Source organism: Coptis chinensis, chromosome 2 (assembly GCF_015680905.1).
Source record: "Coptis chinensis isolate HL-2020 chromosome 2, ASM1568090v1, whole genome shotgun sequence".
NCBI lineage: Eukaryota > Viridiplantae > Streptophyta > Magnoliopsida > Ranunculales > Ranunculaceae > Coptis > Coptis chinensis.
In genome coordinates this window covers 54,151,920-54,224,008 of record NC_141457.1, presented here as the reverse complement: position 1 = coordinate 54,224,008, position 72,089 = coordinate 54,151,920, and the positions used below count along the sequence as shown (strand labels likewise).

Genomic DNA, 72,089 nt, shown 5'->3' with positions numbered 1-72,089 from the left:
TTCTAGCTGTGTATTTTCATCAATATTGTAATGGAGGTACTGAATAGATTGGTCTTTAAAGCAAGAGATTTGGGCTATGTTAGAAAGTTGCTGAAAATGGTCCTCAAGTAGTACTTCTTCAATTTGTTTTTGCTTGATGCATCACTGTCACAATTGCTTGCGATTAAAACACTATACTACTACTACTAAATTTTGAAGGTGTATCTATGGGAAACACTTCAATATTTGGGGTTGGAAAGGTGGAATATTTGGCGGTTTTGGCTCAAGCTATGGGTTGTGTTGTTAAACAACTGATTTGCAGGTATTTGGGTATACCCCTTGGGTCTTTATATAGGAACAAAAAGGTTTGGGATCCAGTGGTCGAAACAGTCTGACGAAGATGCAAACTAATGTAAAAAGGGGCAAGGTTGATCTTAGCTAGCAAATCTACTTGTATATGTCATGTCTTTAATTATTCTTATTCCTAAAGTTGGCGTGGCTGCAAATATTGAGTGATTGATCTAAGACTTTATTTTGGGGTCATCTAATGAAAAAAGAAAAATATCACTTCGCTTGTTAGAAGAAAGTATGTTTAATTACCAAAAAAAGAAGGGGGTCTCGGTCTACGTTCACTTGTACACATGAACCATGTTTTATTTGGAATATGGATATGGAGATATATGGTGGAAGAAAGTTCTCTTTGGTGTGATGTGATTAGTGCAAAGTATGGTACCAATAATCATAGTTGGTGGCCTAAGCAAACAACTAAACCTTATGGATGCATCTTTTGGAGAGGAATTCTAAAGGTGTTACCAAGTTTCAAATGTGGAGTAAATTTTAGTGTTGGTAATGGGCATAAATACTTATTTTGGATAGACACCTGGGTTGGGGATAAGCCACTCACTAACCATTTTCCTCTAATCTTTCAAGTGTCGACCAAGCAAAAAGGTTATGTGCATGAGTTTACACACACGGTCAATGGGCATCTGTAATCGAATTTGTTCTTGAGGAGGTGTAGTAATGATTAGGAAGTGTAACAATATGCTAATCTCATGGTGTTTAGTGGTACTGAACGAGGAAAATGATATATGCTTATAACTTTGGACCAAGAACAACATGTTCTCTGTTAACTCTTTCTATGGCAGAATTCAATCCCAATCACATAATCTTCTTCTCTTCAAAACTGATATTGAGCATTCAGATACCTCTAAAAGTGAAAATTTTCTTTTGGGGAGTTATGCTTGGTCCAATAATTAAGGTCCAAATCTATAATATTTTAATGTTACGCCATTTTCATAAACTTATAATGCTCCAAATAGGTCGAGACGTTGACCATCAAAAAACTATTTCTAAGCCGGTCATTTTGATATAAAATGGGCTTCAATCAGAGCTCTGAGTCCAAATATATGCCTGTTTGAAGTTTTGTTTACTTTTCAGAAGTTTTCCATCTGGGTTGACTTTTGCTTGACTCTTTTGAATTTGACTTTTTGAGGGCTTTTTCTTCATAAATCTTGGCATTTCTCCTTGGTTTTCGTTTTGCAATCAATTTAGCTTCTTTTCATGCACAATTGACATAATTTCAACACTTATTTAACTCCAAAGCCTGAAATACACAAAAACAAGTAAATAGTGATAAACTCACATTATTATAAACATAATTGGCCTAAATGAAATATAATTAAAGGGTTTAAACTACATTTTTGGATGCTTATCACTGCACCAAATAGAAAATTATACGCAGGTCCAGGGGCACCTAAAGCTAACCCACATGAATTAAGTTTTATCCAATCCTGCCAAGGAGGTTTCCAAGCAAGATCAATTACCACCATGGCAGTTTTAGACTTGTTGTTTATAGAATATTTTCTAATCTTGAACATATCATCTATCATATTGAAGGCTCGAAACATGAATCTAATACAATCAGACCTCTTCCCAGTGAATCTGGTTTCATTTCGAGCTAACCAAATGTGCCATAGAATAGTCCCCACTTTCGCCAGTAGGCCTTCTTTGTCTTGTAATCTACTTATTCTTCTTCCCTCAAAATTTAGTAAAGTTTAGATGTCTGTTATGTTTCAAGTAGTAAATTTGAAGTCATATACATGTTGATACATTATATGTGATTGTTGGCTCTTCTATCTTGCCTGACTATCCTGTACGAGTTTGAAAGCTTTCTCTCTCTTTTTGGATGAACAACGAGTTTAAGAATCTGGGTCTAGTGTTTTAATATAATAGTCTTGCACGTCATCACAAAATCAGCAGTCTATCAAGTGATATGGGTATTCCCAGTATTGCACTTGGGCTGTAGCAGGTAGGTCAGTAATCTATGGCTTGATTTTTTTTCAAAAAAATAAAAATCATACGTATTTAATTAGGAATTTGATTATGTGAGTGTTGTTTTTATTCTTTCTCAATCTATGAATCAACAATCAAACAATAACTAGGATTCCTTATTGACTAACTTACTTACTACTTTATCTAGTTATTGATTCTACTATAACTTATTGGCGGTTCGCTCATTTCTCGGCATGGCGTGCATCTTGTACTCAAATTGATTTTGGTTTATGGAATCATGAATATGATAAATATTTCTTTCATTTAGAACAAATAGAAAAAGAGATGAAGAATGTTCAAGTCCCTTCAAGTAAGAGGCTAGACCAATTGGACATCACCAATGGATCGATATTTTGTTAAGTTGATGATGGATCAAGTGCACAACAGGCAATACCTTGATGGTCAATTTAGCAAACATGCTTGGAGGCAAATGGAGGAGAAGTATAAAGCTAAATTTGGGCCTTCTTTTACAACTGAACTTCTAAAGAATCATTATCGAGTGTTGAAGAAGAACTACAGTTGTATAAAGACTCTTCTAAGTGAGAGGGGATTTGGTTGGGATAATGAGAGAGAAATGGTTTATGCTGATCATGATCATGTTTGGGATGATTATATCAAGGTACTTATTTCTTGGTCCTTTAATTCAATAAGAACCTACTATTTTTTCTTAGCAAAAAAATAATTAAAGACCCTTATATACTTATTATTATGCAGACCCATCCAGAATTTAATATGTGGAGAACTAAATCGATGTCTGGTTATGAGGACTTATGCATTATTTTTTTGTGATGGGGGTGCCATTGGAAAGTACAGTCATGCGCTTGAAGAGAAAGATGTGACCAATGAAAAATCTAGTACGACGAATGCGAAAAATTTGAATGGAGAAGGGTCTCAAAGTCCAATTCTTGTTGGTGGTGGTCTAGGTTTTGATACTCAAGAACTTATAGACTTAGATAATGAAGTTAAAACCCCTAAACCCCCCAAAAGAAGTCGATCAACAACGCCATCAAGCTCTCATAATGCTAAAAAACCATGAAAAATCACTGGAGAGGGTATGGTAGAGGCAATTCATGACATGGCAACTGCAATTACTGAAATGGCTCGTAATAAGAAGAAAGAAGTTCCTAATTCTAGTGTTGAACTTACACAAGAAGCAAAGTTGATTAATGAATTAGAAAATGTGCCTGGGCTTGATAACTTAGCTTTCATGCAAGCTTTAGAGCTCCTTGAGGATGAGAAAAAAGCAAGGGTGTTCATGGGATTAAGGGTGGAGAGGCGTATGGAATGGTTGCTATTTCATCTTCTGAAAAACTAATATAGGATGTGCACTGGGAACTAAAGTGGTGATCTATTTTTATGTATGTTGCTGAAAATGTGTATCTTGTTGGGGATCATTAGGTGTTTTAGTTTTTATAAGTGAGATTTAGAACGTGGGACTAATATGGTGCTGAAAATATATATTTTGTTGGGATTATTAGGTGCTTTAGTTTTTTATGAATCTAATTTAGAATGTGGGGATGAGAGTGATGATCCATTTTTTTGTATGTTGTTGAAAATGTAAACTTTGTTAAGGATCATTACTCATTAGGTGCTTGTGGGGACTTGATACTCATGACTTAATGAAGTTACAATTTATTTTGGATGTGATGATTATTGTTTTATGTAACTAGATGCAATTTTTTTTATTTATTTCCAATGTATTCCAATTGAGATTTATTGAGTGTTAGAGTGTCATAACTTACAAATGTGTAGATACAGGGAAAGTCATGTCGGATTCGGACGAAGAGGATATCATAATAGCAACTGCAGGTGCTACTACCACATTTGCTTCTCAATATTATCTATACCATATAAGTAAAACTTCTTGTCATGATTCAGCACTTAGTGGTGCAACATATGTGGAGGAAGTGCTTAACGGTCATGATAAGCGTTGCCAAGAGAACTTTCGCATGGAAAAACATGTCTTCTTGTAGTTATGTGATATTCTATATACGAAAGGTCTACTTACCGACACTAATGGGGTAAGGCTTGAGGAATAACTAGCAATGTTTATGCTTACAGTTGGTCATAACGAAAGGAATTGAATCATTCAAGAACATTTTCAACATTCTGGGGAAACAGTTAGTCGCTACTTCAACAATGTTTTGGATGCAATTGTGTATCTGGAGATTTTTTCCAACTTGCTGGGTCCAGTATGCCTCCTGAAATTCTTGAAGATGATAGGTTTTATCCATATTTTAAGGTATTATTTATGTACGATTGTTTTATTATTAAAATTAGTCGAGTCTGAATAAGGTCTAACAATAGCTCAAAATGTTTTCACTAGGATTGTGTTGGAGCCATTGATGGAACACATATCCCCGCATTGGTTGGTTCAAAGGAGAGAGGTCCTTTTATAAATAGGAAATGCATTGTTACGCAAAATGTTTTGGTGGCATGTTCATTTGACTTGTAGTTTCAGTATGTACTTGCTAGTTGGGAAGGTTCCGCCACGGATTCACGTATTTTGACTTCGGCATTAACAATAATAGACAAATTACATGTACCAAAAGGTATATCACACTTATATTTGTTTATCATTGAATCTAGATTTCCTTTCAATGCTAACAAATAGTTTCTTTGCTTTCCTAATGTATGTAAATATTATGTTGTGGATGCCGGGTATGCCAATCACCAAGTTTTATTGCTCCATTTTGTGGCACTCGCTATCACTTGAAAGAACATGGTGTCTTGGAACCTACAAATAGCAAAGAATTGTTCAATCTGCGACATTCATCGTTGAGGAATGTTGTCGAGCGTATCATTGGTATCTTAAAGAAATGTTTTCCTATTTTAACCCTTGCTCCTCCATATCCATTTGAAACACAAGTGAAGATAGTGATATCATGTTGCATTCTACACAGTCACATATGAAGAGAGAAAACGTATGATTTAAATTTTAACTTGGAAGATTTTGAAGGCCAACATGAATCTGAAATAGTGCATAACAAATGGGGGTGTGGAAAATATTAGTAGAGAAAGAATACTAGAAATGGCAGCAGAGTTTAGAAAATCAATTGCTGATGCAATGTGGAGTGACTACGAAAGTTCAAAATGATGTAGTACTTATGAAGTTTTCTTTTAATGTATTTGTTTAATATATATAAAGAATGTAATAACGATACTTATTTTGAATGACTTATATCGTCAAGTGCTTTTGTTTGTTTAGATTTATATTTATTTGGACTTTTCTTATCTTGTGCATTTCATTTCATATTTATTTGAAGTATACATGTAAAATCAAGAAAGAATAATTCACTGCTAATATGTTGTTCATGATAACCAAATTATAGTGTCAACCAAACACATGACAAGTTAAAACCATGACAGAATAACTGAGGACCAAACAACTTCCAGATTAATCATATTTTATGTAATACATCTGCAGAATTGGAACACCTAATCAGTGTTAAGCAATACAAAATCTTCTACAGCCAAACAGAGCCAATATATGCCGACTTAACCGTGTATTTCCCAAATTTAGTAGGTGCCCAAAATATGCATCATCATGTTGATTCATAGAGATAGGAATAGATAAAATTATTTGGGCATATTCATGTGGTCATGTAGCCAGTATTAACTGTCTATTCTATTCTCTAGTTTCAAGTATGATCAAATCAGAAACCCTATCCGCAACACAATTTTGAGGTTTAGGTCGAAATTGCAACAAACTTGGTGTCAGGGTCGCCCTTGAGTTTTCAATGGCCCAGTGCAAACAACGAAATGTGGCCCTTTTCCAGTCTTCCATCAACACAAAATGGATCATCGAAATATTTCCCTTATCGTATTTTTGGCTGCAAAATCATCAATGAAGCTTTCAAAGTTAATTTTCTTTAAAAATTCATTTTCAATAGATATTAACACTAGCCCATTTAGTCTTTCTTGTGACATAGTCGATCTAAGATATGATTTCAATAATTTTAATTTTGAAAAACTTCTTTCTGTAGATGCGACAGTAACGGGAACAATCAACAAAATTCTATAAGCTATGCATGCATTAGGAAAACAATCATGTCGTTTCAAGAAATCAAGTATATCAATGGCTTTATTTTAATCTTTTGGTAGCACCTCTCTTAAGACTCTTAGTTTTCCATATAAGTCTTTCCCATCAAGGTCAGAAGAGTTTTCATGTTTTAGAAAAGTTTCAAGATGATTACAACATGCATGCTTCCAAATGATTATCATCTAGTGAATTTAACTTCTCTAATCTAAACAAAAAACCAAAAATATCCTCATATGTTTTTAGTTGCTCAAACCTTTTATCTAATGAGCTAATAGCTTGATATACAATAAAATAGAAATATTGATTTCTAAATGAGTCTTCTGCTGATTGCATTGACTCCTCATTGGCATTCTCATCAAAATGTCTCTTTCTACAAATTTGACGTTTCACTTGAAACACATGATCAATTTCCATTTCAGTAGCAATATCTTTAGCAATTATCATGGCTTGTGTGAGACTAGTTTCTCTATACTTTTTAAAATATGTAATCAACCATTTTACTTTATCAATAGCCATATCTATTTTCATGTCTTCAGATTGTAAGGTTTTACTAATTGTATTAACGATAGACAATATCTCATACCAATTAATCATGCCTAATAAGAACTCAAAATTTCCAATTCTATGTCTAGCTAAAGAATCAGCTTCACTCTTTATTTTAGAATCATTATCAGTTTTAGCTAGCTGAAGTAAAGCTTATCTTATTTCAGGAGCTTGACATCTAATTGCTTTAACACTATCTACACGACTTTCCTAACGGGTAGCCGATGCTAACTTAAGAGTAAACTATTTCAAATTCTCTTCCAAAATCTGCCACTGCTTTGTCGATTGTGAAAACATCGTATAAATTCGTTGTACAACCCCACAAAAATCTTTTGCTTTACCACAACAATTAGCCATATCACAAAGTGTTAAATTAAGACTATGACAACCACAAGGAGTATAAAATGTTCTATGGGTTAATATCTAGTAGTTTTTTTTTATACACCTTGGTGTTTCCCTTTCATATTAGACCCATTATCATATCCTTGACCTCGTACATCATCAATATTAAGATTAATAATTTTAAGCACATTTTGCAATTCTAGAAAAAGTCCTTGTCTAGATGTATCATTCACTACCATAAATTCTACAAAGTACTCATCTACTCTTACTGGACAAGTCAAAACATCCACACAGCTCAATATCAAAGTCATTTGTTCTTGGCAACTAAAATCTGGAGTGCAATCAAGTATTACAGAAAAATATTTTGCTTCTTTAACTTTTTGAATAATTGTATTTTTAATTTCAAAAGCTAACATACTTATCAATTCATTTTAATTTGTATTTTATGACCAAGATAATGATAATGAATTTCACTATTATCTATGCGTAGAACATGTTCTTGCATTATTAGATCCCATTCTGCAATCATTTCAATTATGCCTAAAAAAATTTCATTGTTATTTTCATATAATTTCTCATTTGTTCCTCGTAATGCCGCGCCAAATTATATTTACCAAGATATTTCACACCATATATATTATTCTACGTAATACTGCCTTCCAATGTTCTTTCTCTTTGTTAATTTGGTGTTGTACATATTTATCAATAGTTTCTTCTTTTTCCAATCTCTTACATAAGTCATTCCAAGTGATCATATTAATGATGTGGTATGTACTTGTTTCATGTTGATGAAGCCTAGTACTAAGATGCCTCCAATCATTATACCCTTTATTTACCAACAAACCTTTTTGAAAACCTTTTTTAAAGAACTTGCAACAAAAACAAAACACTTTATCTAGTGTCTTGTAATATACTAACCATTTTCTATTATCTGTAAATCCATTCGGTAAATGTCGAGTATAAAATGTTGAAGAGAAACGTCTAGAAAAAACTATCTTTAGGTCATTTTCCAACTAATAAATGTGTCAAGATTGTCCCAAGTTCTTGGGTCATAAATGTCTAAGAGAATGGATTGACTTGGTTATTCATTGCCAAAATTACCGACTTCTTCATTTTCAGTATGGCCCAGAACACCAGCATCCTCATTGTTACCATTGTCAATAGGGTCAAGATCACTAACATTTTCGTTTTCGTTGTTATCTAGATCATCAACATTTTCATTTTTATCTGAATTTCTTCTTAAACCTTGTGGTTCTTTAAGAATAAATTTATCAAGGGTTCCTTTCTGAGATTAAGTTAGTTCTAAAAGTCTTTGTCTCTTTTTACGTTTTTCATGTCCAGATTGACACTTTCTAGGAAGCATTTAAAAAAAAATGAAATTATCAAGAAATTGAGTTAGAACAATAGACGGTCAATGGCCATCTGGCATGGAATTTGTTCTTGAGGAGGTGTAGTAATGATTGGGAAGTGCAACAATATGCTAATCTCATGGTGTTCAGTGGTACTGAATGAGGAAAATGATATATGGTTATGGCTTTGGACAACAACAACAACATGTTCTCTGTTAGTTCTTTCTATGATAGAATTCAATATCAATCACATAATCTGGAGCTAAGGCCCAACCCCTCCTCTTCAAAATTGATATGGAGCATTCAGATACCTCTAAAAGTGAAAAAATTTCTTTTGGAGAGTTATGTTTGGTCCAATAATCAAGGTCCAAATCTACAATATTTTATTATTGCGCCATTTTCATAGACTTATACTGCTCCAAATAGGCTACGACTTTGACCAGTAAAAAGCTATTTCGGTGCCAGTCATTTTGAAATAAAATGGGCCTCAATCAGAGCTCTGAGTCCAAAAATATATCCTGTTTGAAGTTTTGTTAACTTTTCAACAGTTTTCCATCCGGGTTGACTTTCGCTTGATTCCTTTGACTTTGACTTTTTTGAGGGTTTTTTTCTTCATAAATCTTGGCATTTCTCTATGGTTTTTGCCTAGGAATCAATTTAGTTTTTTTTCACACACAATTGATATCATTTCAACATTTATTTAACTCAAAAGCTTGAAATACACAAAAACAAGTAAATAATGATAAACTCACATTATTATAAACATAATTGGCCTAAATGAAATGCTATTAAAGAGTTTAAACTACAGTTTTAAATGCTTATCATTGCACCAAATAGAAAATTATACATCCCACCCCGGCAGGCTCAGGGGCACCCAAAGCTGACCCATATGTATTAATTTTTATCCAATTCTACCAAGGAGGTTTCCAAGCAAAATCAATTACCACTGTGGTAGTTTTAGACGTGCTGCTTATAGAATATTTTCTGATCTTAAACATATTATCCATCAGATTGAAGGCTGGAAACATGAATCAAATAGGATCGGACCTCTTCCAAGTGAATCTGGTTTCATTTCGAGCTAACTAAATGTGCCATAGAATAGTCCCCACTTTCATCAGTTAGCCTTCTTTGTCTTGTAATCTACTTATTCTTCTTGCTACTTAAACTAACCAATTATGAAAAGATTCTGTTGTCGTTGAATAAACCAATAGATGAAGATCATTCCCAAACCATAAGCATCGTGCAAAGAGACAATGAACAAACAAATGGATATGAGATTCTAGCTCAAAACCACATAGTACACAATATTGATTGGTGTAGAAATGATGTCGATGAATGGTATCAGCGGTAGAAATAACATGTTGCAAACCTTGCTAAAGAAAAAACTTTACTTTATAGGGTATGCATGTTTGGAAGTTTTCCTATGGTGGAATTGGAATTGAAAATATAATCTCAATACTTACAATTTCAAGTAGTTAAAACTCCTGAATATATGGAAATCTCAAGTTTTTGCCCTTTATAGAAACTTATAATTTCTTGATTTTGGGGATTTGAGGTTTCCATTCCAGTGCAAAAAATGTTGCTAAACAGGGTAATTCTTAATTTTCGGAAATATATTAAGAATTCTACCATAAAATCCTGATTGCCAAACACACCCATAAGGTAGATTGAGCTTCCAAACCTTTTTAAATTCCCATCTCTTAGTGAGAAAAGATCCACATCCACCCATTCCATCATCTTAGTATATGTCGACTTAACCGTATATTTTCCAAATTTATTAGGTGCCCAAAATCTGCCATCATCATGCTGAATAGGAATAAATAAATTTCTTTGGGCATATTCATGTAGCCAGTATTAACTGTCTATTCCATTCTCTAGTTTCAGGTATGATCAGATCAGAAACCCTATCCACAACACAATTTTAAGGTTTAGGTCGAAGTGGAAATGGACTTAGTATACCTGGGATCCATCCATCCAACCATGCTCGTATAGAAAATCCACTTCCAACCTTTCAATTGATCCCAAGTTTTAACAGTGACCTTAGATAGTGCATTACCCTCCAATATTTGGATGTTGTAGTTCTCAACAAAGCTCGCATGAAAATTGAAATCCACATTTGGAAAATATGTATGCTTCACTTGTTTAGCCCATAAGGTAGTTGGCTCCCGTAACTCCTGTCAGTACCCTCCACTCTCAACCACTCGTGGCAAACCACGTGTCTAGACTACAAGCAGGTCGTGTATACGACCTAAGGTCAGGTCGTCCAAACGACCTAGGAAACTTAACCGCTGCAAGCTAGTCAACAGCACCATTAATGACAGATCATTACTTCATAACGGAAGGAGTAAAAACAATCATCAAGACAGTGCAAAAGGGGGATTTACGCCTATAAATGGAGGCGTCTTCTCCATTATCAAGGGGAAGGCTCACATTCTCTCAATCTCCAACTTAATCACTCAAGATGAACTACATCTGACTTGATCCCAGTTCATCAGAGAACTAGATATGTAGGCAGCTCAGAACACCGACCTGAGTTCAGTCAAACATCTTACACAAACCATATTCTCCGAGATTGTAAGGTCGTAACTAAAATGTACCTCTACATTGGCGCCGTCTGCCTGTTCGTTTTCTTGAGAAAAAGCATTCACACCATTTTCTCAAGCCCACGAAACTTGGTAAAACCACCAAGGAAGAACAGTCAGCATTCTTCCATTCAACTATCAATGGCAGCAAGCGAAAAGTCAGCATTCTAAGAGATAAGTCTACATTCAACTATCCTTCAATTATACTAATCTTTAATCTTTGGATCAGTTCGGATAATCTGTGCACACTTTTATGTTGCAAGATATACTTCATACTTCCAGATCACTTGCAATCGATTCAGTACCAACACAAGAGTTACAACTACCACCATGTCACAAGTTCCTTTACGGCGAATTGATGACAATACAGATCCAGGAATCCAGCTTACAGGTCACTCTTTACCAGGTCAACTAAGGTGTTGGTTCAACCAATCTTAAACAGAAATTTCAGAGCATGTTAATCTATGGACCTATATCAATGAGGAGAGCACAAACCAGCATAACTCATCACAGAGCTATATCAAAACCTCAGCTAGATCTCATGCAAAGACCTCCGCCAGGTTGTCCATCAGCCTTCCATTAGCCAGGTCGTCATCAGTCATGTCGTCCTCAGCCAGGTCGTCCTCCTCTAGGTCGTTCTCAGCCAGGTCGTCCATCATATTAGGGCATCATCAACTCAGGTCGGACAAAAACAGAAAAAAGGTGAATTTGCAAGAGAAAATAGTGGATTTTGACCTCGAAAATGGCCACCATTGAGTGTAACTTGGAGGTGACAGCGTGCACCCTGCCGAGATCTTTTTGAATTGGGGTCGCACATGTGATTCTGACAACTTACTCCAATTAGCTAAAGATCACGATTACTTGCCATCTTTGCGCTGATCCGCCAATTCATACTTTAGTACCATCATTGTACAATATAACAACTCAACATCATTTGACTCAGATCTTCCTGCATCACTCATCCAAGTCGTCCTCAGATCAACTCATCCTCAGATCAGCTCATTCTCAGCTTAGTTCATCCTCAGCTCAGGTCGTCCTCAAGTCAGCTCATCCTCAGCTTAGGTCATCCTCAAGTCAGGTCGTCATCAAGTTAACTCATCCTCAGATCAGCTCATCCTCAGCTCATGTCATCCTTAAGTTAGCTCATCCTCAACTTAGGTCGTCCTCAAGTCAGGTCGTCCTCAAGTTAGCTCATCCTCAGATAAGCTCATCCTCAGCTCAGGTCGTCTTCAAGTCAGGTCATCCTCAAATCACCTCATCCTCTGATCAGGTCGTCCTCAACTTAGGTTGTAACGCCCGTATTTTTAAATACGTATTTTTCTATTTTATTAATTATTTATTTATTTATTTATTTTCAAAATTCGTCGGATTGGACTCGGAATACGTGGGCCTGGTTTTGGGCCCGAGTCTGTGTTAGGCTTGGGTTTCGGACCCAAGTATATAAACACATTTTTCTAGAAAATAGGGTTCAGAGAATAATAGAATATTAAAAAATGGAGGCAGAGATGAAAACTGGATTTCTGGAGGGTGGAGCGCGACGGCTCGGACTCGGAGAAATTCGTAGGAGCTGTTCATACAGGTGAGTAGCTATTTTGCTATATCACCGGATTTACAGTTTTCGTATATCGGTGTATAGGTTTTTGTTTTTATATATTGGTTAATCTGTCGAAACTCTGTTGAGGCTAGGAAAAACGACTTTGAACTGTCCAAGCTTTATGGCCGGTTAAGGGCAGTTTAAGCCCAAGGCTATAGATCGTTTTTTGTTTGTTTCTCTGTTTCTCTATTTGAACTCAGTTGTTTTCTTTACTGTGGCTTGGAATGTGGCTTGGAATTTGTTGAATTATGTCGGGGGTTATAGGTTTGAGGTTGGTTGTTATGGTTTGGATGAGCTGTTCAAGCTCTGAAGAACCATTTGTGGCGGCACCAAGAAATCGCCGATACAAGTTTATGTAACTGTGATGGTTGGTTTTTCGTTTTTGATTGTGGATGATTGGGTTGATGTTTGGGTGTGAGGGGGGTGTGTTTGAGGTTGGAATGGTGCTGTCGAAGCTCCCAAATGGCGTTAATGGCGGCCAGAAATCGCCAGTAAAAGGATGGGGACTGTGAGTGTTGTGTTTTGTATTGATTGATTGATGGGGTAGGGTCGTGTGGGTGTGGGGGATGCTAATGGTGCTGTTGGAATCTTGGGGGAAGCCATTAATGGAGGCCGAAATTAGTTCCAGATCTAGTTCTGGCGATGTTGGATTTAAGGATTTGTGATTTTCGGTTTCTTTAAAGTTGTATGGGTTGTTATGGGGAGTAAAACCGCTTGGTTAGATTGGTGGTTGTGTGAGAGGTGGTGGCCGGTTGATTTTGGTGGTGGTGGAGGAGAATTGGGGAAGGAGAAGACCGCTGACTACCTTTGGGCTTGGATTTGGGCGAAATGTTTTAAGTTCTTGGGCCCCTAGCTTGTTTTGTTTGGGCCCTGATTCTATTATTTTGTTTGGGCGGTTTGTTTTAGTTGATGGGGCCAGCTTTCACTTTAGTTTTCTTTGGGCGGTCTCGGTTCAAATTTTAGGCCGAACCCATTTGTATTTGTGGACCAGTTCTCTTTGTTTTTTTGGACCGAACCACTTAACTGTTTTGGGCCAGTTTCTAACCTTTGCTTGGGGCCAGTCCATAGGACTTAAAATAGATCTATATGGGTCTTCCAATGTTTAGACTTACGGGTTCAAAGGTTTGGGCTAGACTAGTTGGGCCCGAACCATGACCTTAGTCATGAGCTCATGAGCCATGCACTTTTGCCTTTAGCCATGAACCATGGCTATGACCATGAACCTGTCGAACCTGGAAACGACAGTTTGACTTGGACGATGACAGTTTGACTTTGACCATCGACCGTTGACTTTGACCTTTGACCATGACACGTTGACTTTGACTATGACATGTTGACTTTGACCATGACACGTTGACTTTGACTATGACATGTTGACTTTGACCATGACACGTTGACTTTGACTAGGACATGTTGACTTTGACCATGACACGTTGACTTTGACCAGGATAGGTTGAGTTTGACTTTGACCATGACATGTTGACCTTGACTTTGACCGTTGACCTTTGACTGTTGACTTTGACTGTGGAATGTTGACTTTTCCAGTTTTTCACACTTTTGTTTATATGGACTAATATAGTAATAAAATATTATCGATATTGTATAACTTGGTTGGTCACTTGGTCATTATCTAATTTAGATTTGACGTGAGTAGTGTGTAAAGCATATATATATTGGGCTTTGATTGTGGACTGTGGACTGTTTAATTGTGCTACGTTTTGTGTTGTATATTATATGGACATATGTAGTAATAAAATGCTGTGGAAGCTTGTATAACTTTGGTTGTCATTATCTAAGAAAGATTTGACATTGATGTTGTGTATTTTTGACACGCGGACGATATTGAGATGTTAGGAGACATTATATTCCTAATATCGCTATAATAAAGATGTATCGATACGTTGAAGCATTGTGACATGATATAATATCTTTGGGATAGTTATATTAATGCAATATCCGAGAAAATGTATATACACTCCATTATTTTATATGTGAGATGCTAATATAGTATCGGTGAATATTTGCCCACGGGATTGTGGCGTAGTGCAATAATATATTGGCACGTGAAATAATGAAAGTGACTATGAGATATAATTGAGATATTTCTATATATTGTGGCTTAGTGCAATAAGGCAATTGACCTGCACGTGATATAGTAGATATGATTATGAGTCATTAATGTATGACACCAATAAATTACGTAACGAAAATCCTAGAACCCGACTACCACAACTCATGTGATTGGCCCTTCCGGCGTTTCAAGAAAAAGTTGAATGGCCCTCCCCGGCGAGCGAATAGTGACTTGATTATTCCGTTAAAAAAATAGAACGATGATGCGCAATATTTTATGCCGAATAGTGGCATTACTTATATAATTGCTTCCGTGTGAGGATTTACGGTGTCGCGCATCCCGCCGTGGTGGTTACGCACGCGAGTGGTTCATTATATAAGGGGAGGCATGTGGATGTACATGTTCGGCGGGTAGCGATTGTGGTAGCCGGGAAACTAGGTAAGACATAGATACGACGTGAATTTTAGGGACACGCAAAGAAAGCCTGAAATAATCTAATTATGGTAATATGTTTAGTTGGTTATTTGTTTAGTTAAAACCTAAGGCGCCTCGATGGAGGAACTACATGCCTTATTTATGATGCGTATAGTTTGTTGTGTGGTTAGTGGGAAGTTAAGGCGCCTCAGTGGAGGAACTACCTGCCTAAATTATTGTACTTAAGGATGTTGTTTTAGTCGTTGAAAGTTAAGGCGCCTCGGTGGAGGAACTAACTGCCGTATGGATTATGGATATATTTGTATAAGTATAGGTTGTTTTAGAGCTACTCACACCAAAGATTTTTATAATGTCAACCGATTTGCATGTTTGCTTATCGGGTGTGTTCATTCAATGAACATAGTTGATAAGTTTTGACAGGTTTAGTGATGAAGAAGATTGGTTCTTTGCTTGTGGTTTCATTAGCATTGCATCTCGTGATAAGTTTTGTTTTCCTCGAGGTGATATAGATTTTCAGTTGAGATAAAGTTATTTGCATTTTCATTTGTAAATTGTTTTTGGTAATGAAGATGACTGTTGTTTAAGTTAAAATTTCTATTGGTTTTAATTATCTGCATATTTTAAAACTGTTTATGGGTTTTTTGGGAGTGGAGAGTGCGTCACACCTCGGAAATCGAAGAGTCGGGGACAAATAATGTTTTTCCGAATTCTGTCGAAATTCGGGGTGTGACATAGGTCTTCCTCAGGACAGGTCGTCCTTAAGTTAGGTTGTCCTCAAGTCAGGTCATCCTCAGATCAACTCATCCTCTTATCAGGTCATCCTCAACTTAGGTCTTCCTCAAGTCAGGTTGTCCTCAGATCAAGTCATCCTCAAGTCAAGTCAGAGCAGGTCTACAACCTGAAAGAAGCAACCAATATTCCAACTATCAGTTCAACTCGAACACAATCACTGTCAGTTCAGCTTGTACACAGGTTGTCCCAGGTTGTTAGTTCACTGGAGCTTAAACGAACATCAATATTCCAGGTCGTCCCAGATTGACCACACCACAAAGCTCGCGTTGATGATGTCAATCAATCTAAAAAAAGCTCGCTCGCCATGGAATTATACCACACACAAAAAGTTGCCAACATATCCATCATCAATTGATAACAAATCAAGAGGAAGCAATACTTTGTCGAATCAAGGAATCAACAATTCCAAATTGAGAAGCATCCAAGTGTTCTCGAATCAGATATAACAATTCAAAGCACGCAGTTCCCTCCGCAACAGTTCACATATACTACAAACCAGTGAGTCGCTCGAATTGCAAAATGGAAGCTCACTCCCTTGCAGTTTATTGCAAGCCAATCAAGCTGGGGGCTAGCCATGGCCATCTCCAAACTGGGACAAGTTATTGTCATCTAAACATGTCAACCAAGATCCAACACTAGGGCCAAACAGCATTAACACCCATAAAGGGTTGCTTCTACTACGAACTAGGGGCTAGCTATAAGCACGCCAGCTCAAGGCTAAATATCAATCATAGTAATACCCCTAAAAGGCTTACTATCAGCCAACCAAATTGGCATCTATGATCATAGTAACACCCCAAAAAGGCTTACTAATCAGCCAACTCAAATGGCATCTACGACAACAATAGTGCCCCCAAAAGGCTAGCTACTAACCAATCAGCTTGATGCCCTACTAAGGATCAAGTTCAAACCACGCACTACGATGTTAGATCACAATTAATGACGCTTAACGGGAAACAACCATAGTGACAAAAGACTAGCTATCAACCATAGTGACGCCCCCAAAAGACTAACTATCAACAAAAACGCCCCCAAAAGGCATACAAATCAACTTAACACCAATGCCAAAGTTAAACTTGATTTAACTGTAATTAGCACTCAAAGACTAATTATCAATCAAATCCAATCCACGATACCCCCCAAAAGGACCACAAATCAACTTAAGGCATCTGATAGGATTAAGCTTGATTCAACTGTAATTACCACTCAAAGGCTAATTATCAGTCAAATCCAATCTATGAACTACGATCTACGCACTATGAGCTATGACATACAATTTACAATTTACGATCTACGCACTACGATGTAGGACCTACCACATCAACTCCCAACAAAGCTCTAAGCAACAAACGACATCCAGCCTACAAACACAGAAAATTCAATTTGTAGCAATCTCCATTTTCAACCAAGAAAGACACGCGGTCTCCTTTATTATCTTTCTTTACACCACTATTCTACAAACAATGATATAAAGAAAGGGGGCTATGTCAGTACCCACCCCTTTCAACCACTCGTGGCAGACCACGTGTCCAGACTACAAGCAGGTCGTGCATACGACCTAGAAAACGTAACCAGTACAAGCTAGTCAACATCATCATTAATGACAGATCATTACTTCGTAACTGAAGAAGTAAAAACAATCATCAAGACATCGCAAAATGGGGATCTATGCCTATAAAAGGAGGTGTCTTCTCCATTCTCAAGGGGGAGGCTCACATTCTCTCCATCTCTAACTCAATCACTCAAGATAAACTACATCTAACTTGATTCCAGTTCATCAGAGAACTGGATACGCAGGTAGCTCAGAACACCAACTTGAGTTCAATCAAACATCTTATATAAACCCTATTATCTGAGATTGTAAGGTCGTGACTATACCTCTACAACTCTCATGCCTTTTTCCCTATTAGTGCCAAATTTTGCATTTGAATGTCCTTTATCCCCAACCTGTCTGCTTTTGTTGGAGAGCAAGCTAGGTCCTGTGAGGGACTACTATACACAACCAACGTATATTATACACGTGTCTAACACAACTCGTCACTATATCAAAACTTGCCAGGACGCTCATATCATGACCGCCACCAAGTCGCTTATACCAAGACCACAACTAGGTCTTGTAACGCTCAAAGATGGAAAGGCAGACGTTACAACAATTATGTAACAACAGCCATGCACTTTATTGCATCCTCATTAAAGCTCATTCAAGACCACATTAAGTAGAGGGGCTATAAAATCAGGAGGAGACATCATCTATAAGGGGCTTCTCCACTCTAGAAGGGCATGCCTTCTTCTCCACAATCAATCCATTTTCCTATTCAAAGGACCAATCAATAGGAACTACGTCAGACTTGATTCCAGTTCACCAGAGAACTGGATACGTAGGCAGCTCGCGTCTATCGCGAGCTCAGTCAAATCCACAACTCAATCCCATTATCTTAAGTTGTAAGACTAATTACAAAATCTAGTCTTTACATTGGCGCCGTCTACGGGTCAAAGTTCGTGAGAAAACTACAATTTTCACTTGTTATTCTCAAGCCCACGAAGCATGGTGTTGGTTGTTCTCAAACAATCAACCAAAGAGGCTTACTTGCCATGGAGTTAATCCATACATGAAAGATAAGTTTTTTCTTATCGATATGCTTAATATTTCATAGTTTCACACTACATATATAGCCTTTTGAGTGGGTTTTATTACGGTTCATGGGAAAGGCCAAAAGTTCAATTCATTTTTGAACAATCTTGTTTATGTTCAATTATTATATTCAACATAGTCATGAATTTATACAATTATCGCCTATATCGCATGAACAACAGTTTGAATATCATTTGCATATTTATTTGCTTACCAGTATCTTTATTTTGCTTACGAAGTCTTACATGGTGGCATTCAAGAAAGATTAAATACTACTGTGGCTATGGCCATGAGTCCATAACCTTGTTTGGAAGTTACAAAATTTCTTGAGTTATGCATCAAATTTCGAACTGATGCTATTAGGTCACTGGCGAATATCCAGATGGGATCCATTAATTTCTTCTCATTAGTTACAGAAATCAGCACGACTCAACTCCTTTCATCACTAGGCCATTTGATTGGCTAAGTTGACTTCCCGACTAAATAGCGACCACCTAAGAGATGCAATTTCTAATTATGTTCGAAGGTTACAATACATAGTTGGAGGTTTTCATTATTTTTGTTGGATCCTAGGCATTAAGGTTTATAATGACGCTTGGTTACCAACTTTTGTACGCACTAACATACTCTTTTGGTATTGCATATAATTGATTTGTCTAATTATAACAATAACAGTTACAGAGATCAATGTGACTCAACTCATTTAATATGCCACTAGCCTAGGGGCTTAAACTCACTACCCTTGCGAATGGGTATTCATCTCCTTGATTGCTCTAGCTAGATATAGTGGTCACTAATTAACCATGACCAGCTACAAACAACAAATGATATTGCTCGACCTCATCAGTAGATCGCCTATACCACTGACAATCTTCTTGGTATAGCTAGAGCTATATTGTAGGTACTATCATTGAATTGTTATGTTTGTTTGGCCGGCATGCGGCTTAATGGTGGTGAACTAAACGGAGACTTAACATGCACGCTTCTTGAATTAAAGGAGCATTCTAGGACCTTCAAAGGGAGAAACCTTTGAACTACTTGCAGCGTTCTCCACTCAAAGTTGAAGTAACTTGGTTTATTTGGCTATTACCAGACCTTCATTATTCGAACTAATTTTTTGTAGTGCAGTTTTCTATATATACCTATAGATTGCAAAGACTAAGAAATCAATCATTCATTCCTAGCTACATTTCTCGGTACAAATAGTACGTCATGTTGCTAGATAAAGGTTCAACTCAAGTTGAATATTGTCACCCAGAATAGCAAAGAATCAAGTTATTGCTGGACCACAAATGGATGCAGATCCACGCACTTGCATTTTTTAAAGTGCATCACTATTGACCAATATGCTGGAGGTCGAACAAACTCGCAATCCGTTGCAAATCGCTCGGATTGTAAAGTGGAGGCTCGTTCTCGCTCCCTGGCAGATTGATTTATTGCAGGATAATACAGCTATAACAGGTCATTAACTTTGAACAGGAGCTTGATCTATCATAGGTCGATTGTACTCTGAACAGGAGCTCGCAATAGCCATATGCGCAATTCGATCTAGTGCAAGTCAATCAAGCTCCAAACTGGGGACTAGTCACAGCCATCTCCGAACTGGGGCTAGTCATTACCATCTAAATAGGTTCAATTCAGTTATTATACTCTATGCATCTCCAGAATTACAACCGCATCTATGATATTAGCTCACATTTTTTACAGGTCAGTCAAGCTCCAAAACTGGGACTAATTACAGTCACGCCAATTCAAGGCTAGCTATCAACTGCGACCTCCAATATCAAAACACTCACTAGAGCCACCCGATCACTCGAACTAAAACGTTCTACAGAACTTAAATGTTCTCCACATTAAAACGCTCACTCAAGCTCAAAGTTAAGCTACATAGCTCACAGGCTATTTAGCCTTAACACTTCTCGCTAGTTGAGCTACTTAGCTTTAACACTTATAGTTGTAAGACTAATTACGAAATCTAGTCTTTACATGTCCCATGAAAAATAATGAAGTTTCTTCTCACCCACTTCATGCCAGGGAAATGATCATGCACCTCTCTGCCCAGAATAGATGGCACACCCAAATAGTACGTGGGATCTTCAATATTTTAAACATCATCCTAACAAACCTGGGGGGCATGTTCTTGTGGTGAATCAGCTGTGATTCCAAAAGAGTGTTGATCTCATAAGCTTGCGATAGCTCCATCTTCCCAAAAATTAGTACATCATCAGCGTACATTAAGTATGTGAGCGCGTCATTATTCTAAGAAATCTTTAGACCCGAGATACTTCCACAAAACTTCAGTACAAAGAATAATAAAGAAGTAAGCCCTCTCGATGGTCCGAAAAATCCAAATGGTGTACCCTTTTTGCATAATAGATAAAGAAGTAATTCTATGAATCCAAAGACTTGAAAGAGTCAATCTTCGTCTTCTCGTTTCGCTCATGTTTACTTACAAATATCGAAAAACTAGGAAAAATCGGAAAGAAAAACCGTATCACAATCGAGAAGCTGCGAGAATATCCAATACTGAGGTGCTGACGTGGCACCAAACTTTATCCAAACAAACAGAGGCTAATACCGTCAAAATACAAGTCTATTACAAAAAAACAAAACAACGTTAAATAAAATACCTAAAAAACCCTTCTCTCTCTCTCTCTCAAAGACTTCAAAGAGTCTTCTACAGACGCTGTCACTTCTTTTCCAGCGTTTCAAACAAACAAACAAATAAAAAAATAAAAAAACTTTTATAATTTTCATATATCTGAAAAATGTCAAGTTCAAGTGGATTTAATTTCGCACGTAGTCACAGTGGAGATCGATTTTACAATCCACCAATGCGTAGGCAACAATTACTTGAACAAAAAAAACAACAACAAGTAGAAAAAAAAGAACAACAACAACAAGTAGTAGTTCAAAGAGTTATGCAACAACTCAAAGTCACTTCAGTAAAACAAGAAGAAGAAATAGATTCTTCTTCTTCTTCACCGGTGGGGACCACAACTAATTTAGATCGGTTCTTGGAATCTGTTACTCCTTTAGTTACTGCTCAGTATTTCTCCAAGGTATTATTTATTAATTGACTTACAAACAAAAATGTGTGTGTGTTTTTTAAATTTGGTTGATGATTGTAATTTGTTGTAGACAAGTATGAAGGAATGGAGAAGTGGTGGGGATGGAGAGTTTCATCCGTATTTCAACTTGGAGGACTTATGGGAATCGTATAAAGAGTGGAGTGCGTATGGGGCTGGAGTTCCGGTTATGTTGAATGAAACTGATTGTGTTATTCAGTATTATGTTCCTTATTTATCCGGGATTCAGCTTTATGTCGACCCTTCAAAGCCTCCTTTGAGGGTTAGGTGAGATTTTCATTTTTTTTTATAATGTAATTTGAAATATTATCAAAGATGATGACATATGTATACTTTGATACATTTTAGAAGAATTGTATAGTGACATTATGAAAATGTTTTTCAACTAAGGTAATTAGAGTGCAAGGGCCTAATGTTGCAGTAGTGATAATGCCCCTTGCAATAAGTTTAATCTATATCTTTCAGTACTTGCAAGAGTTGGTTTGTGCTTGCAATAAGCTTAATCTATTTCACATATTCTGATATTGTTGACTTCAGAGAGAACCTGAATGACTGGGTGGGGAATTGGCCGACCTACTCTTCTCTTCTCCCATTATGAAAATTGATAAGGGATTGAACTTCCTTTCATATGTGGGTTTTCTTAGAATTTTTCTCTATTTGCTTTTCAGATTGTCTGGTGCATTGTTTATCTGTTATTATATATATTATCTGCTTTTGTCTTTTCAACCATGTGGTGTGCTCAGGAAATTATAATTTTCAGATATTTGTCTTGGACCATGGTTTCCATTACATATACGCGTGAATTTGTTTGTCACTGAATTCTTATGCCAATTAAAATCTGCCTTTGCCCCATCTGAAGCGAAAAGTCTCATCAGAGTTTATTCACATGATTGGTTGTACTCCGGACGCCTCTGGTATATATATTGATGTTAATATTGAATTGCATTTGTAACTTGTATACACACAATTTGGCATCGCCATTTTTGAGACAAAGCCAATTTTATCTGGTGGTTCTTGTTTGATACCTTTGCAGCTAGCTAATTCATTCATTGTTTTGCATGGGTTGATGAGCTGTATTGTTTGGACTTGTTGTGCTGTTTGTTTGTTTTTCCTTTTTGGTGTTTTGTCATTGTATCCGCAGCCTTTATCAATTTCACACAATTTTGTGTAATATTAAGAGCTTAATTTGGAATTGGTTGTTTATAGAACTGATTACGAAAGGAAATAGGTATGTGGATATTATGTTTGATTGGGAAAGTGCTATATTAGCATGCAATGATGTAATTGGGTTGTATTAGGGGTTATAGTGTGACTCCTCTCTATCACACTATTTGTAACAAACTTATTTTCTTACTGCTTACTGGTGAAAAATAAAGAACCCTTGAAAAAAGTCTCTTCCACTTCCACCAAATCTCTCTGTAGAATTTTGGACACAAATTTGCAAGTTTTAGAGCGATCCATTAGTGTTGTGATTATTATACGGGTTAGTGAAGTTATTAGAATGTGTTTCTAACTTTGAGATGCACTTCTTAATGCTTGTTACAGAATTTTGTTTCAGAATTTCCAAATATTTGTATGTTGGGATTTGAAGGCTTGATGTTCGAAATGTTCTTTGTTGTTTCATCCATGTATTATTTCATAGTTATTTTGGTATTGTGCTCATGTATTATATGCGTGTATGCATGCCTTCTTATTAGACACTAGTTTCGTATATATGTACTCCCTAAATGAAACTTGAGATTTTCTTTGTTAGGAAATTTGGAACATTTTGGTGATAATTATGACTTCAATCAGACATTTTCTGTCTAATTGGTTTTCCAGTTTACGACCTTCAATTTATATATTTGTCACGTGAAATTGGAAAATGAGGGGGAGGTGTTTTTTCATGAGTTGTTCAATCCTCATTGAAGAGAAGGGTAATATTCCAATATTTTGGAATCAGTTGAAGCATTACAATGAATACCATTAAAGGTGAGAGTGTCATACACCTTGTTGTTGCCTAAGGCATGAAGTTTTTTTGGAGATATGTCATGACATATACGCCGTATTTACAAAACGGTGGAGCAGTTGCTCTCGAATGTAAGGATATATATTGATTTGGTAAATCTGAGGACAGCCACATGGCTGCCAACCAAAGGGCTGTCAAGGGAGCAATTTAACTGCACTTTGATGGGAATGGAGACAGAAAAGGTAGTTACTGCTTTCCGATTTAAAAAATAGGTAGTTGTTGCTTTGCGATCACACAAGATTGATTAATAATGGCAAGAAGACGGTTTAACCGCTTCTTGTTGGAATGGTGAGGAAGAAATTGTTTGCTGTTGAATGGAAAACCTTGGAGATCGAAAGATGGTGATAAGAAGATTGTGTTGATTGAACGGGAAAGGGGTTTTACTTTGTGAGTTGCGTTGATTGGAAAATGGATTAAAGAGAAAGTGGCGGTGATTGACCATGGGGATTACAAACCAAAATTTTTAGGGAAAAGACGATATGGGGACATGGATGTTTTTCTGAAATAAAAGAAAACGGATCGGGAAGTTTCTGCCTTTTCTGTCTCTTTCGAAGCGGATCAAGAGAGGACCAAAGACAATGTGTTCCTTCCGGGGTGAACAGTGTAGGCTGGACAGGGTTCAGCGAATCTCTTGCAACTTTTGCTGTAAATGAGTTGTAAAGAAATAACATTGGAAGTGGGTCTCATATGGTTCCTCAAGTGGTTGGAGGAGTTCCAAGGGTTCTGGTTCGAGTTGGGTATTCCAACACAGTTGATTGTCTGACGGCTCATTCCTTAGTGGTCGAAGCAAAGAAAGTAATGTCTGATTGGATTTATTTTCCAAATATTCTTCTTGAAACATTCAGATTTACAATATGCTGAAAGTTATTAATCCAAGCAAGGCTTTGATAGAGTTGATGTTGAACAAGAGGTACAGAAACTTCCTAGGCTTCCTTTTGCGAACTTCAATGGGGTTAGAGTGAAGATAATGAAATGGGGACCATCTTTGGTTACTATAGAACCAGGTTGGCTACAACAAAGGAGACTCTGGGTGCAATTCTGGGTATTCCCTTGCATACATGGTCATTAGAAGTGTTTAAAAAACTATATTCACATTTGGGGTTCTAATCAGGGTGGAAGAAGGCGGCGAATTATATCAGGAAGTATCAAAAGTGAAAATCCTGGACAGATGCAATTTATTGAAGACTCCGCATGTTATGCCATTGATTGAAGACGGAATCAAATATCAGGTGAGAGTTTTGCCGGAATTTGATGAAGTTGATTTTCATGTGTTGCTGAATGTGCTGACTCAGTAAGGTCTGTAGCTGATGTAACAAGGGGCAGTTCGGTTAATCTCCAAATCTTATTAGAGCAGTGGAAGACGGGAAACTGAAAATAGGACACATTGTCAAAACTAAAACGATTATGGGAGTGAAACAAGGACTGAAGTTCAGCCACGTGGAACACTAAACTCGGTGGTTGTTTTTAATGAAACTTGAGTAGTTGGGACGAGTGAGTCCTTATGTGTACATTGTACATTTGTACCAGACTCTCTTGATGGACATGAGATACCAGAATCTATTATTGAGCTGGGCCTGATTGGAGATGATCAGGAGGATTGGGTTCATTGTCGGATGGAGGTGATGAAGTTAATGGGGTAGAAATGTAGAATATGATTTCCTATCTGAAGATGAGCTGACTTCTGTTCCTCAATCTAGTGAATTGGGAGTGGATGTCAGTAGTTTAGAGAATGTTGGTAATCAAATTGGGGTCTCAATGCTTGTCTGCATCTAATATTTTCCAGATCAATTAACAAGAGGGTCAGGAACAAATTTCGGGTTACATATGAAGAAACCAAGATGAAAGAGACGCACAAAGGGCTGATTCAATTTCTGGTGTCTTCTAATCTTGGGGATCTAGATGCAAAAATAAAGCAGAGCGATTAAGAATCAGTGATGCTTGCAGTACAGGAAACTTGAAAAGAAGAATGTAATGCAAGATTTATTAATTTATTTTGGGGAAGGTCCATGCATGGGGTTTTAATCCTTCAATTGGGAGATTGGGCTGGCAAATTGTTATATGGGACACCGACCGTGTTGATGTGATTGAATCTTTAAAAGGAGCTTTTACAGTTTCAGTTGTGTGTGAAGCAGTTGATGGGAATTTTAAGTGGGTGTTTACAGATGTTTATGGGTCTGTGGCTGAGACAGACAAAGAACAGTTCTGGCAAGAGCTTAATGACATTGCGGGATACTGGAATCTTCCTCGCTGTGCTTCAGGTGATTATAATGCAGTCAGATATCCAACAGAGAAAAGGGGTGATCATAAATGGAGTCGTAGTGTGCTACCATGGGATGTTATAACGATTTCATTAGTAAGCGTGGGAGGTCCAAGACCTTTCAGATTCCTTGTCCTAGCGCTCTTAACCTCATGTCACTCATAGATCAAGTTTTGATGCACATTGTGCTGTAATACATGTCAGCCCATCTCCTCCATATGTTTATTAGCTTTCAGTGTGCTTGTGAACGCAACTTTCTTTTAAGAATTTGATGTTTATTGGTGGTCTCGCTTGAAAGGTCTAGGCTATAGCTTTTTTCAAACATTAACTTTGTCGAAAATCGACATGTAAATTAAAAGCTAAGCTATTTTGAAATTAGATTTGATAAAAGGAAAACAAGAAAACCTCGTTCTTTTACTTTTTTTACCACCTTTGCCATGGACGGAATAGTTTCTGTTCATCTTATTTTTCAAACTTAAGCACACACTATAACAAGAAAGTTTCGTCTCCAAATTTATTTTCACACATCATTTGTTGAAAGAATTTTTGCATTTAATATTAAAATAAACAAAAAACTGTCATGATATATGCTTTTTACATGTATGTTACAGAAGTGAAAGGAAAAGGACAGAATAATGAAGTAGTGGTAGGGTTACACAATGTCAGATTAGTTGCAGAATTGTGGGATAGCATTTTTTATATAAAATGCAGGCTTGATATTGCCTGGTTGCTAAAGGTGCGTGTAGGATGCAGGCTTGGCTTGTACATGAAGCAAGTAGTAGTACTTATACACTTGGGAAAGCTTAATTTCTTTGTCATACTAGTGTACCATTAATCCTTATGCCTCAAACATCAACACCATAAACCGTACCTTGGATTATTGTGTTTTGATGATGTTGGAAATTCTTGTTATGTTATTAGTTGATGTTTTGTGATGGTCATTCTTTTTATTTCATATGGAAATACTTTGTTCTGATCATATGTTGTATCATGTCTGATATTGTTACTTTTTTTGTGAATAAGATTATGTTTCATAGATAAGTTTTTTTTAAAAAAAGGTAGTTTGAAAATGCAGGATTTTATGAAACTCATAACGCCTAAATAGTTTCTGAATTATTTTATGCCAGACGAGCGGGTGAAGATAGTGATGCCGAATCCCCCAGAGAGACGAGCAGTGAAGGTAGTAGTGTTTGCGATCCAGAAGGGCAGTTGGACCATGGCCTGGAAGCAATGTGGAACAAGCAGACCCAAATAGAGTTGAATAGAATATCAGTGAACGATAAAGTTGTCACTGGTTCATCCAGTGATGATGGTGAGGTTTGTAACCCACCTGGTCTTCTGATATTCCAGTACTTGGAGCGGGATCCTCCATACAGCCGTGAACCTTTGGCTGATAAGGCAAGTTATATATGACTTGAGAGCAATGCTATTTCTCTTGAAGTTGGAAATCTATTCTTTTAACACTGGGACCGCCTTGTGTCACACAGATTGCGTTCCTTTCGTCTAGGTTTCATGAGCTTAAAACATACAAGAGTTGTGATCTACTGCCAGCAAGTTGGATTTCAGTTGCATGGTAATTATCCGTTTTTGGGTTGTTTATTATTTACAATATTCCACTGCTGGTTCTTATGTGAGTATATTAATTTCTTTTGTTTCTTTATGTTATGGAACTTTGGTATAGGTACCCAATATATAGGATACCCACAGGTCCAACTTTGCGGGATCTGGATGCCTGCTTTTTAACTTTTCACTCCTTATCAACGCCTTTGCAAAGTAGCTCTCTCTCTCTCTCTCTCACACACACACACACACACACATTTGTTGGTCTTGACACTATGTATGTGCTTTGTACGACAGTTGGCAATTGCCAGCCACAAGTTTGTTCAAGCTTTACAAATACAAATGGGGCCGTTGATGCATCTGTGAAGCTACCTTTACCTGTATTTGGGCTTGCATCCTACAAGTTTAAGGGTTCAGTTTGGACCCCTAATGGACTTGATGAGCGCCAGCAAGCGAGCTCGTTATTGCAAGCTGCAGAGAACTGGCTCAGGCTCTTACAGGTTGATCACCCTGATTACCGATTCTTTGTTTCACACAACACGTTTAGAGGATGAGAAGTGGGGTTTTCCTATTGGATCTCTCTCGAGAACACAGAATGAAGATTGTGGCTTTTGAATAGCAATTGCTGATTAGCTCAAATGCCTCGGCAGAATAGTTCTTCTATTAAAGAGCCCTCTCGGTTGAACATTGTTCATAGTTAATTCAGTGCTGTTGTCATCTATTTATATGGATTTACCTGTAAACGTGTTATGTCCTCCTTAAGTTACTTCAGATGGCAACATGATAACAAAAAACTTGGTTGCTCTTCAGCCACGTTAACAACAAGGGAAAGAGGGATGGTTGTCATGCACCACGATGCCATCGATTTTGGTGGGCTGCTCGCTATACGCAGGATGCCAAGAGTCTGTTGAGGCTTTTCATAGTGTATGCTAGTAAATAGAGGGTTTGCATGTTCACGTTTTGGTTTTGGTGTCTAGTGATAAATGCTGGTGAATTTTTCACTGTATCTTGTTCAGTAAATGTTTATACAGAAAAGTGTGCTAAAACTTGGTTTAGAGAATGATTGTTTTTGCTATTTATCTAGTTAGCCTGTGAGTCGTTTTAGTGAAAAGCTTGCAGGATGCTCGCCCAGACTTTAACATGGTTTTGTTCAAGACATGGTCAATGAAAAGTCCTTGATCCGAAATTTATTTGCTAAATGATACGAAGTGATCAATATTACAGGACCGTTGTGGGACATAGTTTTCCCCACGGAAGGTATACCTTCTCTTATTCTCTCATCCCTGTTCCCATATAGCTTGGATGGAGAAACGGTTCTGATGTGCTGATCAAGTACCATGGTGGTACTTAGATTGCTAGGGTGGGATTTATATCTGCAAATCTTGCGAGTCTTCAGCATTTGATGAGTCCTATTAGTGTTTCGGGACCTCTGATGTTTCCCTTTTCTGCAGCTCCTCTTCCGCCTGTTTGAAATTTTGGTTTTTGAGGTCATGCAGTTTTATCAATTTTATGTGTGGAGTCCTTCACAGATGCAGAAATACTTCGTGGGCTGAGAGCCTCAGACGGGATACGATATAGTACCACTCCTAGGCAGTCCCATCAAAATGCGGTTTATGGCTGAAGTAATGGTACTCTTAAACTGGAATTTCACAAGATTTTGACATGTGGTGGTTAAATATCGTAGTCTTTTTTAGACATTTCAACTGCTTGCTTCCTGAAATTGATCAGCACGAGCATGGCTATCAACACTATCATACTGATATATCAACTTCCTACCGTTAGTATTGTATGAGTGGAGACTGGAGAGTCCATATTAGTCGGGAGCCGGGACAGCCATTCTGTCATTGAGTGGTCGCAGGTTCCCATCTTGCGCAACCATTTTTTTCTGTTCTGTTTTCCCTTAGCCTCACACTAGTAACTACTTTCTCACTGAGACACTGATTATATCCAAAATTTGTATGTACCATATGCTTTTCTACTTGCTAGTTCTAAACTAATTGAATTGGAAGTGCAGAAATGAATAGGGTATACAGATCAGTCGGGCAAAATATGCACAGGTAAAGCCGGCAGGTTGAGTCTTTGTATCTGGTGAACTTTTGGGGAATGGTGTCTTTCACTGTTAAATTATTTATAATCCTCAAAAAGTAGTCTACGAATATAAAGCAATTGTCGTTCTTCAAAAGTTGGATCTTAGAGCATCTCTAGGTGGTGGTAGCATACTCTTCAAATTTGAAGAATGCTACCACAGAATTTGCTATCAAATTTCGACCAACTCTAGGTGGTCGCAAATTCGTGGTCGCAAAATTCATTGGGGACCCACCTGCGCGACATTAGTATTGGGCGCTTGGCCAAGATCACCGTCGCGCGACAATGGTATGACTGGTAATCGCCAAGATTAATGTCGCTACGACAAAGGATATCAAGGCGCCAAGATTAATGTCGTCGTCTTCGCTTTTTATTTAATGTCGTCGCGACGATGGACTTTTGTCATTTTACAAATTTTTTTCAACTCACCACTCTAGTTAGTAGGAAAAAATGAGTTCTCGACGACGAATTAATTGCCTATAATAACCAAACACGATGGAGTGGTGGAGATGAGGAAGAAGAAAAACAAATGCATACGTTTGGGATAATCCCAAGTGGTGATCTAGATGATGAACCAACCACTTCCTGAGTTGGAAATCAAGGAGTCGAGGTCGACGATCCATTGTCGCTTCAATATCGCCAAGTCGATTTTGAATTTCTGCGGAAGCTATTGATTTCGAGCTATCTTAGGCGGTGTCTAAGAGATTTCATGATAGGCATGTCTCAAGAGTTGTTCTTGAACAACGGTATGTATTTTAATTTCATAAATTAGTAGTAGTAGTAGTTAATTTTAGTAGTTCAATCACGATATTTTTTATTTTTATTTTTTTAATTTTAGTTTCATTTTGGCGCACATCATAGATGTGTTATGTATCGGGTTGATTGCACTCCACGCGGCTTTGGGACGTGGTGGGATGATATTAAGAAAGTCGGTGCACTTGACCATGTTAGAGATGCAATTTTAGCGACTCTCTTTGCTCATCTAGTTGACATCCCTTATAATAAGACCGACATTCTCGGGAGTTATTAATGGTTTAGTTGAGAGATGGTGGGATAGTACACATACTTTTCACTTCCCTCGTGGAGAGTTGGGTTTCACTCCATTAGATTTTTTGCATGATATCCGGGTTTGAGTATAGGATTAGGTAATCCGTTGAGATGTAGCAATCAATTCCGAGTTGTGCCCAAATGATGACTTTCTTCCCTTGTCGACCGAGGAGTCATATGACGATCTTTGGTGTTAGGATTTCGGTATCAAGGTCGCATACATTACACCGCTTGACTCACCGATTCAGGCTTGCGGTTTTGATAGATTATTTGTCACTTGATTCGATGATGGTCAAACACATGTTGATGAGTATGTAAAGAGCTTTCGATGTATTTGATGGGTGTCTTCTTTTTCCTTCCGGTCATTCCACGATTAATTTGGGATATCTAGCTAACTTTGAGCACTTGCATGAGTTGGGCGGTATTGATTTTGGTGGAGCCATATAATCGCCATTTGTTGCGTTGTTTAGATAGTATGCCTCGACATACCGGTGTTGTCGGTAGTCCCCGGATGGGAGGGTTTGTCATTCTCTTAGAGGTATGGTTTTATGAGTATTTTTTCGCTTTGCAAATCCTATCCTCACAGAGTATACCGATGAGAGGCCTAGGCTCGTGGCTTGGCACGGACCTTGTCGAGCGTCGACCGGTGAGATCGGTCATAACATAACCACGTCCGAACCCGGATCGAGCTTAGCACACGTGCTTCTATTGTTTGGAGGCCTTGGAGGACATCCGGCACATCGGTAGCGAATGATGTAGAGATGCATTGTTCATTTCATAGGAGGATGGTATTCACTTGTGGGAGTGATATGGAGTGGTATTTAGGGGATAGATGTTACGCATACTCACACCATACTTTGGTATCCCTCCCCGATCCGCTTTACCCATGTATCGGAGGCTAAGGACATGACCTTAGAGCAAGTCATCGAGAACGCGTGCATTGGACTTGGCTACGTGCTTCGACCTAGTTACATTGCAGACTTATGAAGCGATTACTACCGCATCGGGTTCGTGGTGTCTATTGGTCATTTGCTCCCACCTGTAGTCGTCATGCAACATTCATACGGTTAGCAATTTGGGTGTCGACGTGAATTCCAGATTGCCACCGTCCACACCGACGCTTTCACCGACTGTGCACACATTTGTTCCAAAGACTGATCCCCTCTACCGAGTGGCCTTGGGTTTTCGGTTTGAGCGATCCGAGTGGCGACGATTTACCGAGCCCATTTCTTCTATTGATGCCACTTTCGGCGTGCATGCGGTTAGAGCCCCCGACCTTGGACATCTATCTCCGTAATTATTTTTATTGGTTTTGTTTTATTATTTTGGTTTACTATGAAAATGTCAAAAATTATTAATGAATAATTATTTCGGGATGACCCACGCATGAGATATGAGACAAGCATTCGTGTAAATGATGGCTTGCGCTCCTCGGTATTCGCCACAATGTTGAGAGAGAGACTTCTTTCCTGTGCTCATGTGGATTATGACGATTTTTAACGCCAGATTGATGAGTTCTGAGCCTCGATTGATCGCACAAGGGTGAGTTCATCACAAAGATGGACAGACGGAGAGTTCAGCACAAGGACAGTCGAGGAGGAGTTCACGACAGAGGAGGCGTATGTAGGATAGTCTAGGAGGTTGTTGTATGACGATTATTATTATGTTGTGTGATTTAGAATTGTTCATTTGATCATTTTGATATGTTGTGTGATTATTATTATGTTGTGTGATTTAGAATTTACTTCCTTTGATTTAGCAAATGAATTACAATTTTTATTAATAGAACGACAACTAATACATGATTGCAAAACATAAAATAAAAATAAATAAATAAAAGATAACTATTACATATCACCCTTATGTAATACTACTAGAGTTACTCTAATTATCAAGCCAGTCATCATTTTCTTCATCATTGGCTTCTTCGTTGTTGGAAGCTTCATTTGTACTACTTGCTCCAGCCTTTTTTTCATATTTAGCTACAATTGCATCTTGTTTTAGCTCTAAAACCCTTCGCAAACGAGGATTGACATTGTCGAGTGACATTGCCAACAACCTAGTCTCATTTTCCTCCTCTCTAACACGGAGTTTTTCTTGCTTCAAAAATAACTTTTTGTTCTTCTTTGCTTCAATTTCATCATACTTTGAAATTGCTCATTTTGAATCTCTTCTTTATTTCTTCGACTTTCTTTAAAAGCTTCAAGAAAATCATCCATATTTTTAGCGATGGATGCAACATTACCCTCAACAAAGATGAAGCAACTTTCTTGTTCTTCTCAATTTCTTTGCTCGCTTCATACCGACCGACCTCTCCAAAACCTTCCCGATCGCTAGGATCGTGATCTCGAAAGTACAGTGAAGGTGAAGGGGTAGAGTAAGGCGTTGAAGGGGTTGAGGGTGAAGAATCGAAACCTTCAACATCTCCGGATCTTGCTTTCTTCTTTGGTCTTGGAGCAAGCGTTTACGTTCAGAATCGAAGTTCTTTTCCACTTTGGCGTATTTTTGACTAGATTATAACAATCTTGCCATATCCATGGTTTTCCAATAGTAGCCGCAATAAGTTGTTGCTGCGTCCTAAAGCTACGTTTATTAAAAAAAAAAAATCAATATCAAGTAGTATATAAAATGAAGTATAAATTAAACGAAGTATAAACGAATCTTACAATGTCTTCACGTCCCCACCCGCTTGGAGGTTGTTCTTCAAGCTTTCTTAGTATAGCATGATATTTGTTGAAGAACGGTAAAATAATCGCCCAACGTTGTGAGACTCCCTTCCACTTACGGTTGCGGTCAAAACCTTGAATTTGATTCATTCTAGCCATAATTCGTTCCCAATAAACTTGACCCGATTGATCATTCCCTACTATAGGATCTTCTCCAATCTCAATCCATGCTCTAGTAAGAGCAATATTTTCTTCATTTGTCCAACTTGGACCCCTTCCTTGTTTTGGTTGTGACATTGAGAGTGTTATGTGTGAAAGGTTGAGAGTGTTGTGTGTGAAATGGTTGAGAGTGTTGTGTGTGAAAATGAAGAAGGAGATGAGTGTAGATATAGGAGGTAGAAATCCGCCGCGTTTTTGCCCGCTTTTTTCCGTTGAGCACGCGACATTAGTAGTGGCGCGCCCGATAGTAGTGGGCGCCAGCGACAAAGGGTAATGGCCCCCTTGTTTGTGGTCAAAGTCAAAAAGTGGCGCGACATTAGTAATGGCGCGCGACATTACTATTGTCGCTCCGCATCCGCATCCAAATTGCCAAATTTGCGAACAAGAATGCGAACAAACAGGTGATGCGACCACGAATGCGACCACCTAGAGTTGGAATTCCGGGAAATTCCGACGCATTTCTTCAAATTTGAAGAATGCGACCACGGATACGTCCACCTAGAGATGCTCTTATGCAACTAAGTTTCTAGACATATTTCCCATCAATTAACAATACAAGATGTAATTTACCAAAAATAATTACGCAAGATGTACATGATAGTTGGGCACACCAGGCCAGCAAGTGGTGTGGCTATGACTGAGTATTAAGAAGTGAGGTAATACCTGGTCCATAATAACTTAGCAATCTTGAGAAACATATCCTGCGCGTGATAGCAGAGTTTCCCCCCTCTTCTCCTTCTTGAACTCATCAAAATTTCAATCATGTCACTCAATCTTTTATAATCTTAGTTCTCATATATGACAACAAACTCGCCATGTCTAGAGGTAGCTCCTCCAAGAGGAAGTAGGAGCACTAGCCAGATTGAGGCATTGCAACAGAATATGCGTAAGCTGTTTTTTGCTAAGAAACACCAAGTGGTGGAGATCAATTGCATCAATATTGAAGAGCCAGTCAATGAAAAACTCACTTTGGTGGGAAAGATGTATGGTGGACATCCAGTTAATCTAGAGGGGCTAGGAGAAGATCTACACAGGGTATGACAAACAAAGGGCAAGGTTAATCTGGAACGTATAGATAGAGAACATGTCAAGATAATTTTTGCAGATACCCTTGAATGCAAGCATGTGTTGGAGAATGGCCCCTGGATGATGTATGGGTATATTTTCTCTGTGAAAAAATGGGGGAGCCAGTAGGATAAGTAGGATAGAGGAATACCTTTTTGACTTTGTTAAATTCTGGATTTAAATTTGGGATCTACGAAAAGATAGGATTAACAAAGCCAATGTTTGGAAGATAGGAGCGGACTTGGGTACTGTTTCCAAAGCAAATATATTATGTCCATCTGAATTCAACCAACCAGTGGCTCGAGTCCGAGTGGAAATGGATATAAAAGAAAGGCTACAAAAAGATTAAAAGGTAAAGCTTGAGGTCTTTTGCTATTTCTGTGGTGTGATTGGTCATGACCAATACACTTGCCGGATCCGCAACCAACACCGATATGACCTTATAAAATGTGGAGGATCACCAAAGGATATCAAACCTTTCTTTACAAGCCAGCTGAAAGCAAATAAGTTTTTCAATGGAATTGCTTTCTCAGGTAAGCAATCCATAATCATTTCTAGAACACCAAAACAACTCAGACTCGATGAGATTCCGGCGTCAGGAAGGGACAGCCAGGAAAATGGTGGTCGGATAAACTACACACGTGCAAAGCAGGACAGATGGCAGAGATCCATGTCATTAGGTACAAGTGCTAGTAGAGACAAGAATAAGGAAACATAGGTGGAGCCCAGAGATGGGCCCAAGGAAGTAGGGCCAACGGCTACTTCAACGGATAGTAAGCTAACGACTACTTCTGAGTTATGATACAGAGCCCAGTAATAAAAATATTGCAAAAACAAGATCTTATCAATTTAAATGGATCAGGAGTATTGGGCCCTCGGCCTGATTAAGGTACTGAAGAAGGGTGGGAATGCAACATGGCCCTGTAAGTAATCAGATGGGCCAAGATACGGACGTGAGTGAGAACGTATACCCTTTAGCTATAGTTGCTTTTGGACAAGCCTGGTTAAAAACATCCAGTTCTCTGGTAAAGGCTACTGGTGCCCTAAAAGACCTAAAAAATCATAACCAAGATGGGGGGTTGAGCACCACGCGAGCATCACATGGGGCAGAACATACCTTTGGAAATGACCGGCCTAACTATCATATCTTAAACCTAGCATCCAAACAAGATATTTCTGGTTCCAAGAATAGAATCTCGATCTCCAAGAGAACCCAGCCAGTCAAAGAGAATCTCCAAAATAAAAATAACTCCATCCCTGTTTACAGATACCATAGTAAACCTACACGTGGAAGAGGATTTAAAACGATGGCTTCCTAAGGTCTAAAAAGGAAGCGTTTGAAATCTGGAGTAAAATCCTGGTTAAGTGGCGAAAGACAGATAAAAGGGGCTGAGATACAGAGAGGAGTAAAAAGAAAAAGTTGTCCTTTTGAAGAAGAGGATTTTGAGATGGCGAATAATGAAGGGAATGGCTGGGTTAGGAGTGTGAGAGTAATTAAAAGTAGATCAAAGAAGGCAAAGAGACTAGCTGATGAAATGAGAGGAAAAAGGCAATGACATCTTTTGATCCATACAAATGCTAATATAGTGACTCGGCAGAATCCCATGTCTCTGTGGAACATATGGGGAATGAATCATCCACAGAACCTTCACCAACGAACTCTGATGTCATAGAGGACACCTCTTCTGATTTTGGGGTATCAGATGACCTGGAGGTTGTGCCAAACATACCTCTAGATGTCTATAATCTCTATGAATATGCTGATCCAGGACAAGAAATGGGTAATTATGCTCCTCAGGATATGGTGGGATATGAAGCAGATGTTGAAAGTCTAGAATTCCAGCCACAATCCCTGGCTATGGATGATTCTATAGTGGCTTATAGGATTTAATATCAATGCACACAAGAGAAAGAGGAAGGGAATACAAGTTCACAGAGGTATGGTGGCTCAAGTAACTCAAGGATAAACCAGAGGTATAATGAGGAAAATAACAATGGTGTAGCAAGCAGTGGGGGCCTGCCTATTTCTCCTCTAGGGTTTGCGGTGGCTGTCCCTTCACAGCTGCCTTGGTATCCATGACGATACACGTTTGGAATTGCCGGATGATAGGCACCACCACAACAGTTCAACAACTAAAGGACCCGATTGGTAGGTTTAATGTAGATATAGCCTGTCTCAATCTCAGAAACAAAAGCTAGCAGTGAGTGTATTGGTAGGCTTAGTAAGCAACTTAAGCTCAGTGGACACTTTGCGGTACCAGCTATAAGACTCGGTGGAGGTTTGGCAGTGCTCTGGAAAGAAGGAGTGGACCTGGAGATTCTTGGAGCATCACGCAACCAAGTGACGGGTAAAATTACAAATTATTTTAGGATAGAACCTTGGTTTTTCTCTTTTATTTATGGTAAACCTGTTGCACATAATAGGAATAAAGTGTGGAATGAGTTAAGGGGATTAGCCCCTCTGATCCCTGGCCCATGGTGCCTCTTTGGGGATTTTAATGATATTCCTAAAATTGATGAGAAGATTGGTGGTAGAAGTAGAATAACAAAAAGCATAGATGAGTTAATTTAACAATCTGAGTAATGACCTTGGACTGGTGGATTTGGGTTTCAGAAGCCCATAAGCACTTGAAGTAATAACAGAAGACCTGGTGATCATGTCTTAGAACGTCTGGACAGAGCTCTAGCTTCCCCTGATTGACTTGGCCTATTCCCACATGCTCATGTTCAAACTTATGCTCATGTTTCCTCTGATCATATTTGTCTGTTCATTAATCTAGATAACAAAGAGGAAAAAAAATCCTAGACCTTTCAAGTTTTTTGATATGTGGTTAATAAATGATGCATGCATTCCTATTATTGAAAATGCTTGGAATGCTATTACTCATGATTTGCCTGATAATAATCTTATTCAAAAACTTGCTAGAACTAGGAAGGATCTTACCAGTTTGAATAAACATGTTTTTGGCAACCTTTTTACAAATATTAGTGCTACTCAAAAGAAACTAGATATGGTCATGTCAAAACCTTTTACCATTGAGAATTACAATAAGGCAAAGGACTTGAAAGAGATTTTGATGGACTGGTATGAAAAAGAAGAGAATTTTTGGAAACAAAAATCTTCCACAGCTTGGATCAAAGATGGTGGAAAGAATACAAAGTTTTTTTCACTTATCTACCATTTATAGGAGAAGAAAAAATAAAATTGATTAAGCATGATGATGTGGACTGGAAAAAGGGGAGAAATTATTTTGCTAAGATCTTCACTTTTGATCAACCTAACAAGGATGACCATATCTTAGATTTGTTCCAACCTTGTGTGAGTGAGAGGGAAAATGAGATCATCACTGGTATTCCCAATAAGGAGGATATTTGGTCTGCTGTTAAAAAGATGGGTAGCTTAAAATCACCAAGACCTGATGGGTTCCAGGGTATTTTCTACCAGAAATGCTAGGACATTGTTGGACCATCTGTGGTTGCTGTTGTGCATGACTTTTTCACTCATGGGTATCTTAATCATCATTTTAATGAGACCTACATTGCTTTAATTCCTAAAATTGCCAATCCTGATCATGCTTCTAAGTTCAGACCTATTAGCTTATGTAACTTTGGCTATAAGATTATCTCTAAGATTCTAGAAAATAGGCTGAAAGGCTTTATGAGTAAGATTGTGTCCGCCTTTCAAGGGGCTTTCATAAAAGGAAGAAACATTAGGGACAATGTAAGGCTAACATGTGAAGCTTTCCATAATATGAAAAATATGAGAGATAAAAATGAGGGCTGGTGTGCTCTCAAGATGGACATGGCCAAGGCCTATGATAGAGTTGAATGCTCTTTTTTGGATAATATCTTTGAAAAGTTTGGGTTCAATAATAAGTGGAGGAGTATGATTTTTCAATGCCTCTCTACTGTGTCTTTCCAAGTTATGCTCAATGGCTCTCCTCTTGAGAGATTTATTCCTGAAAGAAGCCTGAGGCAAGGGGATCCCTTGTCCCCATATCTCTTTATCTTGATTTTAGAGGGCCTTTCAAGGATGATTGCTAGAGCTAAGCAAAATGAGGATTTACATGTAGTTAAGATTAGGAGAAACTCTCCTGCTCTTACTTACTTGCTCTATGCAGATGATTTGATTCTGTTTACTAAAGCAAATCCTGCAGAAAGTGGACATTTAAAAAAGATACTAGATGACTATTGCAATGCCTCTGGGTACAAGATCAACTATGACAAGTCTAGTGTGTTATTTAGTAGATATGTTACTTACGACAGACAGAAAATAAAGCTTAAAAGGTTTTGGAAGATTAGGAACTTTGATTCCAAGGAAAAATACCTTGGTGTACCTATTATGCTATATTTAGGAAATTTTTTGAGGACTTTGACTATTTGGTAGATAAGATCCATAGTAAGGTAGAAAGCTGGAAGGCTAATGTGTTGTCTCAAGCTGGGAGAACAACCCTTATCCAAGCTGTGATCCAGGCCAGCCCCCTATATGCCATGTCTACTTATTTGCTTCCTGTAGCTACATGCAATAAGATTGATAAGGCCTGTAGAGATTTCTGGTGGAATGAAACAGAAAATTCAAAAAGTGTTCACACCATTAGGTGGGAGCACATATGTAAGCCCAAAAGTGAAAGAGGCTTGGGCTTAAGGAAGGCTAGAGATATGAATGTGGCTATGTTGGCTAAACTACATTGGAAAGCAGCAACAGACATTCAATCTCTTTGGACTAGAACCATGCATGTTCAGTATATCTATGGTAAGAAATAGATTGGAGATGTGGAGAAACCACCATATCAAGCTTCCTACTTCTAGAAAGGTATCCACAGAATTGAACTTTCAATGCTATAAGTGGGGGTTTGATGTGGAGATTAGGAAAGGGTACTAGCTACCACCTATATTCTGAAAGATCCTTGGATCAAGTGCTTGAACAAACCTGTGACCTTGGAAGAATTAGGGGTGGTGGATACTACTATTACGAACCTTCATGTCTCAAACCTTTTCTTGGTTGATGAGAGTGGATGGGATCCTGCCAAACTGAATCAACATTTTAATCCTTTTATCTGTCAGAAAATACAGGAGGTCATTGTAAGACCTGTCTCTGCTTCTGTTGATAAAATGATTTGGACTCTGGATAAGCTTGGTCTGCTAGTTGTAAGTCTATTTATTCTTTCTTGAAATCTAAGTTTGAAGTGGGACAAAGCTCAAGTGTTAACTATAAATCTCTTAAATATCTTTGGCATCACCTCTTCTAGCACATATACAAATGTTCATCTGGAAAATATATATGAAAGTGTTGCCTATGGGAGATATCTTGGCAGAGAGCAGAATCAATGAAGATTTATCTAGTCTTTTCTATTATAGAGAGTTGGAAACTGCTGAACATCTCTTCTCTACACTATATTATAACCGGGTTTTTAGGAACCCTCTCTCCACTTTCGAGCGGGCCATTTGTAATCTCCTTATTTTCAATTGTGACTGGACCAGATCTGTTTGGTTAAGCTCCCAAGTGGGATTAAGAGTTCAAAGAACTCAACAACAACCAAGTCTGAGGGAGAGGCTGGACTTGTATCTATCATGGTGTACTAGTAAGAATAGTGAGCTTTGCCTTGCTGGTACACATATCATGTTCTTACTCCAACACATGTGGAGTACAAGGAATGAGGTCAAGTTTGAAAACAGGAAGGCTAATAGGGAAATGATCATGCATCAGACAGAGCAGAACATTGGATGTAAATGCTATCTAGCCTACATAGATGAAGAACCTCCTAACTCTCAACCTATTTTTAGTCCTTATGATGAAAGTGTTGATAGATTATTTCCAATCATTCCAAATGAGTGCATTGTAATAAAATTTGATGCTTCTTTTACTAGGGACATAAGATGGGCTAGAGCAGGATTGATAGCTTATAACAATGAAGGATGCATTGTGGGAGATGCTGTCAAAAGGTTTAAAGCTCAGGATGCTGAAGAAACAGAAATGGGAGCAGCAGAAGTTGCAGTCCTTATGGTGAAACAACTTATCTACGACCATTATGTTTTGGAGGGAGATAACATGGAGGTGATAAAAGCTTTACAAGGATGCAAATGGTCATTGGAAGCTATAAAGACCTACATAAACTCTCTAATTTCGGACTTCAGTTCCTGTACTTTTCAATGGATAAGTAGGATTTCAAATGGGGATGCAGATTCACTGGCTAGATGGGCTAACCATCAACTGGAGAATTTTGTTCTTCCGAAGTGTATGGCAGATAACAATTGTGTCCCAGTTTATCTTTAAGTTAATATATTAGTAGTATTTATATTAGTAGTACAAGTATGCAAACCGTGCTACGCATCGATTTTTTTTTTCTAAATACTTACAGTTTTGAAACCTATTTCTCGAGATTGATAGTTAACATGAATTTTTTGGATTCTAATTGTAATTGGTAATTGTAATTATATAGGGGAGGCTCAGCTAGTTATTTAGCATGATTTTTTTGGATTCTAATTGTAATTGGTAATTGTAATTATATAGGGGAGGCTCATCTAGTTATTTATTTATTATTATTTTTTTTTAAAATGAATAATTATGTTATTTAAGTGACATTAGGAATGTTTTTCTAAATTATTAATAAAAAAGGGCTTGTGATAATTATATAATTTAAGTGATATTAGAAAGGTTCTTATAAATTATATAAATAGGGGGGCTTGTTCTAATTTTTGTGAGGGAGGTGTTTTTAAATTGAGCAAATAAAGAGATTACAAATGGCCAACTCGAAAGTGGAGAGAGGGTTCCTAAAAACCCGGTTATAATATAGGTTATAATATAGTGTAGAGATTGCATCCGAAATAATAATAATAATGAAATATCTTTAGCAAAAAAAAAAAAAAAAATCTTGCATTTATTAAAAGTGTGGACTGTGAAACTCCAACTCTCCAAGCAACACAAGTCTAGCATCCGACCACACGTTAACGAACTTGAGGTTATAGCCGTCATCCAGACGATGAACAAACAATTCAGCAACATTAAATGCCTTCTTTGTGGATTACTAGGTCAATATTGTCTCACAAGGGATGATTTAAAACACTCGTTTTAAACTCTAGACCTCTTACGCAATTTGACAAAAGAAATGGTCTTGAGTGACCTTCTCTATCAAGTATTGACTAGTTGACTTTTCAGTTCTCAAATCTGTTATAAATAGTAGCAATTGCAATCCATGCAAATCACTCGTAAACAATCTTACATTTCTTTCACAAGAACAGAAGTTTCAATTTTTCTTACAATGGCTTGTACTACGCATTCAGCCCTCTCAATAAGTCTTGCTATGATTTTCATCACCATACTTTCATCTCCAGCTGCAGCACAGCTTTCAGTCTCATTTTATGGCGCTACGTGCCCATCAGTCTTCGACACAGTTCGAGCAGCCACACGGTCGGCTATCAATAGAGAAGGGAGAATGGGCGCGTCTATTCTCCGTTTGTTCTTCCATGATTGTTTTGTTAGTGTAAGTGACTAAATTAATTTCTATGCCTTGTGTGCTGAAAATAAGTAGTATATGCATTGATCTAATAATGGTGTTAATGAATTCAGGGATGCGATGGGGGAGTTCTTTTGGAAGGTGGTGAAAGAGCTGCGAGATCCAATCGAGATGGTTCAATTAGAGGTTTCGAAGTTATTGATAACATAAAGGCACAAGTTGATAGAGCGTGCGGGCGTAGTGTGGTTTCATGCGCGGACATATTAGCCATCAGTGCTCGTGACTCTGTCGTTGAAGTAAGTAAAATTTTCAATGTCAATGTAACAATTTTGTAGAATGTTTAATAGACGACCATCTGACAACATAACAGAATTAACATTCGGGATACAATGGATATGATCCTAATCTAATCTAATTTAATTTGATATTGTATTGTTTCTCAGATGGGAGGACAAAGTTATCCAGTTCCACTTGGAAGGAGAGACGCAAGAACAGCAAACCTTGCTGGTGCAGAAAGTGACCTTCCGTCCCCATTTGACGATCTTAGACGACTTATTAGTGACTTTGGTCGAAAAGGTTTCAGTGCTAGGGAGATGGTCGCTTTATCTGGAGCGCACACAGTAGGGCAAGCACGTTGCGCTACATTCACTGGCAGAATCTATAATCCTGCTGCCAACATTGATCCTGCCTTCGCAACCTCTAGACAAGCTAATTGCCCTCGATCTGGTGGTAACAACTTAGCTCCTCTAGACCCACAAAGTCCACTTCGCTTCGGTAATAACTATTTCCAGGCACTGATGAACAGAAGAGGACTACTTAATTCTGATCAAGTGCTATTTAATAATGGCTCGACCGACTCTATTGTAAGGATGTACGCGGACAATGCTAATGCTTTCGCCACAGATTTCACTAATGCCATGGTGAAAATGGGGAACTTGAGCCCCTTAACGGGTACTCAAGGTGAGATCCGAACTACTTGTCAAAGGGCTAATTAATTAGCCTCAGCTAGCACTCGATCTCGCAGTGTAACTTTTGTTTAAATTTTAAATTCAATACCAAATTGTATTAGATTTACAGTAGGTGTTTCAGTCCATTTTGTTTCAAGTATAATTGTGCTATAAACAAGTAAATTTTGTTAAAAGGATTGGTTATATATGATTTTGATTGGTGTAGTCACTGGTTGCAGGATGATGTAATGTTTAGGAATTTCTAAAAATATTTCCGACAACTTTAATTTGCTTAACTTTTTGTTCAAATTCTTGCATCCGTTCTCACTATAAATTGACATCTTCTAGTTCAATATAGTGATAAAGATTCTTGCTAAAAAGATGTCAATTTATAAATTTATAGTGTCACTATAAATCTTCTAGTTCAATATAGTGAACTATAAAGATGTCAATTTATAAAGATGTCAATTTATAGTGAACTATAAAGATTCTTGAATCCGGAGGTTTTGACTCTATTCAATGCACCTGAAAACTAGGGATAAAGATCAATATCCAGAGATTCTCTAGATTTTCGGGTGGTTACATATTGAAGAGTTTTCAGCAGCAGAACTGCATTGAAAGCTCTATACTCTGTAGACTTTCAGAAACTTGATCCCTCCGGGGTATGTAGGCAGCCACCGAACTAAAAAATGGTTCAGTCTCAAACATCAAAACAAACTATCCCATTACTATTATTATCATTCAATTGTGTGTGTCATTCTATGAGTTGTGATATTCAGAAGGTAGATTTTTAAGAATGTGTGGGTAGATCTGTTTTGCTTCAGTTTTTGCCCCAACATCTTTTGGCGCCGTCTGTGGGGAAAATACCTTCACCACGTTCTTCTATTTTTATTGAATATCACGATCAATGGCTGTTGGTAGAACCAAAAGAAATAAAAAATCGGCTAACACCAGTCAGGCTCCGAAAATTGCACAAAACGTTCCTCCTAATGTTGGAATAGCACAACACACAGTTGCTCATGAGGTTCATGCTCATCATCAGTATGCGCGTCAGATTCCCCCACAGAATCTGGATGCTTAGCATGAAGAAGAAGATTTGGTGGAGAACCTACGAATTACTGTTCCAGCAAGGGGACAAGATGCAACTATGGATGCTCGAGTCGTCGCACACGGAGACGGATTTGTATCTACTAGGGCAAGACTTTCGATGCTACATTAGCGTCTGCAGCAATGCCTGGGGCTTAGGTCGGGTACTATTTCCACTAGATTTGGACCATCCATACTGCCTAGACGTTTGCAAGAGCGCCTTGGGCCTGAATCGAGCCCTCAGGATCTGAGCCAAAGTGCTCACCCATCTGATGAAGAAACTCTGATGTCTATGCTGCTCAGGCTGACCAGAGAAAATGATCTGCTTAGGAGAAATGAAGGCAAAAGGCCTAGAGAAGAAAACTCTCAGCAGGAATCTTCCATACCAAGGGAAAGCAGGTCTCCTAGAAGGAGGCATCATCCAAGGAGCCATGCCTCTAGCCGTACCCAAAACCACAAAATTCCAATGGGGGAGCGTTTAGGTGGTGCTGACAGTATACTAGAACGGGTTCGTAGCCCACAACATTACTGAAGCAGATCAGTATCAAGACGTTCCCAGTACTCTAAGGAACGATCAATGTTAGTTTCTGAATATTCCTCTTCGGATCAAATCGATCTAGAGAGTGGCATGCCATCTCACAGTCCTGTACCATAGAGATGACAATGCAAACCAGCTAGAGGTAACAAAAGATTTGATCATAGTCCTGGAGATTTAGATTCCTCGAAATCCGGATACAATGGTTCGAGGAACACTCACTGGAGAACCAATAGAGGTTATCAGAGAGCTGGAGATAGAAGAGTTAGACAACAATGGGCTGGAAGCCACAGAACCGGAGCCCGCCATGATTTTGTGGGTGGTTACACTGGAAGCCACATAACCGGAGCCCATCATAACTCTATGGGTGGTTACGCTGGAACTAGAGAACTAAATCCACGCAGGGCTTAAACAAATTTCAGGCGATATAGGCACAACTTTGTTGAGCTGGGCTGGAGCCCTGAAAAGAGAAACTGTACCCACAGAGTTGGCACAAACAATGTCACTGTGCAGAAAAATAAAGATAACTTGAATGAGCAGCGAATCCAAGAACTCATCAGAAATATCTTGGATACCAAAGCTACTTGGGAAGATAAGCGACATAATCTGGCAATCAAAGGACCTGAAGAATCTCCTTTTATAGATGAAATCAGAGATTACATTTCCCCTGGTTCTTTCAAACAATGATAAAATGTAAAAAGCTAGTTTTACCTATGAATAAGTAACGAAACTATAACGCAAATAAAACTAAAACTAATTTACGCTTAATGTTATCAAAGTTTTCTACTCTCGATGCTATTGCAATATAGTTGGAATAGAAAGTTCGTTCCACTCCTAGTTTTTTAGAATTTAATGTTAATTACGATAATCAGTCTATCAAAGTCAATGAGAGTAACAATGGAAATTATACTAATCAAGATGCGATAATTCAAAATACGGGAATACTAAATTGACTATATGATAATGAATTAGGGGGATTTGATTCACCTTAATTCAACTTAATTAACTAGCGAGGAATTGTCGTAATCCTAATTGTAATGCTTCTGCATAACAATTGGGTGTTTCTAATCCCTAATTGTTCATGGTAATCTCTACCAACTAACAACTTGCATGTGAAGCAATCAAACCCATTCTCATGGTGAACTAATTACTTTCTAGAATGGAATAGAATATTACGAACTATTCTACGCTAACAACAATCAAGTTTTCATCAAGGCTTCTTCAAACCCCTTTAATGGAGGTTTTAGCCTTGAATCATTACACTATCATTTCTTAAACAAGAACAAATATAACAACTCATTATTGAATAAATGATTAAACTTTATAATCTAATTTAACAATAGTCTAAGATTCAAAATGGATTAAACTAAAATTAAGACTAAATTAGAACTAAGATTATGAATACTAATTATCAAATTAAAACAAACTAATTATGAATTTAAGACAACTAAATCTAAATAAGAATTGAATCAATAAACTAAATTAAAATGAAAAACTAATACTTTATTATAAAACTAAATCTGATTCTAAATAATAATCTACTTTGTTCTAAAACTAATTAATATAATGTAAAAACTAGATCTAAAACAAGTTATTAGATAATGGCTAACTCAAAAACTAGATGCTTAAGAGCTAAGTTTTGTGTCCTCAAAATGGAGGAGACCATATCCACTTTTTCGTGCATGGGCAGAGGAGCCATGTTTTGGGTCGAAAAATCGAGCCCAAAACCCAATTTCTTCAGTCCACATAGGCTTTTTCAGCTGGATTTGACTTCAATAGCCTTTTCGTCTACTTTTGCTTCTCTGATTTGGTTAAGACTTGGACCATTAGAAAGCTTGTTCCGAGCCAGTCGTTTTTACATAAGGTAGGCCCAATTCCGAGGCCTGAGTCCAAAGATACGGCTTCTGAAAGTTCTGTTGACTTTTATGCGCTATTTCTGACTGCGTTGACTTTGACTTTTTAGTTTTGACAGGGCATTAAATGGGCTTTTTCTTCTTGGATCTTGGCTTTTAATCATAGAACTTCTTAACAACCAACCCTTGCTCCATTATCTTGCAAAAAGGGCGTATTTTTGCATATATTCGACTCCAATGCCTGGAATACATAAGAACACGATAACAGTACTAATTTTTACTTATTAATCACATAGTTGGTCAAAAAGCAACATTGTTAAAGGGTTAAAACTATAGTTTTGGGCTCTTATCAAACCACCCCAAATAGCATTTTGCTTGTCCTCAAGCAAATATGAGAAATTAGAATAAGTGACCAAAAATGTAGTTATAACTAATCTCGTTTCGCCGAGTGCGATTGCATTGACCGTATGCAAGAAGACTTTAAACCACTAGGAATTTCCTAGTGGACAAGTTATAGCCTCGTGAGAGTTTTCCAGTGAAGGTACTCACAAACTTCATCTATACTACAACGACTAAGAAATAAAACTATTGTTTCCTTATTTATTGTCTCAATTATCTATATATCTCACTAGCAATGAATATAGAATAATCAAGTCGAAACCTAAGCTAATATATGTATAATAATCAATCATCTACGAATAAACATATATACAATGAGTAATACTATGAAATGTACTAACAGATCCGTTTCTAAAACTTTGGAATAATGTCCTTAAGTAGGTCCTCACATAAATGTCAAGACAAAACACTTTCGATTTTTTTAAACGAGTTTAGTTACTCTATTAATGCGGTGGGCACACTTTACCTTACAATCTCAATGACACACAAGGAAGCCGAAGTCGATCAAACACATCTGCCACTTATTATCATACTAACCTATTCCTAATTGAGCTAGAGGCCGGTCTTATTTAGGTGTTGTGGGGATTAAGAGATGGTTTAAGAAGGAAGGAATGGATATTCAAAAAGGACAAGTCTGAGATAATAGAGTCTTCATATTATGTAACTAGAGAAAACCTTGTTATTTACTTTTGCTTCCACACTTTGTTTCCATTCTTAGCCGTTTTTTTCTTTTTCTTTGGCTTTTGACTCCTTTGATTATGTTTTTGGAGTTCTATCTCTTTATTTATTTGTTTTTTTTTTTATTTATTTTTTTCATTTAGATGGAAACTTTCTTTTCTTATTTGAAGCGACCAACAAATTCTTGATTTCAAAGGTCTTTATCTTTTCTATTCTCAGACTCATTCAAAGAATGGGTAAGTTGATTTTTATTTTTATTTTGTTTTGTAAAAGGTTAAATAATTTGCGGTTTATGAAAGGCTAAAAAAAGGCTCAGAGGGGCGACTAGCGGCAAATAATTTCATAAAGTTTGAATTTCTGGCTATATCGATCCAAAGTGGGCTTAAATTCTCGCTTAGGATATGATATAGTGATCAAGCAAGTGGACGTGTGATTTCTCTATCCAGATTTTACTTCTCTCTTGTGTTATTTCTCAAATGTTTCACTCATATAAGGCTTTAGGCTATATTCTCACAGGATTTGTAGAATAAGTACTCTAGCCTAGATTTTAGAAACTTACTGCCAAACAATCATAGATACTCATGTAATATATTTATAGAAAGATGCAAAAATTATTACATACATATTAACCTAAGTTTCTAAAAACTATTCTAAAGCAAAAGCTAACGTGAAACTCCTAGATTATTAAGAGCAGAGAGAAAGAAAACAATACCAATATTCCTAAGTGTAAAATCACTTTTTATTTATTTTTGAATTTTTGAATTTTTACTAGAAAACAAGCGCATATTATATATATCTATATCATAACAGATGCCTTAATTAAACGTGTTTCTATGCCACCCCCAAACAAGAAGCATGCTTTGTCTTCAAAGTATTGAAATAAAAAAGGTAGAAAAATACCATAGAAATGCGTGAAATTTTGGAACATCTGCAAAACAAAGTTAAAACATACTAATATAGAAAAATAAAAACAGACGCAACTCTATATGAGTCCCACCCGTTATGGGGTTATAAGAATTAAATTGCTTGAGACATAAGCAGGCACGAACTGAAACTAAAAACTTACCTTAACTCCATCGTTTAAACGTCATCCTCCTCCTCTTCTATAAAGAAATGAGGTTCATTCGCATCCTGCCACACCATGATGACTTGCCAAGCCCTTCGCCGTGTGTCGTCCACCTGTGCTAACCTATCTAGTGTTACTCGGTTTGATGGGGTGTAAGGAGCAACCAAATGAGGTTGCACCTGCTATCCCGGCCAAGTCATATTGCGAAATGAACGAACCACACAATTGGTGGGTCTCATGGTTTCAACCCTAATCTAATCCATGAACTGGGTACAGAATACAGGTAAACAACCGCGTATGATGCGGCAAACCAAAATAGGTATAAGAAGATACTTATGCCTCATGCTATGGGTTCTCTTTAGACTAGCCACTAAAACTTTGGGAATGTCATATAGGCGACGTCCCTCAGCTAAAGCAAGGAAAACGTCACCAGTGGTACTATTTGCAGAAGTAAATTGCCACTCCCCTAAAATATTCATCAAGATGAATAACATGGTGGTGCCTACATTAAGGGACAGGCTACCAAGGGCTATGTTATATTGCCCTTGGTCCATTATATGAAACACCCCTCCCCCATAATACTCGTGGAAATATGCATAGTCATAGAGATATGCATTATCAGTCATATATCCCCACGTGTGTGTAGGATTAGGCAAAGGCAATCCTGAAACCAAAGCTACCAAATTCTTACTGAATTCCATTGTCGTGTCGTTAACTACAATGGAGAATTTTTGTTCTCCATCTTGGTTACAATAAAATTTAACATTATTGTAGAAATATGCAGTTAGTTGAGGTGAATACGAGTCGTCGTCACTTACCAGTAGATGCCGCCATCCTAACTGCAAGATCCTATCGCGGAACCAACCTCCGTAGGTCTCGCTTCCCAAGAAGTCTTCGAAAGACTGCTCAGGTATGACCGTAGGAGATGTCATCACAATAACTACTCTCTAGAAGAGCTGCAAACAACCCTGGAACAACTCACAAAAAATAAAAAAATTTCGGTTACTCTGAAGGTCGGTCGGCGCCGCGCGCCCAAAAATAGCCTTGATAGAAATCGGGTCGCTCGGATGGAAATCGAAGTTACAAAGCGCTGGCCAGCTAGGCGCTTCGAATTGGTCTTGCTAGGGCGCGGGTCGTGCTCCGTGTGTGAAGAACAGGGTGCCGTGAAAATCAAGAGGAAAAATTGGAGGTTTAAGGTGAGAGATGAAAGTGTTGTGTGGGTTTTGAGTGTAGAATGAAGGAAGTATATATAGGGTTTTAGTTTCTAAAACGAATTGACAAGTTGCCAAAAATTTTAAGGCAATTGTTGGAAACAAAATATTTCTAAAACCTAAAATAGAAACAACCCATATTCATTATTCTAAAACAAATCTAATATTTTTTAGATTGAATTTAGAATAGTAATTTCTTAACTCATTGAAATTTTATCCTACCACAATATCTAATCATAGCCATGCCAATATCGGCAACATTCCTAATAATCATCGAAATATTATTTCTAAAATGGTGGATCATATAACAACAATGCTAAAAGAAATAATACAACGCCCAAACAATTCGGGAAGGTGGGATTACAAAAATCATCGCATGCGTTGAAAAGAAATAGATTAAATTAAAATCGAAATTCAAATAACAATTAACTACCGAATTCAAATTAAACTACTGAATTTAACAACTTAACATCCAATCTACTAAAAACAATAAAAACAACATCAAAACAAAAAATTTATAAAACAAAGTTTAGGATGAAAATACCAACACCCCACCCCCAAACAAATTTTATAGAACAGAGTTTAGAAAATTTGTTTTAAACGTGGGTCTTTTAAAGTCAGATTCCCGAGATTTCATCTCTAACATATGTATATAATGAACATGTAGTTTACCATATATCAACACCCGAAATAGTTGTAGATCTTGCCAAAAATAATTAACATGGAATGCACCCCCAAACAGAATCAAGCACCAAGATTTTCTACGACGCAACTTAGTGAAATGAAAGCGAAGTCTGATAGACCTAGAACGTAACTGAGCATACACTTTCTTCTTCATCTTTGAACGAAAGAGTGTCCAAGTGAATGATCGTGAGAAAATAGATGTTTGTGGAGGATATGTTGGATATGTATAAGTTTTAGAAGGAAAGAATGGGAATGTGGGTTTAGCACAAAACTCATTCATGGTGTAGGTAGGAACTGTCTCAATTCTGAAAATGAAGGTGTCAAGTGCCTTTTCCTTAGGAATTATTTCCGTATTAGGAGGATTTAGAAAATCATGAAGCACAGAAGAAACAAGAGGGTCAAGTGCAAACTCAAGGTTCCTTTGAAAAGGTGGAAGGTGGGGAATAGTGGTGATGGAAGATGAATGAGTGGCAGGAGGATGTGAGGTGGATGAATGGGGCTCAGCTAGAGCTCTCAGGTCTAGATCATCAGAAGCCTTGAGATATGCAAGACATTCCTCAATAGGTGGGTCAAGAGAATCACTGGGATAGAGGGTGAAAAATTCATCTTTCGTCATAGCGTCAAGGGATGAATGGATGTTGACAGGGAGGGACTTGCGAGGTGGCAAGGAAGAGTTGCAAAAGAGTCGAAGGAAATCTTCCTCGACTTCCAAGGAGTTCTTGTCGAAGTTGGAACTTCTAAAGGAAAGGAATTTGTGCATTTGATTATCAGGAAACGTGGTTTTGAAATAATCTTGAGCTAAGCTCTCGATCATGCTAACCTCTCCATCCGAAGTTGTATCTGGGAACTGTTTCATCATTTTAAAAACATTTACCTCAATAGAAAGATGGCCAAAAGACATGGTCATTGAACCATCGCGGCAGTTTATGAGCGCGTTGGCAGTAGCTAAGAAAGGACGCCCTAAAATGATAGGAACAGAGTCGTTAGTGACTTCTATGCCGAGAATAACAAAATCAGCCGGATAGCAGAAATCCTGAACCTTAACAAGCACGTTTTCAACAACACCCTTTGGATACTTAATAGACCAATCAACTAATTGCAACGTCATTTTAGTAGGTTGAATCTCTTGTAGACCTATTTGTTTATAGAGATAATAAGGGAGTAAGTTAGCACTTGCCCCCAGGTCTAATAGCACGGTCGTCATATGAGAATCTCCTAAGGTGCATTGTACAGTAGGACGACCAGGGTCCTTGTACTTAACGATTCCATTATGTTTGGTTAAAGTTGAAAATTGTTCTGTTAAAAAGGTGTCTTTTGGAATATTTGTTTTACGCGTAATAGTGCACAACTCTTTAAGAAACTTTGCATAGTGAGGTAACTTTTTAATCACTTCAAGAAAGGGTAGGTTTATCGTTAGATTTTTGAAAACTTCCCTAATCTCGTCAAAGTTTGTATCCTTGTTTAATATTGCTAATCTCTGGGGAAACAGTGGTTTCTCTCTATTTTTAGCGTATGGATCAACATGATGTCTAACCTTGGCTTTCTGTTTCTTAGGTTGTGGTTTAACTAGTACATCTATAGGGGTAGGATCTTCAGTTACTATTTTGGTATCTAGTTCAATATCCGGTGTAGGGACTACTGGTGGGGTAACTACTGGCATAGTTACGGCGTTATCAATCACTCTTCCAGAATGGAGAGTGGTGATGGAATTTAGCTCACCTACGTTTGCATTTTCCTTACTAGTATTAACGGTTACCTCAAAGGCTGTGTTTGTTGTTTTAGGATTAGGTATCGCTTGACCTGGAAACACACCTTTGGGTTGTATTTTCCCTTAGGCTAACAGATGTAAGGAAAGTTGGATGACTTGTAAAATCTGTTGTTGGGTTTGCATAAAGGTGTCAAAACGATCCGGTTGTGGAGGAGTGTTTGTTACAGGTTGTGTGACAGGAACTATGTCACGTTGATTATTAACAGGTTGGTTGTGATAGTTATGATTAACTGGAACGATACCTCTATTAGCATTATAATTATTATTGTTATAATTATTATAATTCCCTTGTCCTTGTCTTTGTCTCGGTTGAGCTTGATTGTAATTTTTCGCTGGCTTAACATGTTGATTATTATATGCTGGAGTTGTAACTTGTTGATTATTTCTCCAACTGAAGTTGGGATTTTGTCGCCAAGGTGCGTTAGGTTCGCTATTAATGGAACAAACATATCTGGCTGTGCGGATTGTTGTTCATAGACTAGAGGACAATAGGAGTCGGGATGTGCAGGACTCAAACAGAAATTACATGGAATAGAGTTGACATTCATGACGGGGATAGGCTTTTGTTGAACAAAAATAGCTTATACCTTTTTAGTTAGAGATTCGATTAAAGTTTTAAGCTCAGGATCGGGTTTAATCTCAAACATACCGGCGACCTTAATTGTTGAAGAAGAACTAGCGGAGCGGGAGATATCGTCACTACCCCCCAGTTATTATTACTCTTTGTTTGATCTTCTAAAAATTTATAAGCCTCTGAGGCTCCTTTACTGAGGAAACTACCCCCATTCATTATGTCAATGATCTCTTTATGGTGGTGTAACAGTCCCTTGAAAAAGGAACGAACTAACTTGTCTTTCGCAAGGTTATGATGTGGACACTCTATAAGAAGGTTAGTGAAATGATTCCAAGCCTCTGAAAAGGATTCATGAGGATTCTGTCAGAAAAAATGAATCTTGGAAAACATTTCATCTGTCTTCAGTGGTGGGTAAAAATGTTCCATAAATAGTTGAACAAGTTTGGCCCATGAGTCCACAGAATTAGGCGCTTGGGTAGTTAACCAAGACGCCTCCTTGTCGGCTAGGGTGGAAGGAAACACCCTCAGTTTAATTTGTTCCGCACCAACCGTAGGATGATGGAATATGGTAAAGACTTGTTCAATCTTACATATGTGCTGATAAGGTTTTTCATGGTCTAACCCATGAAAAACGGGTAACAAATTAAATATATTTGGGGGCATTCGAAAATCCCCCACTGGGTCTACAAGAACGATGCAAGATTTTGGGCTATCGTTCAAGGCTTTGTAAAAGTAAGAGAGAAGAGACTCTCTTTCTTCACCCATTATATCAGGTGTAGTGTGTGGTATACTAGCTAGAGGTGTAGTGAGTGGTATACTAGAAAGGCGTGTTTGTTGACGTTGACGTTTGATTACGTTAGGCATTTTTCTTTTACCTGACCTTAATCTCATGTAAGGCTAAGACCAATCTTAACTAAACACGACAACACTCAAAACAATCCTGATATGCTAGTATAAACCTCTAACAGGAGATGCGAGGAGTGGAAGAAAGAAGTACCTGAATGCCTCCTTGCTTCGCTTATGAATATCATCTTGTATACGCGAGCTCAGTGTGTGTAACAAGTTAGAAACACTGAATAACTTGAAGTAATGGAAGTTTGTACTAACCGGTGAAAATCGAGCGGTTCTAGAAGAGGGCGCGGGTCGCGCTCGGAAACAGCCTAGATAGGGTGCGGGTCGCGCTGAAGTCCAACTCGAGTTCTAAACGCTTCAACGCGGGGGGCGCTCGAAATTTTCCTTGATAGGGCGCAGGTCGCGCTCAGGTCCAACTCGAGTTCCAGGCGCTTTAGCGCAGGGGGCGCTCAAATTTAGCTTTGGACGGGCGCGGGGTGCGCTCAGGCTTGTTCTTGGATTTATTTTTTTTTCTGAACCAAACAATCACTGTTAGAACCAAACAAGGGTGGGTGGATTTAATGGGACTCTGGGAAGACTAACTATACTAATGAAAATAATTCTAAACGGAACTAAGATGGCAGCGACGCTATTTGATAAAATGTAAAATGATAGTTTTACCTATGAATAAGTAACGAGACTCAACCGAAAGTAAAACTAAAACTGATTTACGCTTAATGTTATCAAAGTTTTCTACTCTCGATGCTATTGCAATATAGTTGGAATAGAAAGTTCGTTCCACTCCTAGTTCTTTAGAATTCACGTTAACTAAGATTATCAGTTCTATCAAAGTTAATGAGAGCACATTTATATAATTATGCTAACAACGATGGAAATGATGTAATCGAAATATTCGAAATACTGGAATACTAAATTGACTATATGATAATGAATTAGGGGGATTTGATTAAACCTTAATTTGACTTAATCAATTAGCGAGGAATTGTCGTAATCCTAATTGTAATGCTTTCGCATAACAATTGGGTGTTTCTAATCCCTAATTGTTCATGGTAATCTCTACAAACTAACAACTAGCATGTGAATCAATCAAACCCATTCTCATGGTGAACTAATTACTTTCTAGAATGGAATAGAATATTACGAACTATTCTACGCTAACAACAATCAAATTTTTATCAAGGCTTCTTCAAACCCCTCTAATGGAGGTTTTAGCCTTAAATCATTACACTATCATTTCTTAAACAAGAACAAATATAACAACTCATTATTGAATAAATGATTAAACTTTATAATCTAATTTAACAATAGTCTAAGATTCAAAATGGATTAAACTGAAATTAAAACTAATTTAGAACTAAGATTATGAATACTAATTATCAAATTAAAACAAACTAATTATGAATTTAAGACAACTAAATCTAAACAAGAATTGAATCAATAAACTAAATTAAAATGAAAAACTAATACTTTATTATAAAACTAAATCTGATTCTAAATAATAATCTACTTTGTTCTAAAACTAATTAATAGAATGTAAAAACTAGATCTAAAACAAGTTATTAGATAATGGCTAACTGATAAATGTTAAGATGACTAGTTTACCTACGAAATGAACGATAAACTCAAAACGTAAGTAAACTAAAACTATTTATGATGCTAGATTGCTTATCAAAGTTTCTACTCTCAATTCTATCGAAATAGAGTTGAGTAACAAATTCGTTCCACTCCTAGTTCTCTAGCATGGAATGTTTTCTAGTCTAATTAATCGGTCATAAGTCTAATGAGAGCTTTACGAAGGGTGTTATACTACGATACAATATGAATTGAAATTGATTATGTTGAATTTAAACTACGAATGCTATGGAAATATGATTGTTTTTGAATCTAGATAAAGGATTAGAGGGGAATTGAATCCACCTCGAATCCAACTTAATAACCTAGCATAGATTCTTGTATCCCGATTCTCACGTTCTTACGGCAAGAATTTCGAGTTCTAATCCCTAGTGTTCATGACATTTCTACCAAATACTAACTAGCATGTGAGGTCGTCCACCCATTCTTATGGCGAATCACGACCTTCTAGAGTGGAATAGATTCTACAATGCTTCTACACTATACCACTAAGTTTTCATCAAAGCTTCATCAACCCCTCTAATAGAGGTTTTAGCCTTGAGTCATCAACCCATCATTTCCCATTGAATTATAACTACACATCATATTAAAATTCTAACTTAACTAATTTAACTAACAATGTTTCAATCTACTTAAACTACGAAATGATAATCAACAAGAATTAAAATTAGATCTATAAATTGAAATGAAAAAAATCGAAATTGATAAAAATAACTATTTTATTTATCTAATCAATCAAGAACAATGATTCAAAGACTTAATCTAAAACAAGAATTGAAAATGGAACTTAAACTTAATTACTCTACTGAAAACTAGATCTAGAATTATATATATTTTTAGGTCTAACTAGCTACCATTAACAAAGAGTTAAGCTTTGGTTTTTATACTTTCAGATCCAAAAATCGTGCATGGGCTTGGAGCCATGTTTTGGGCCAGAGAATCAGGCCCAAAACCCAATTCTTTCAGTCCAAAAAGGCCTCTTCAGCTACAGTTGGCTTCAATAGACTTTTCGTCTACTTTTGCTCCTCTGATTGGATCAAGGCTTAGATCATTAGAAAGCTCTTTCCGAGCCGGTCGTTTTGACATAAGGTAGGCCCCATTCCGAGGTCTGAGTCCAAAGATACGGCCTTCGGAAGTTCTGCTGACTTGTGTGCTGTTTATGCCCGCGTCGACTTTTTAGCCTTTGACCGGGGTTTAGAAAGGCTTTGTCTTCTTGAATCTTGGCCTTTAATCACGGAACTCCTTAGAAACCGACCTTTGCTCCTTTATCTCGCTAAAGTGGCACATTTCTGCACATAATGGACTTTGAAACCTGAAATGCATAAAAACACGTGTCGGTGTTTAACTCTTAATTATTACTCACATAATTGGTCTAAAAGTATGACTGTTACAGGGTTAAAACTACAGTTTTGGGCTCTTATCAAACCACCCCCAAACAGCATTTTGCTTGTCCTCAAGCAAAGATGAGAAATTAGAATAAGTGACCAAAAATGGAGTTCTAACTACTCTCGTTTCGCTGAGTGCGATTGTATTGACCATATGCAACAAGGCCTTAAACCACTAGGAATTCCCTAGTGGACGAGTTATAGCCTCGTGAGAGTTTTCCAGTGAAGGTACTCACAAACTTCAACTATACTACAACGACTAAGAAATAAAATTATTGTTTCCTCATTCATGTCCCAACTATCTATACATCTCACTAGCAAATGAATAAGAATAACCAAGTCAAAAACCTAAGATAATATATGCATAATAATCAATCATCTATGATACAAATATAAATACTATGAGTAATACTATGAAATGCCTAGCGTGTCTAGTTTAAAACTTCGAATAAGCGTTCTTAAGTAGGTCCTCACATAAATGTCAAGACAAAAACCACTCTGATTTTTCCCGCTCAAGTTTAAGCTACTCCAAAGGTGTAGTGGGTGGGCACTTTTACCTTACAATCTCAATGACAACAAGGAAGCCGGAGTCGATCAAACACATCTGCCACTTACTATCACACTAACCTATTCCTAATTGAGCTAGAGGTCTTTATTAGGTGTTGCGGGGATTAGGAGATGGTTTAAGAAGGAAGGAAATGGATATTCAAAAGGACAAGTCTGAGATAGTAGAGTCTTCATATTATGTAACTTAGAGAAAACCTTGTTATTTACTTTTGCTTCTACACTTTGTTTCCATCCTTAGCCATATTTTTTTTTTTTTCTTTGGCTTTTAACTCCTTTTATTCTATTTTTTCGGAGTTTTTATTTTATTTCTATTTTTATTTTTCTTTTCTTTGGATGGAAACTTCTTTTCTTTATTTTCTGAAGCAATTAACTAACTTTTGTTTACACCGGTTTTTCTCTTCTTCTTTCTTCCTCATTCTATTCTCAGACTTATTCTAGATTGGGTAGGTTGATTTTTTATTTTTTTATTTATTATTATTTTTTTTATTTTGTTTTGTTTTTGTAACTGGGTAAAGGATTTGTGGGTTATGAAAGGCTAAAGAAAGGCTCAGAGGGGGGACTAGCGGAAAATAATTCATAGGTTTGAATTTCTGGCTATATCGATCCAAAGAGGGCCTAAATTCTCGCTTAGGATATGGCATAGTGATCAAGCAAGTGGACGTGTGATTTCTCTATCCGGATTTTACTTCTCCCTTGTGTCATTTCTCAAATGTTTTGCTCATATAAGGCTTTAAGCTATATTCTCACAGGATTTGTAGAATAAGTACTCTAGCCTAGCTTTCAGAAACTTACTGCTAACAATCATAGATACTCATATAATATATTTATAGATAGATGCAAAGATTATTACCTACATATTAACCTAAGTTTCTAACAATTATTCTGATGCAAAAGCCACGTGAGACTTCTAGATTGTTAAGAGCATAGAGAAAGAAAACAATACCAATATTCCTAAGTGTATAGCATAAACTTATTTATTTATATTTTTGAAATTTTTTGACTTGAAAACAAATGCATATTATACATTTCTATATCCTAACAGATGCCTTAATTACACGTGTTTCTATGCCCCCCCCCCCAAGCAAGAAGCATGCTTTGTCCTCAAAGCATTTAAATAAAGAGGGTAGAAAAATACCATGGAAACGCATGAAATTCTGGGACATCTGCAAAACAAGGTTAGAACATACTAATATAGGAAATAAAAATACTGACGCAACTCTATAAGAGTTCCACCCATTATGGGGTTAACAAATTAAATTGCTTGGGACATAAGCGCAATAACAAAACTAAAAACTTACCTTATCTCCCGGCAAGCATCCTCCTCCTCATTAAAGAGATGAGGTTCCTTCAAGATCCCCGGTCCATTATAACTTGCCAAGCTTGTCGCCATTTATCATCTACTAATGCTAACCTTGTTAAGTGTTATTATGTCGATGGGATGTATGGGCGACCAATTGAGGTCGCACCTGCCATCCCGCCAAGTCATTATTCGCAATGAGCGAACCACCCAATTGGTGGGTCTCATGACTTCAACCCTTTTCCAATCTATGAATTGTGCCGAGAATCACAGGTAAACAACTTCGCGTGATGCGACGACTTACCAACACGGGCATAAGAAGATACTTATGCCTCATGGTTTGGGCTCTCTTAAGACTAGTGACTAAAACTTCGGGGAATGTCATATCGGCGGCGTCCCCTCACCTAAAGCGAGGAAAATGTCACCAGCATCTTGTTTGCGAAAATGAACGCCATTCCCCAAAATATTCATCGGGATGAATAACATGGTGGTGCCTACGTTTAGGGAAAGGCTACCAAGGGCAATGCTATATAAGCCTGGTCAATTACTTTCGAAATACCCTCCCTATAATACTCATGGAAATATGTATAATCATAAAGATATGCATTATCGGTCATATATGCCCATGTGTGAACGAGTCGGTATTGGTAATCCACGAAACTAAAGCGACCACATTTTTATTGAATTTATGTGTGCGTGTCATCGACTCTGACGAGAAATTCTTGTTCTCCATCCCGATTAAAATAGAATTTAACGTGGTCGTAGAAATAAGTAGTAAGTCGTGGTGAATATGAATCGTCATCACTTACCGATTAGATGGCGCCATCCTAATCTGCGGGGATCCTCGTGGCCGGGAACCAATGTCCATAGGTCTCGGTTCCCAACACGTCTTCGAAAGACTGTTAAGGTATGACTATAGGAGATGTCATCTCAACGAATCCTTGAACAGTTCCAAAAATCCTAGAATGACCCTAAAAAAATTGGAACTTCCGTGTTCACAGATGGCAGGGCGCGGGTCGCGCTCGTGGGTTTTTAGAATTACAGAGTTTGGGCGCGGGTTGCGCTCTGACTAAACTTTGTGAAAGTGTACAGGGTGCAGGCGTGCTCTGACGAGGCGCAGGCGCACTCGTAAGTGCTGAAACAGGAGTTTAGAGGAGAAAGAAGGAAAAGCTTGGAGTGAAAGGTGCGGGATGATGTTGGGGTGTAGTGTGGTTTGTTAGTGTAGAATGAAGGGAGTTTAAATAGGTTCTGAGCTTCCAAAATGAATCGGCAAGTTCCCAAATTGTTTTAAGGCAATTTCCGAAAATAGAAAAATTCCAAACCCGAAAACGGAAACAAACCATTTTCGTGATTTTCTAAAAATCCTGGTATCTTTCATAATGGATTTAGAATAGTAACTTCTAAACTCTCCTACATTTCATGCTACTGCCACACAATTCATAGATATGCCGATATCGGCCGAATTCTCAACCTTTCCTCCAAGACAACTTTATAGCAGATGATCATATAACGAATTATATTAAAACTTAAATTTAAAACCAAACAACATAAAACAAACACCTTAATATTTAAATTTAACAACTGAATTAAAATCCAACTAATAAAACAAAATCATGAAATAACAGCGAACATTTGCTAATGGTGAACACCTAGTTATGTGATGAAGATGGACCCTGAGATGGAGATTGGCCCTGGGATGGAGAATGGCTTGAACCATCGTCGCCCGACGACGCTCATGCACAATCGGACTCGGCTGAAACAGAGTCCTCCACGGGTGGCATCGCGTCAGTAGCATCTCTATTCGAATAACCGATGTGCTTCCATCTCATCCGAAGTTACGCATCTTGGGCTGTTTTATCTTTGGTGGATAGTCTCCATGTTAGACAAGATATCGTCCCCGAACCGCTTTCGAGCATTTCAAGTCTCGTCGAAAGGTTCGTTTGCTTTATTTCAAACTACAATCTGTCTATCTCGATATCTTCACAAATACCATAAACGCTTGCAGAAGCCGGTTTGCAACACTTGCATGTGTTCTAAATTAGAACTACAAGTATTTAATGCATCGTCATCCAGACATGTCATATCCTCCCTTTCATCCTCCGACTCAACCACCTTTCCTTTAGACAACGGCCACGTCTCTTAGATGCAATCCGTATAGATACTTGCATTAGAATGCAATTTGATCTTAATAGGAGCAGATTTTGCGACAGCTCTAAAGGAGAGCATGATCTTAGTGATCAATACGGGAAGAGGCACTAAGCTCTTTCCCACTCCTCTAATCACATTAAACATTAAATCGAGGATGCAGAAATTATACTTATTTGTTTGCAAAATCCGGAGAACGTCACGGACATTGCGGGCCGATATCATCGACTTTGTCTTTCCCGAGGGCGTTCCTACCAATCCACCGAGCTCTGACCGGTTGATTGGTGCTTCGAGTGGTGGATCAAGGACGAATGAGATGTCCTGATTGTATTCACCCTCCACGGCGGTATCCTTCATCAAAGCGGGAACTCCAAGATATCGATTCCTGAATTGTCATTACTAGGTTGCTTTCAAGCGTAATTCCTAACAGTTCAGCCAACAACTGTCTCGTTACTTCCCTCCTCGTTCCTGCTACCTTTATGAAAATCTTATCCCCCTCCAATTCTCGCTTCTTATAAAACTGTTCTACCAAATCATAGTGATAGAACTCCTCAGTCGAGTACCACAGTCCGTTCCAATCCCTCCTAATCATCTCCGCGTTGTAAAATGGCGCGAAGCTGTCGGAAGCAAACGCGTGCTCCGGCAAAATTATTTGTCGTAGCGCCATTGAAGTTTCTGAGACAACTAATGGTTTTGTAGACTGTTGGGGAGGCGAGTTTGAAGAAAAACAACTAAAAACAACGGTGGTGGCGGTGGTTACTTGAATTGGTGGCTGTTTTCAGAGTTGGGGTGGTGGTGGTAATGGTTTGGAGAAGATTTTAGTTGGATTTGATTTTCTTGGCGTGGGTGTAGTTAGGTTTCCTTTTCTCTCTCTCTCTTTTTATTTTTTTATTATTTTTTTTAAAATTTTGTTGTTTAAGGTTTGTTTTAAACCTTGGTAACCGGCGGGATTGAAAAGGAAAGAACTGTGCATTTTTGGGAAGGAAGGAGACGCACAGTCGTGCGTGCGGTTTGGGCCAAAGCCCAATTTGAATTCCGAGTTTTCCGATTTTTCACGCAATTTCAAATTCAATTTGGCGCTTCGTTACTGGTCCGATTTTGGCGAATGAGTTATGGAAATGATCAGTAGAGAATTTCCAATTCAATGATCCATAAAACACTCAATTCCAACCATGGGTGACATATAAGAAGGTGGAAAATGCCTCCAAGTGCGTGTGTGACGTAAGTTATGCGAATGAAGGAAATCTAAGTTTAAGATAACGTCAACCCTATTGAACTACAAGTAATGGGCCTAAGCAACACAAATAGAAAGTTCGGGCAATCCAGATGGAAAGACCGATTGCCCACCCCCAAACAAATTTTTAAACACAAAATTTATTCTAACGTGGGTCGTTTAAAGTCAGATTCCCCAAGACTTGTTGGATTGCTATTTCTATGATTAAGAATTTTTTATTATTATTTATTTATTTATTTTTATTAGTTTATTATAAGAAAAACGAAAAACAATAAATACATAATTCACCCCATAGAGGAACATGACTCCAAAACCGAGAAAACATGCAAAAGTGGAAAACGTGAATTATGTTAACCGTGGACTTAGGTTCCGGTACTTACAGCCACACACTCCCTAGGGAGGGCCCGGTTACCTGAATGGTGCACTTACCACTATATGGAAGTGAAAGGAAGTACACCAATGACAAAGGTCAATCCTCATAGACAGGGTCCTGTAAAAGGACTTCCTCTACATCAGGGGACAGAAGTTTGTGAAAATGTTTTAACCGTTGACCATTAACTTGAAAGGTACTATTGTCATTGGGATTTACCAAGGTGATTGCCTCATAAGGGGTGACTTCAGTAACCAGAAAAGGACCAGACCAACGGGTTTTAGTTTCCACAGAAAATATGTGTAGGCGGGAGTTGTAAAGCAAGACCTTTTGACCGACCACAAACTCTTTGCGCAAGATTTGCTTATCATGAACACGTTTCATGTTAGCTTTATAATCCTTCGTGAGATCGTAAGAATCGCTACGGATTTCTTCTAGCTCATTCAATTGCAATTTGCGTTTGACACCTGCCTCATCAATATTGAAGTTAAGGCTTTTTATAGCCCACAGAGCACGGTGCTCTAATTCAACGGGCAAATGACATGGTTTCCCAAATACAAGTCTAAAGGGAGACATACCTATACGAGTTTTGAAAGCAGTTCTATACGCCCATAAGGCATCCGATAGACGCTTCGACCAGTCTTTCCTATCAGGGTTTACAGTTGTTTCTAAAATCTTTTTGATTTTCCTATTAGAAAATTCTACTTGTCCGCTAGTTTGTGGATGATAAGGAGTTGCTACTTTGTGTGTAACTCCATACTTTTTCACTAGGGATGCAACAACTCTGTTGCAAAAGTATGTTCCACCATCACTAATGATGGCTTTAGGAATGCCAAACCGACAGAAAATATATTCTTTAATAAAAAATACAACGGTCTTATGGTCATTGCTACGGCAAGCTAGGGCCTCTATCCATTTAGACACGTAGTCCACGGCAACTAGAATATAAATGAAACCGTGGGAAACCGGGAAGGGACCCATGAAATCAATGCCCCAAACATCAAAAATTTCTACTATCAAGATTGGATTTAATGGCATCATATTACGTTTCGTGATTCGCCCAAGTTGTTGGCAACGAATACACGTCTTGCAATGCACTTGGGCATCCTTAAAAAGGGTAGGCCAATAAAATCCACATTGAAGAACTTTAGCGGCTGTTTTCATCCCACTAAAATGGCCACCACATTCTTTGTCATGGTAGAACGATAGAACTTCATTATATTCCCACTGGGGAATACAACGACGAATAATCTGATCCGCACAATACTTAAAAAGGTATGGCTCATCCCAGTAGTATAACTTAACTCTGGCCAAGAACTTCTTACGTTCATTTCTTGACCAATTATAAGGCATAACATCAGCCGCTAAACAATTTACAATGTCAGCATACCATGGTGCTGAAAAAATCGCATACAGATGCTCATCAAGAAAAGAGTCCGGTATGGACTCAGAATCACTCTGATCGTTGTTTGTGAGTCTAGATAAGTGGTCGGCAACTACGTTTTCGACCCCTCTTTTGTCCTTTATTTCTAATGTGAACTCTTGCAGGAGAAGGATCTATCGGATTAATCTCTGCTTAGCATCCTTCTTTGCAAGAAAGTACTTAAGGGCTGCATGGTCTGTGTAAACTAAAGTTTTAGAACCAACCAAATAAGGACGAAACTTATCTAAAGCATAAATGATAGCTAATAATTCTTTTTCGGTAGTTGAATAATTCCGTTGAGCATCGTTTAAGGTTTTACTAGCATAATAAATAACAGTGGACTTATTATCTAGTTTTTGTCCCAAGACTGCACCAACTGCATAGTCACTAGCATCACACATGAGTTCGAAAGGTTTAGACCAATCGGGAGGTCAGTATAATTGGTGCAGAGGGTTAGAGCGGCTTTTAAAGTTTCAAAAGCCTGCGTCAGTTAAAATTAAAATCAAAGATTGCATCTTTCAAAAGTAGATTAGTTAAAGGCCTAGCTATTTTCGAGAAGTCTTTAATAAACCGCCTATAAAACCTGCATGGCCTAGAAAGGCTCTAATATCACGGACAAATCCGTGGTTTTTAGTAAATTCGCTATCTTATCTAGTTTGGCCTTATCTACTTTGATGCCATCACTAGATAATGATGTGACCTAGTACTATGCCCTTTTTCACCATGAAATGACACTTTTCCCAGTTTAAAACGAGGCTCTTTTCTTCACACCGTGTCAAAACCTTAGACAGGTTAGACAAACAGTCTGTGAAGGAGTCTCCATAGATAGAAAAATCATCCATGAAAACTTTCATAAAGCGCTCTACCATGTCACTAAATATATGAAGCATACACCGCTGGAAGGTACCAGGAGCATTACAAAGGCCAAAAGGCATTCGTTTATAGGCATATGTTCCAAAGGGACATGTGAAGGTAGTCTTTTCTTGGTCATCAATATCAATAATAATCTGAAAATAGCCTGAGTAGCCATCCAGAAAACAATAAAAAGCATGACCAGCTAGGCGTTCGAGCATTTGATCTATAAAAGGTAAAGGAAAGTGATCCTTTCGTGTCATAGTATTTAAACGTCTGTAATCAATACAGATCCTCCATTTCATAGGACCTTGTGTGACAACATAGTCACCATTCCCGTTACGCACCATGGTAACTCCCCGATTTCTTAGGAACTACATGAATGGGGCTTACCCATTCGCTATCGAGATTGGGTATATGATATCCGCGATCGAAGTAATCGTAAGACTTCTTCCCTAACCACCTCTTTCATGGCGGGGTTCAAGCGGCCCGAGGTTCGCGAGAAGTTTTCGCGTTATCCTCCAAATGGATACGATGAGTGCAAACATTAGGGTCAATTCCCTTAATGTCGGCTAGGGACCAACCAATCGCCGACTGATGTTCCCTAATCACCCGGATTAAACGTGTCTCTTGATTCTTAGATAACAGAGAAGATATAATTACCGGATGATTACCATCCGGATCAAGTTGAATATATTTTAACTCTGGGGGAAGAGGTTTAAGCACTGGGGTGGAAGGAAAATCAATAGATGTTTTGTCGGGGTCCTCATTTTGCATAATGAATACTTGCTTAGGTAGCAAGTCTTCATACTCAATATATGGAACAACCGAAGGGTCTACAATTGGTGTGGACTCAAGGATGGTGTTGACTTCCTCTAAGTAGGAGTCATTTACAAAATCTGAAATTCCAAAAGAAAGGAATTTGTACATATTGTTTTCGGGAAACGTGTTGTTAAAATAATCTTGAGCTAAGCTCTCGATCATGCTAACCTCCCCATCTATAGATCGAATCCGTAAGCTGTTTCATCATTTTAAAACATTTACCTCAACCGTAAGATGGCCAAAAGATAAGGACATTTTACCATCGCGGCAATTTATAAGTGTGTTGGCGGTTGCCAAGAAGGGCCCTAAGATGATCGGTGCAGTCGTTAGCGACTTACGTATCGAGGATAACAAAATCAGCGGGGATAGTAAAAATCCACGAACCTTAACAAGCACGCTTTTCCACTACACCCTTAGGATACTTAATTGACATGTCCGCTAATTGCAACGTTATTTTTATAGGTTGCATTTCCTGTAGACCTATTTGTTTATATAAGTAATACGGGAGTAAGTTAACACTTTTCGCCCCGTGTCTAATAAAAGCGGTCGTCGTGTGGGAATCTCCTAAGGTGCATTTTACAAGATGGGGCGACCCGGGGTCCTTGTACTTAACAATTCCATTATTTTTGGATAAAGTTGGGAACCGTTTAGTTAGAAAGGCGCCTCTTTAGGTATGTTGGTCTTCGCCTAGTAGTGCACAACTCTTTAAAAAACTTAAGCGTGGTTAGGTAGCTTTTAATAATAGCTTCGAGAAAAGGAAGGTTTATCGTTAGATTCTTGAAAACGTTCCTAATCTCCTCAAAGTTTGTATCCCCGGTTAGCATGGCTAACTTCGAGGAATGATGGTTTAAATTTCTATATTTAGCGTATGGCTCGACTTGATGTGTAACCTTGGCTTTTGTTTCTTTGTTTGTTGTTTAACCGGGTACCTCTACGGTGGTAGGCTCTTCAGTTTCTACTTGGGTATCTAGTTCGATATCCGGTGTAGGAGTATCTTGATGGGGGGTAACTATAGGCATAGTTACTTTGTTATCAACCACTCTTCCAGGCGGAGAGTGGTGATGGCATTAAGGTCACCTACGATTGTAGTTTCCGTACTAGTATTACCGTTTACCTCAAAGGCCGTGTTTGCCTGTTTTAGGGTTTGGTATAAACGCTTGTTCGAAACACGCCTTTTGGTTGGGCTTTCTCTTGGGCTAACTGTTGTATGCCCTAATTTATGGATTGTAAGATCTGTTGGTTTGATTGAGTCATTGATTGGAAAAGTTGTTAGGTAACCTGTATAAAGGCGTCTATCACGATCCGGATGTGATGGTGTAGTAGTCCGCAGTGGTGCGAATCGAACTATCTCACGTTGATTATTTATGGGTGGGTTGTGATAGTTACTATTGTTAACCGAACGATACCTCTATTGGTATTATAACTATTATAATTACCCCGACCTTGTGCCAACCCTTGTCGTGGTTTAAGCTTTGGTTGTTATAATTATTATAATTTCCCGACTTTGTCCCCGTCCTTGCCTAGGTGGAGCTTGATTATAGTTGTTTGCTTGCCTAACATTTTGGTTATTAAACCCGGAGGTGAAACTTGTTGATTGTTTAGCCAACTAAAGTTGGGATGTTGTCTCCATGGGCATTAGGAATAGGATAGCTATTAATGGAGCAAACATTGTCTTGCTCTAATTGTTGTTGTTCATAGGCGAGAGGACAATAGGATTCAGGGTGCTCAGGACTCAAACAGACATTACATGGGTTGGAGTTGACATTCATGTCGGGGATAGGCTTTTGTTGCACAGAAATAGCCTCAACCTTTTTAGTTAGAGATTCGATTAAATTTTTAAGTTCTAGATCGGGTTTCATCTCAAACATACCGGCGGCTTAATCTGTTGAAGAAGAACTAGCAGAAATGGGATATCATCACTACCCCCGCAATTGTTATTATGTTTAGTTTGATCTTCTAAAAATTTGCAAGCCTCCGACGCTCCTTTACTTTGGAAACTACCCCCTTTCATTATGTCAAGGACTTCTTTATGGTGATGTTGAAGTCCTTTGAAAAAGGCACGAACTAACGTGTCTTTTGCTAGGTTATGGTGGGACACTCTATAAGCGGTCGGTGAAATGATTCCAAGCCTCGAAAAATTATTCATGAGGATTTTGTCGAAAAAATGAATCTTGGAAAGCATCTCATCTCCGTCTTTAGGGGTGGGTAAAAATGTTCCATAAACAAACAAACAAGTTTAGCCCACGAGTCCACGAGTTAGGCGCCAGGCGCTTAACCAAGACGCCTTATCGGCTAAGGTGAAGGGAAATACCCTCGGTTTAATCTGTTCCGCACCAACCGTAGGATGATGGAATGTTGTAAGGACTTGTTCAATCCTACGCGATGTGTTGATAAGGTTTTTCATGGTCTAAACCAAGGAAAAGCGGGTAACAAATTAAATATGTTTGGGGAATTCAAAAATCCCCAATTTGGGGTCCGCTAGAACGATGCAAGATTTAGGGCTATCGCTCAAGGCTTTGTAAAAATCGGAGAGAGAGTCTCTCTTTCTTCACCATTATGTCGGTGTGGTTGGTGGAATAGTAGCTAGAGGTGTAGTGATTGGTATACTCGATAGATTTGTTTGTTGACGCCGACGGTTAATTACGTTCGGTGTTTTCTCCCGACTAGACCTTAATCTCATGCAAGTCTAAGTCTAAACACGACAACACTCCAAGCAATCTTGATATTTTAGTATAAACCTCTAACCGGAGATCGAGGTATGGAAGAAAAAGGAATACCTGATAAGCGTCCTTGCTTCGCTTTATGAATAGCGTATTGTTTACGCGTGTTGATTAATAAATAACAAGTTAGAACACTGAAAAACTTAAAAAATCGAAGTTCGAAACAAACCTGTAGAAATCCGGAAAATTTAGCTTAGGGCGCGAGGCGCGGTCGTGCTCCGTGTAACTTGAAGTTCCAGTGTTTTAGGGCGGGTCGCGCTCAAGATGGGGGCGGGTCGCGCTCAAGGTTCCAGGCTTTTGGGCGCAGGTGCGCTCGGTTAGGGCGCGGTCGCGCTCCGTGTATATTTTTGCGGAACTTTTCAACGCTGAAACGGACAACCACAGTATGAATCAAACAAGGGTGGGTGGGTTTAATGGGACTTAAAAATGACTAATTATACTATGAAAACAATGCTAAATTGAAACTAAGATGGCAGCGGCGCCATTTGATTAATGTTAAGATGACTAGTTTACCTACGAAATGAACGATGAACTCAAAACGTAAGTAAACTAAAACTATTTACGTGTCTATATTTATCAAAGTTTCTACTCTCAATTCTATCGAAATAGAGTGGAGTAACAAATTCGTTCCACTCCTAGTTCTCTAGCATGGAATGTTTTCTAGTCTAATTAATCGGTCTTAAGTCTAATGAGAGCTTTACGAAGGGTGTTATACTACGATACAATATGAAATTGATTATGTTGAATTTAAACTACGAATGCTATGGAAATATGATTGTTTTTGAATCTAGATAAAGGATTAGAAGGGAATTGAATCCACCTCGAATCCAACTTAATAACCTAGCATAGATTCTTGTATCTCAATTCTCACGTTCTTACGACAAGAATTTCGAGTTCTAATCCCTAGTGTTCATGGCATTTCTACCAAATACTAACTAGCATGTGAGGTCGTCCACCCATTCTCATGGCTTAATCCGCGACCTTCTAGAGTGGAATAGATTCTACAATGCTTCTACACTATACCACTAAGTTTTCATCAAAGCTTCATCAACCCCTCTAATGGAGGTTTTAGCCTTGAGTCATCAACCCATCATTTCCCATTGAATTATAACTACACATCATATTAAAATTCTAACTTAACTAATTTAACTAACAATGTTTCAATCTACTTAAACTACGAAATGATAATCAACAAGAATTAAAATTAGATCTATAAATTGAAATGACAAAAATCGAAATTGATAAAAATAACTATTTTATTTATCTAATCAATCAAGAACAATGATTCAAAGACTTAATCTAAAACAAGAATTGAAAATGGAACTTAAACTTCATTACTCTACTAAAAACTAGATCTAGAATTATATATATTTTTTAGGTCTAACTAGCTACCATTAACAAGAGTTAAGCTTTGGTTTTTATACTTTCAGATCCAAAAATCGTGCATGGGCTTGGAGCCATGTTTTGGGCCAGAGAATCAGGCCCAAAACCCAATTCTTTCAGTCCAAAAAGGCCTCTTCAGCTGCAGTTGGATTCAATAGACTTTTCGTCCACTTTTGCTCCTCTGAATGGATCAAGGCTTAGACCATTCGAAAGCTCTTTCTGAGCCGGTCGTTTTGACATAAGGTAGGCCCCATTCCGAGGTCTGAGTCCAAAGATACGGCCTTCGGAAGTTCTCACGACTTGTGTCTTTGTTTACGCCAAGTCGACTTTTCAGCTTTTGACCGGGCTTTAGAAAGGCTTTGTCTTCTTGAATCTTGGCCTTTAATCACGGAACTCCTTAGTAACCGACCTTTGCTCCTTTATCTCGCTAAAGTGGCACATTTCTGCACATAATGGACTTTGAAACCTGAAATGCATAAAAACACATAATCAGTGTTAACTCTTAATTATTACTCACATAATTGGTCTAAAAGTATGACTGTTAACTACAGTTTTGGGCTCTTATCACTAACTCAAAAACTAGATGCTTAAGAGCTAAGTCTTGTGTCCTCAAAATGGAGGAGACCAGATCCACTTTTTCGTGCATGGGCTAAGGAGCTATGTTTTGGGTCGAAAAATCGAGCCTAAAACCCAATTTCTTCAGCTCACAGAGGCCTTTTCAGCTAGATTTGACTTCAATAGCCTTTTTGTCAACTTCTGTTCCTCTGATTGGGTCAACACTTGTACCATTAGAAATCTTGTTCTGAGACGGTCGTTTTGACATAATGTAGGTCCAATTCCGAGGTCTGAGTCCAAAGATACGGCTTCCGGAAGTTCTATTGACTTTTGTGCGCTATTTCTGCCCGCGTTGACTTTGACTTTGTAGCTTTGACCGGGCTTTAAATGAGCTTTTTCTCCTTGGATCTTTGCCTTTAATCATAGAACTTCTTAACAACCAAACCTTGCTCTATTATCTCGCAAAGAGGGAGCAATTATGCACATATTCGACTCCAATGCCTGAAATATATAAGAACATGATAACAGTACTAACTCTTACTTATTAATCACATAATTGGTCAAAAAGCAATATTGTTAAAGGGTTAAAACTACATTTTTAGGCTCTTATCAAACAACCTTCAGTTCCAACCTACGATGATGTAGATGGTTGTCCAGATGAGCACTTGATGAAGTACAGATCGTTTATGGCTCTTTTTAACAACAATGATGCGTTGATGTGCATAGTGTTCCAAGCTACCCTAAGCAGAGAAGCTTTGACATGGTTTAACGAGCTCCTTCCTCATTCAATCCATACATTTCCGCAGCTCGCTGACAAATTTTCAAAACATTATCGCTACAACAGGAAGACCATAAAAGGTTCTGGAACTCTTTTCAACCTCCACATGGAGAAAGGAGAAAGCATTAGAGACATTGTCAGAAAACTCAGGGTGCTGCTCAAGGAGGTCAACAATGTCCCAGATGACGTTGTTGCACAAGGTTTAAAAAATGCTCTTCCTTTTGATAAGTCTGGTCTGTATAACTCACTAACTTTAAAGCCTCCAGAAATGGTTCAAGATTTGCTGATGCGAGCAGATAGGTATGCTACTGTTGAAGAAGATTTAAAATTTTGGAAACTTTAACATCACTAGGTGCGACCTCAGCAAAACTCTAAGGCTAGTTAACTGTATATGTCAAAGGTGTCATTCTAGCCAGTACAAGACAATTACTTCCCTTATTCCTCGGAGTCATCTGGTGACATTGAATTATCTTTAGAGGATCAAAACAAGAGCGTCTGCCTCAGCATGCTCAGTTTCTGAGGGTTAAAGTCTAATAAGCTACTTTTGTCATTGATTTCAATTGTGATCCAATAAAGAAATCCATCAAAATGAGTCTACAATTCACAGTTTACTTCATTCTAGTAGACTGCATCTCTAGCTATAACGAATTATAGGCAGAGATCTAGTCAATCTCGACTTCTCAGATCATCAACAACATATCGTCGGGCTGGATATCACACAGCATACCGCCGGGCTGGATTTCTCATTAGATTTCTAAATTTCCCATACAGAGGGAACATTTAAGGTTCGATCCAAATCAAGGGTCAATATCTCTTCAGCATCGTATCAATTACAATGTTGTTAGTCCACCACAATTCTGGGGGGCGTCAACAGTGCATCAGTCGCAACAATGCAAATCAATCCATGAAAATGGAGAAGCCAGTTTAAGGCCCCTAATGAAGAGATTAACCTCAGTACATTTTAATCTGGGGGTGTGCAGGGACATATCAGAACCATAATATTTTTGATATACCATTCCAGCATATCAAAACCTATGATGGGGGCGTCAAAGCCTCAACACTTGCAATAATTAATTCAGGAAAGTTTGGGTTGATTGATATGGATTCTCAGCCATTGTTGAACTACTATCT

The 72,089-nt window shown here is 38.0% G+C and overlaps 3 protein-coding genes and 1 pseudogene across 3 annotated transcripts; all 4 read left to right on the top strand.

The window, feature by feature from the left end:
- The first annotated feature begins 3,364 nt into the window (after positions 1-3,364).
- LOC147516646 (uncharacterized) lies at positions 3,365-5,223 on the top strand (annotated as a pseudogene).
- A 16,077-nt stretch (positions 5,224-21,300) lies between these two features.
- On the top strand, positions 21,301-28,666 carry LOC147516645 (uncharacterized). Its single transcript, XM_086589157.1, has 6 exons — positions 21,301-21,754; positions 21,834-22,048; positions 27,174-27,444; positions 27,534-27,619; positions 27,728-27,819; positions 27,904-28,666. Exons 1-6 carry the CDS (start codon positions 21,461-21,463, stop codon positions 28,158-28,160), a joined length of 1,215 nt encoding a protein of 404 aa, XP_086445283.1. The 5' UTR covers positions 21,301-21,460; the 3' UTR covers positions 28,161-28,666.
- A 13,230-nt stretch (positions 28,667-41,896) lies between these two features.
- On the top strand, positions 41,897-43,370 carry LOC147516644 (peroxidase 22.3-like). The gene is made up of 3 exons (XM_086594595.1): positions 41,897-42,169; positions 42,256-42,438; positions 42,586-43,370. The coding sequence occupies exons 1-3, from the start codon at positions 41,948-41,950 to the stop codon at positions 43,135-43,137; spliced, it is 957 nt and encodes a 318-aa protein (XP_086450721.1). The 5' UTR covers positions 41,897-41,947; the 3' UTR covers positions 43,138-43,370.
- A 27,496-nt stretch (positions 43,371-70,866) lies between these two features.
- Positions 70,867-71,301, top strand: LOC147516643 (uncharacterized). The gene has a single exon (XM_086593336.1). The coding sequence runs from the start codon at positions 70,867-70,869 to the stop codon at positions 71,299-71,301; it is 435 nt and encodes a 144-aa protein (XP_086449462.1).
- The last annotated feature ends 788 nt before the right edge of the window (positions 71,302-72,089 follow it).

Bases quoted from the DNA above. Each gene is read 5' to 3' on its own strand.
- LOC147516645 (XM_086589157.1), top strand. From the start codon at position 21,461: ATGTCAAGTTCAAGTGGATTTAATTTCGCACGTAGTCACAGTGGAGAT. The intron at 22,049-27,173 runs GTGAGATTTTCA...ATTTTATGCCAG, and splicing joins AAGCCTCCTTTGAGGGTTAG to ACGAGCGGGTGAAGATAGTG. The intron at 27,820-27,903 runs GTAGCTCTCTCT...TTTGTACGACAG, and splicing joins CTTATCAACGCCTTTGCAAA to TTGGCAATTGCCAGCCACAA.
- LOC147516644 (XM_086594595.1), top strand. From the start codon at position 41,948: ATGGCTTGTACTACGCATTCAGCCCTCTCAATAAGTCTTGCTATGATT. The intron at 42,170-42,255 runs GTAAGTGACTAA...TAATGAATTCAG, and splicing joins TCCATGATTGTTTTGTTAGT to GGATGCGATGGGGGAGTTCT. The intron at 42,439-42,585 runs GTAAGTAAAATT...ATTGTTTCTCAG, and splicing joins CTCGTGACTCTGTCGTTGAA to ATGGGAGGACAAAGTTATCC.
- LOC147516643 (XM_086593336.1), top strand. From the start codon at position 70,867: ATGGCTCTTTTTAACAACAATGATGCGTTGATGTGCATAGTGTTCCAA.